At 42.1% G+C, this 72,089-nt stretch overlaps 3 protein-coding genes, 1 long non-coding RNA gene and 1 other non-coding gene across 5 annotated transcripts; 1 reads left to right on the forward strand and 4 right to left on the reverse strand.

The window, feature by feature from the left end:
* Nucleotides 1-3,996: 3,996 nt before the first annotated feature.
* LOC130139038 (multiple RNA-binding domain-containing protein 1-like) lies at nucleotides 3,997-6,047 on the reverse strand. The gene is made up of 6 exons (XM_056315087.1): nucleotides 5,757-6,047; nucleotides 5,550-5,636; nucleotides 5,135-5,242; nucleotides 4,952-5,053; nucleotides 4,731-4,877; nucleotides 3,997-4,669 (listed from the first exon to the last, which is right to left on the reverse strand). The coding sequence occupies exons 1-6, from the start codon at nucleotides 5,835-5,837 to the stop codon at nucleotides 4,484-4,486; spliced, it is 711 nt and encodes a 236-aa protein (XP_056171062.1). The 5' UTR covers nucleotides 5,838-6,047; the 3' UTR covers nucleotides 3,997-4,483.
* A 28,564-nt stretch (nucleotides 6,048-34,611) lies between these two features.
* LOC130139173 (F-box/LRR-repeat protein At3g03360-like) lies at nucleotides 34,612-51,557 on the reverse strand. The gene is made up of 4 exons (XM_056315601.1): nucleotides 50,514-51,557; nucleotides 49,321-49,413; nucleotides 48,859-48,862; nucleotides 34,612-34,943 (listed from the first exon to the last, which is right to left on the reverse strand). Exons 1-4 carry the CDS (start codon nucleotides 51,555-51,557, stop codon nucleotides 34,612-34,614), a joined length of 1,473 nt encoding a protein of 490 aa, XP_056171576.1.
* On the forward strand, nucleotides 34,766-34,872 carry LOC115665141 (small nucleolar RNA R71). The gene has a single exon (XR_004003683.1). It is a non-coding gene; the product is annotated as a small nucleolar RNA R71 (small nucleolar RNA).
* Nucleotides 48,389-51,724, reverse strand: LOC115669114 (putative F-box/LRR-repeat protein At3g18150). Its single transcript, XM_056315086.1, has 3 exons — nucleotides 50,514-51,724; nucleotides 49,194-49,373; nucleotides 48,389-48,862 (listed from the first exon to the last, which is right to left on the reverse strand). The coding sequence occupies exons 1-3, from the start codon at nucleotides 51,555-51,557 to the stop codon at nucleotides 48,521-48,523; spliced, it is 1,566 nt and encodes a 521-aa protein (XP_056171061.1). The 5' UTR covers nucleotides 51,558-51,724; the 3' UTR covers nucleotides 48,389-48,520.
* Nucleotides 51,725-57,494: 5,770 nt separating this feature from the next.
* On the reverse strand, nucleotides 57,495-57,981 carry LOC130139042 (uncharacterized). The gene is made up of 2 exons (XR_008817283.1): nucleotides 57,905-57,981; nucleotides 57,495-57,777 (listed from the first exon to the last, which is right to left on the reverse strand). It is a non-coding gene; the product is annotated as an uncharacterized LOC130139042 (long non-coding RNA).
* Nucleotides 57,982-72,089: the final 14,108 nt, after the last annotated feature.

Consider the following 72,089-nt stretch of genomic DNA (forward strand, 5'->3'; position numbering starts at 1 on the left):
GCGACCAGTGATTGATTCGGAGATGCCGCGAGCTCCACGGGAATTGAAAGATAGATCATTTACCCTGTCTTTTGAGTACCTTTTGTAGAGGAGATAAGTTTGTCAACCACCGCCCCCTTTTGAAAATTGTGGCTTTAAATTTGGTAGACTGGGTCATTGTTTTGTAATAGTGACTGCTTTATGTTGTTATGCAATTACTGTTGCGTGCTATCCCTTTGTTATTATTTATTGTCTGGGTTAATTAATTTCGCTTCCGCTTGCCTTTATTGTTGGGTGTTTCGTTTGGGTCGGCGACGCGTCCTGGGACGTCGCGTTCAATACGACCGTGGGAGGGATGTCGCGAGCCCGTTGGGGTTCGGGGCGTGACAATCGGTCCCCATGAGAACCGCCGGTTCTAGGCCGGTTCAGTCCGGCTCCTGGCGGTTCTCGGTTCCTTTGCACACCCCTAATTGAAATGGCAAAGCACTCACTTGATTTTCGAGAGTTCTCCACCTCTCTCCCTTAGTTTGCAAATCACACTGCAACTTCCTCGAAATTTCTTCGTCCCGCTGTGCCAATCTGTAAACAACAAGGAGATCAATTTTATGCAGAGAATTAATCAAACAAGAGAAGAACCAAGCACATTGCATCATAGTAAAGCACATCATAATCACCTTTCCCTTAATTGACGATTCTCTTCTCTTAAATGTTCCTATATCTACTACCTGCAAGAAAAACAAACCCCTTAAATACGCTAGTATGAAAGAAACTTCAAAACTAATTGAAGCAACATAAATTTATCAGGAAAACTTTTAATTGGCAATTTTAGGGTCCCGCATGAGTTTTAAACCTGTCGGTTGTCGTACAGCTTTGACTGTGGTTCAAAGACCCAATGAGGCACTAGTCTATTTACAATTTACATAACAATGTATATCATCAATGACACATAGGTATGTAAGCTGGGATGGATGGTCATCTTGAGCTCCATTCCCTCCGTGTCTTTGGTTCAACTGTAAACACAGAAAGATTGGGCATGTCAATAAGCATTATCCGTGAACCGTGACAAGAATATTTTCACAAGGACCCACATGGCATATACCGTCCTTATTAAGTTTCTTCATTATATGGTTCTCCGAGAAGCGGTTGCCAGCATCACAAGTTCTCGAGCAGCTTTCCGTACTTTCTCATCAAAACTCTCCATTGAACTTTAGTTCTTCCCTCCCGATCCATTCAGCCGGGGCAACTCTTTCCTAGGACACCACGCCTGAAGTTGCTAGGACACCATGCCTACTTTTGTCATGCTTTTACATCTTGTCATGTCAGAAGCGCACAAACTATGTCAAACTTGATTGTTCATATATGACTCTGCTCTGCTATCATCATAAATGGAAGGTTCATAAGACTTTATCTTCACACCGCCATTCTCGCTTCAATCTATCTCCTATAGCATCATTAAACATTAATTCTCAGTCGCCTTCCACTCCTCTTTCTACGAGGGGAAAGATACGGACATTGACTAAGGACCAAAAAGCTTCTAGAAGGGGCTCAAAACAAAATTAATGGGACAATTAAGTTACCACAGAAGCAAAGAAATCCTCCTGCATTAATAACCATAGATTAAACCTAGTGGCATCCAGATTGACATACATAGAACTATCCAATTGAAGAAATGTAAATTACCAAATTACCTGCAGGGGAGCTGCCGTGCTCAACCCATTAATTTTTCCACCTAAATCATAATTAAGGTCGGAGTCCTCACCCAAGCATGCAAGCGATGAAGAAATCTGCGACTCAAGCATGCAAGCGACGAAGAAATCTGGACGCCATCCATTTCAGAAGATATGTGATTACCGCCGTTTGTATCAGGTTGGTGAAGTGACATCATCCCCGTTGACAGCCTCTGCAGAAGGGGAAGATGATTCTCGCAAATTCGAAGTTCTTCCCGATTCTAAACTGGTGCTCATCCCTGTTTTTCCTCCACAAGACGTATGCCTTCCATCATTTGAGCGTGAAGAGAACTTGTCTGAACTTCGTGCGATTGGCCTACTGCTTGAAGCAGTATGCCTTCCTGATTTAGAAGATCTTTGTGGCTCATAATGGGGAGAATCGTCCACCACGATGAACATTCTTTTCGAGAGGATAATCATAATCTCGAATCATGAATATGTTGTAGCGAAAACAATTGTAAATTAAACCATCGCTGAAGGGAAGACGAGTCAAGGAAAATGACATAAATGTGATGTCTACCTCCTCCTGTAGACCCACTAAGGAGTTTCTTAGTATGTTGTGGAGAGTATGTTGTGCAGCCACTTGAGGTTCACCATCCTAGCCCCGTTTTGGAAGCCCTGAACTCCGAGCAGGAACGATTCCTAGTCCAAGACCCGGATTGGGTTGAGTACATCATGCCACCAAGTGAAGATGTGAAAATGGGTATTGAGATGAGATGGTGGGGACCATGGAGTTTCACTGGAGATGGTAATTGCGGGTTTTACGATAGAAATGCCCGAGGAAATGGGTTCGACGGTTAGAAATACAACCAACGGGGTCTCTGGCGGAACAAGACAGGTAATAGGATTCTAGGATTGTTGTCGTGGGACTTGAATTCATGCCATAAGTTCTTTTTTCCCCTTTTTCCATGATGTCGAACAACTAGTCGTCGACTTTGTTAGTTCTAGCAAAATACCTGGCTTAGCCTAAGTGTTGTGAATCCAGTTATTTGACTTTTATTTTTTTTTTAACCCATTTCATTGTTGTCTTGTGCCTGTATGCAGCAGCACATATATTCAGAGAATTAACCATTTGTGTTACCAACAAACCGTGGATACGGGCAGTCTAAGTACTAAATTTCACTGAACCTCTTCGAGCTTTCAACAAGGCAATCCAGAGTGGGAAGTGTGCGGCTTAACAATCAAACGGTGGCAAAGAACGGATCTCATCCATCCAATCAAATCAACAAGAACCAAACACCCAAGCAAATTTGCAAAACCATCTAAAAGCAATTTAATTTAACACGAGCAAGTAATACTTTTCTTGAATTTCTTTTCCTCTCCTTCCAAAACACCGGTAACCTCTCCTCGTGATATATCCTAGCTCCAATACTTTAGCATAATCAATTAAGTAGTTCCTTCGCGGTTTAGGGTGTAGGGTGGACATCAGGCTAATTGCCTCGTTCCCACGGCTCTTCCTCCATATCGAATATTTTCTTGCGTCAAGAATGGATGTTGCACAAGCCACAGAGAAACGATGCGAGACTCGAGCGATTCTTCGTTTAGTCTGCATTAATCGAAGTTCACGAGTTGCAGCTGGCTCCAGCTTCAGGTTTCCTTGTTGAAAATAAACTCGGCTATGAAAAAGCCAATTGTATCAGGAGGAGCGGATGAGTCAAATCTATGGACAAGTTCTTTTTCCCTGGATTTAGCCACTCCCCGCAGGCAAGCACCATATCCGTTGCTAATAATGATAATAGGACATATATGAAGGCTAATCTGTGATGATTAACCAGCTTACTGTTTACATTACAAAAAGCAATGATGCTCGTGATCTTGAGCTTTAAGCCAATGCATGCAAGCCCCAAAAGTAATCAAAATATATTAACAGCTAATTAAAATGAGCGAAACACTCAACCCGTACCGGGTTGGACCTAATAGGGCCGAGTCATGGTGAAAAGGTCGCGTCGTATTGGGCCCGCTGTCCCACACAATTAAAAAAAACAGGCGATATGATAAACGAGCGAATTCAATGAGACGTAACTAGACTTATATCATTGAACCTACTAAAATTAAATGATTTTAAAAAGGTTTATTGCAAACCCAAAGGCCAAGAGGCCTCTTAAATCTCTCTTTTTCAATTTGCACAAAGGCCTAAGCAAATGAAGAAACAACGCTTCCCTACTTTTTTTTATAGATTTGCCCAACATCCTCCCAATCTCTCTCCACCTGTGTATCTAGATGTGCGCGTACCTATGTATTCAATTTTATGTATTCAATTGAGCAAATCAAAAAGAGAGTCCAAAAGGCATTGAATACGAACGAAAATTGACAAAACCCCGAACGCGAATCGTGTGTCCTTGTTACGAAAAAGCATGTTACTAAGACATTCAATCATGATGCAAGCATGTTACTCAGATGTTCAATCATGGTGCACTGCCACGTCACACGTCCAACTACAAGCCAGCGACGTAAACTTAGCTGTGCTTAGTAGAACACAAGTCCAACGGCAAGAATTCCAAACAAACGGGTAAGTAAGATATCCTGCTAAGCGATCAAAACTCTATATTACGCTGCAATGTTAGTATTGGTCTCCCGACTCCTGCAAAGCTTATTCCTGAATACACGTGTAAGGTCAACCAAAGAATGATGTGTGGTACTGTATCTTCAACCAATTCTCCCACCTGCAGCCATTCTGTTGCAGTTCAATCGATCCTCGTCTTCCTCATTAACTTCGCCGGACTGTTTGATTACCTCTGTTTTTCTTTTCCCTAGCTTTTTCTATCACCTGAACACAGTTATAGCTCAGCTTTGTAGGACATTTTTCGGAGTAATTGAAAATGACTTACCAAACGCCATCCAAACAGATAGGTGTCCCCCAGCCTTCGCAGAGCACTCTGTGCCTCCTGCTCTGCTGAGTACTCCACAAATCCGATTCGTCTTTTAGTTCCCAAAGGCGGCAGTGGCAGCGTCACACTCTTCACCTATGGAATCACAAATATCAGTCACACCTTCAATTAATCCACGATGAAGACGCTAGATTACCTTCCCTAACGGGCAAAAAATCTTCCTTATATCCTCTTCAGTGGCCGAAGGAGCAATGTTGCCCACAAACAACGTGGTTGAACTCGGCACTGGTTCAACCGGTCGGCAAAGTTGTAAAATAAGCGCACGTCCATCTAAGATGGTTCTCTGGAGAGAAGACAAATATACTATGAGGAAATTACTAAACGGTAATTTATCAAGAGGGAAAAAGAAAGGCTTACATTTAAAATCTGGCGAACATTGGTGGCTGTGCTCACTGAATCAAATTCTATTTGCCCCTGACCTCTTGAAACTTGCCTCCCCATCGAAATGTACGTTTTTATCTGTGCACATAACGAAAATATGTTGATCAATAGTCGTGGATCACAAATCACAACGTTAATTCTAGTGGACCAAAAGATTACCGAGACATTAAGAATCTTCCTCGCTTCCATGAATTTGCCGAAATGGCTTCTCAAATCCACCTCAGAGGTTTCGAAGTTAATATTTTTAACAAAAAGAGATCTTGCTGCCTGTAAATCAAAGGCAAAAACATAAGCATACTCCCCTAAAAAAAAAAGCAGCAATTACTCCTAAGCAAATGAAGAAACAATCACACAGCTCCCATTACATTTGCAGCGCCATACAACATGATGCATCCAAGAGCTTGATTCGAGTATTGATGATAAAACAAGTTAATGAGTTTTCGTAACCAAGATCAGATCAAGTCATAGAAAGCATGAACAATTATCAACTGTTCAAACCTTGTAAATGTCTTCAAGAGATTTGGGCTGCATAACCTCAATATCGTGGGCAAAGAGTAAGATAACCTTCGCTTACTTTAATATTGTCGACGAGTTCCTCCAATGCCTTTCTTTCATCGTCATCTGGAACCATCTCTTGATCAAGCTCAAAGGTGATACTACCCTGCACAAAAAAATAGCAAATTACTATCAAAATCACCCCAGGCAATCTTGCCATGTACGCCGACTATATCTGAAGCAAGGATTAAAGATGCCTTTCAATTATAGCTGAGAAACAACTCACATGTCGAGCAAGGATATAGAAGAATTGTTTCTTCCATGCAAAATTACCGCAAGACATGAAGACCTGCTTCACATACTGCATGTGTACCTTCACGGGTTAGATTAGATTCCCACAGAGAGAGAGAGAGAGAGAGAGAGAGAGAGAGAGAGAGAGATAGAGAGAGAGATCCAATATGTGGCAATGCGGAACTCCTCACAAGAAATTCCTGTACACAACTTGAAAGGAAAAGATGCTTATTCATATCCAAATAACCTGCTTATCATCTAGGGACAGTGCCATCTCAAGGGCATTGGCGTAGTCTTCAAAATTGAGATAGATCTTGTAAGCCGTATCCAGACCTAACGTGACATCAGGTCCAGGAAGGTTTCTGCAACCGATACAAAAGAAAGAATTGATTGGGACAAAAGGCACACTCATGAGTCGGTCCTCAACCAATAAGCTCCTAGACCATTTTCTGAGCAATCCATAGTGAATTACCCTGACTGTTATGCACCGTTTTGATGACAAAAATTCCATGTACCTTGCAGCACTTGTGAGGTATACACATGTCCCCTTGAAGTTGGTGCTGTCAACATGCTCCATTAACATATCAAGGTGTTTGACCTGGAAGTCATTTAATAGTCTTAGATTCACTTCAAAACAGCCTCACTACAAAATAAAAGGTTGGCATGAATAATTTACTTTACCTCCATTAACAGGTCAACAGCTTCAGGTTCAGCATTGTGCTGCAACAAAATAAAATGATTTACTAACGCGTCATCAGAAGTTACAAATCTATCCGTTAAAGTGTCTTCTGCATACAATGATCCTAATCCATTTCCTGCCGACATGAAAATTAGACAATGATACATACCTTCATATGGAAAGCTACAATTTGCTGTACAAGCTCCATGAGATCATTTATAGGAGCCTCCTCACTCTGCCGAGGTTTAAAAAGCGTTGTCAAACATATATATAGGTCAAAACACCATGACAAGGAATATCCGGGGTCACCAATTTCATAGACAAATTATCTTGAATACAGGTGGTGTTGTTGTTAGGGATCACTGATGGAATTACAACTATAGAACTAAGCCACAGTACATTAATTAGCGAAAGCCAGATGTGACACATCATGTACCACCAGAATGGAAACTAATGTAAATATAAGCAGGCAACGGAAGAGCACTTCAAGAAAGAGTTTAAGAACCCGTCTTACATGATGTGAAGAAAACAGTGATGGACTTGCCAACATTACCTGTCGCTTTTTATATTCTTGAGCAATTTCCCCAGCCAAATTCCTGATGTCAGATGTTAATTTTAAGGTAAGACAAAGTGCAATGTAACGTCTAGATAAAGCACAAAACAACAAGAATTCCTCAATAACCAGTATCTCAAGACAGAGATCATGCACCAAGTATCGGAAAATGAATAACGTTCAAAATAACCCTTCCGCAAGGATTTCACAATTGAGAGAACAAAGAGACGGCAGCATGACCGTATCCTTCCCCACGTATTAAAATGTAATACATATAATCAATAGATAAGCAATGACTCTGGATGTATATATAGTCTAACGAACCAAGATTCCCCTATTTTCCATCCTATGTGTTCAAGAGAAACACGTCCTCCATGGTTGATGAAAAGTTGGAGTAAAGGATCAGCAAGTGAGAAAAAAAACTTTGACTTCATTTTTTGGTCCACAGTTCAATTCACAGCCACTTAAATAGTGGGCTGATGCAGAGCAGAGAAATCCTCGTACTAACGGCACATAGCTGTACCAGATTCAAGAAGTATCGACATAACTAGGCATCTAGAAGAGGCCATTGCAGAAAGATCATGTTAATTGAGAACTCTGGACAGCCGTAAATACGTGTCCCTCTTTACAAACATAGCGGAGCTTCACCATTATAACCCAGGTAACGACAACATAAAAGGTGGGACATTGACCAGTGGCTTACATAAAACATCAAATCAACAATGACAAGCAAATAAATTCATTCACCAGCAACCATTACGGACCACGTCTTTGTCTAGATAGACTGAAAATTTAGCTAAATTTTTTACTCTCAACCCACATCACATCCCTATCAGCATAAAATTTATCGAGATATCAGTATCATCAGACAAGTGGGAAATAATGAGATTATACACAACAGATGCAATTATTATAGAATCCTCAATGACGTTCAAAAGAATCAACAGTTCACTATAATTATCCATGAATTTATAGCAAAAGTTAGAGTCTTTTTAACCTCATATTAAAAGGAGAGGGAAAAAGGAACCAATGGAACGTGAGATATATCACACCCAACGTCAAGATGGATTACCTGACATACTCATGGCCCCAAGAGCCAATATCACCTTCTGAACCTAACAACCTGTACTTCAGACTCTCCTGGAAACAATTACACCATTCACAAAAGAAAGAAATCAACATCAAATCTACAAGGGAGTTGGAGAAGTGAACTTGGCAAGGTCACGGAAGACGTCTACACCTAAAATAAATGCAGGCTATTCAGTGAAATGATCATACGTCAGGAGGCATGATTTCAAAAGATACCGATACTGACTATTGACGAATTCTTGTTTAGAACAATGGCAACGGGGATATAGAAGATCGGAGTTTCCATAAGTTGTCATCCTACAGGCAAGTCATGGAAATAATGGCCAGCAAAATACGATTTTGAGTCACAAGAAGAATTACCCGTTCCCCTTCAGCAGACGTTGTCGAGGCCAAAACAGAGAGTATGTCCGCTAGGTATCTCTTCATCAATGTAAACCAGATCATTGACTGCGATTAAGATAAAGTATCCTAGCAAACAATACCGTGCCAATCCATACTTCACCTTCAAATATGAATCCTTCATTGTTTCATAATACGCCTTAAGAGTTCCATAATGAGTTCGGAGAAACTTCAGGGGCTTCGGAACTGAAGTCATTGAACTTGTTGAAGCACGAATTTCTCGTCTACAAAGACGATTATCGGTGTCGTCAGACCACATTGGAAAGATAAACGTAGACAGCCCCTCTTTTCGTGAGACATCTTTTTCATTATTAGGTTCAAACCACAACCAGTGTCAATTAAGGACCATCTCATTTCTAGCAGCCCCTTCTGATTTGATCCACGTAATGCTCGAATAGTTTCTAACATCTAAGTTCACAGTAAAAATGCATGCCGTAAAGATTTCTTTAGTCTAAAAGAAATAAGACCGAGTTCTCCCCATTAAACACCCCACGCCCATTCTCTAGTCTTCTCCCTATAGTTACAGAGTTGGTTTATACCGAAAATTTTTTCCTGGAACTGTCTATCCGACTCTTCTTCTAGCTGCATGCCAGATTATTCGCCTAATTGCCATATCATACTCATATCAGACCTGCAACAATGAGAACACCAGTCCCCCCCCCTCCCTTCCCAAGCAGATGGAATAACCAGCAAAGGACAAGCTAAATGTAGATTTGCTCGTTTCCCATAAGTTAATAGCTGAGTAGGAGAAGAAATGGAAGCAAAAAAATATCTCCAGGACCAGAAGTACCTCATGCTCTTTAGAGCAACCTTCCGTAACCCAGGATCAGGATGCTGAACCCTTTCCACATACAGCTCCAACTGCTGCTTCAGTGCCAAATCTTCTTCTGACTGCAAATACGTTCACAAACAGAACTTAACGAAAAGGAATTCATCAACGCACTCCAGCTCCTCCATAATCACCTCAGCAACTAACCGGTACCATTGCCACGACACGCCAAAAGTCCAAACCACAAAAGACCGCACCCGACTACCGACTCTGAATCCGAATCCTCACTCCGACTCTCAATTCATCAAATCACCAACTTCAACAGCAACCGAAGCAACACAAAGGGCACTCACCCAGCCGCAACATCCCGCATTCAACGACACACTCAAATCGAACACGAAGAAGGAAAACGAAATGAAGCGCCAAAAGCGCACTCACCATGTCCTCGTCCTTCATCTCTTCCTTCTTCCTGGGGCCCTTGGCGCGGACCTTGACGGGAGCCTCCTCGCGAGAAGTGCCGGCGCCGGACCTCTTCTTTCCAGGCGCCATGTCGGAGACGAACTAGATCGGAGCAGCTACCCGTTCGCGGCCGAATCGAGAAGAGGCCGGTGCAATTGCTACGAAGCCCTAGGCCGATTTGAAGGAAGTCGGAGGAAGAAGATCGTCGCCTCGGAGAGGGAGAGGGAGAGGAGGAGAATCTGAAGCGCGGGGATGGATTCCTTGCTGAACAAGCTAAAAAGCTCGCGCCAAGAGTGTCTCGGTTTGATATTACGGAATTAACAAAATCATTTATTTTGAAATATTTGAGCATTTAACATGGATAGAATTTATTGGTGAAACTACGCCGTCCGAAGAAATTGTATATGTAGAAAGATAAAAGAATCTCGAGATTTGACCTCTCTCTCTTTTTTCTTTTTTTTCTTTTTTCTTTTTATGGAGTAAAGAAGATTCAAATTTCAATATTGATAAAATGCAATTATTACTCTACGCATTTGAGCAGGTGTACAGCACTTGCGAAATAAGTATTTGAGAATATTCGAGAAAAAGAGACAAAGATTTAAGGTCCCTAAACGATAAGAGCTCTCTTTGCTTATATGAGAGTTTGGGTATACGGTAACAAGCACTTCCTTTAAGAATTGCTTCTAAAACCGACGCGTGTAACTCCAATTTACAAAGGATCGATCATTCTCCTTGAAAGGAATGCTTTTCTTGCATTCTCCACCGATTAGTATTTGTGCTCGCCTCATCAAATCCTAGGAGTTTTTTTTTTTCAATACAGCAACAGCAACCAAAATTTTTTTTTTATAAAAAAAAGGGCATTAGTTTAATAGCTTTAATCGTTGCACGACAGCAATTTCGTAGCTCCCCCTGTTAAGTATTTCCTTGAAATATTTTTGTTATTTTCTCCCTATATTATAATACTATTGTTTAGCTGCATATAAAATTCTCCTGGTTGTTGTGTTCGGAAAATTTTGTAGGCAACTAACAACATCATATAGTACGATTTATATGAAAAAGGATACCATTCAACGAATAATTTATATTAAGGCACACATCTCAATTTTACACAGAGAAATTTGTGCATAATATATATGGCCATCTCCTCATCGAAAGATTGCTTTTAGCGCTGGTTGAACTCACTTGCCCCTTCCTTGGATTGGGACGCATACGCCGAGATTATACGGCAAAGAAAAGATTTGACAAGACGCACCCGTGGTGCTTGAATCAATTTACAAGAAATTGTTGTAAGGCAACGAAATATCCAAAGCGGAATCAATTTCAAGGGTCTTTCATTTAGAATTAGAAATATAAGAGGAAATTGAAGAATGTGAGAAATAAAACTCAAAAATTAAATTTGAAATTCTAGCAGGCTTCGTCGGTTTAGACTAGCTACTTATTGATTTCCATGAATTTGGAATCTAACTTGTGAAAAATTTCTACTTTTGGTGGCAAAATCTAATGCACGTTTACACTATTTTTGGGGTTTGGCGATGCCCTGAAGGGCCCGATAACAGCCATATATCTTCAGCTTGAAGATGACAGATGTGAGAGGATTACCGCCAAATTCCAACTACTCACAAAAGATTTTCTTCAGTCCAAAGTGGTGTATCGCTGTGGAGAAGCAGACGATAGTGCTTTTTGGAGCAACATTTGGGTTATGATAACTTAATCAGAAGCAGAGGAGCCAGCTACTTCAAACATTGCCCATCCACCTGTTGTTGTGGCTTGATTGTTGACCGGCTTGTAGTGGCCTGTTCAAGAATTGGGACTTGCACGCCGAAGATAATCTTAGTAAGATCGAAAAATCCATTGGCCAAAATCACTGGTGTGTACAATGCAATCCGAACCGCACAAGTTTTGGCTGTCTAGAAGACCAAAACCTCGACACTTTTTGGTTAATCCTATTTGACATGGAATATCGCACCATCAGACGCCACTTCAAGGGAATGACCAAGCTAGAGAACCAAATTTGACAACCATTCTAGAGAACCAAAGTGACGTGGTCTTTCTTATATATCCAGGGAAAACCATTGACGACCAAACGGCAGCATAAGAGATTATTCGAGTTGGATCCAATCATTTGATGCCAAATTGGCAGCCCTTTAACTTTGCAGCCATCGCGGAGACACAACTAGCTTTGGATACCAATGATGACCCTCTCGAAAATTGTCATTGTTGAGAAACTTTTTAAGCCTTCCCCTGCGGATTTAGCCCCCGCTCGGAGCTGCTGTTGCCTCGCGTCGGTGATGGGGAACGGAAGCGAAACAAAGGGTGAAGAAAATAAGGATAGCACGAAAGGGAAGAAAATCGGATAAAAGATCGAGAAAAGGGGAAAGCACGCCGAAACTTGGCAATAACTCAACAATTCTACGGTATTGATCAAAAGCTAACTGATATCCCGAGTATCGCACAAATGTCTTTATCGTGACGTATAAAGAAACTCAAAAGACTCGAGCTCACAAGAGAGATTTTTGGTCAAAAGCTGACTAAAGAAATGCATTAACACGGTTATGTATAGTGGAAGACCTAGCTAGTTTCCTATTAAAACATAAACATTATGGACTAAAATCTAAATGAGATGACGATAAATTTAAAGATAAAGAAGTCAATGAAAAGTGTAATCTTGATGTAATTCTAGCTCTTCATTGACATGAGCCCGACTCATATCACCGTCGAATGAGATGGCCCCAGCTCACTTGCACTGGAGCAGAGGGGGCCATCGCGAGCACAACAATGTTTGCTTAAGAACGGCTTTAAAACGTGTCGTGCTAATATGAGAACATGCGGAACTTATCCATTGGTGATTACAGACATATTTAACGCCCACTGTCCCCGCGCTGGCTCTAATTAATGCCACTGTAGGTATTCCCACCTAGGCTGGCCATTAGTATTATACTATTCGCCTCGGTCACAGCTCTCCCGTATCCGCATACTCTTAGAGTGCAGCGTGCTAGTGTGCGTCTTGAGTCTTGCCAACTCTTTTTGGTTTGGTCGATGTCTACCAACTTAATAGTCCCAACATACGCTAAATACAATCACAAACATAGCCAACTACCAACATCTCAAGATATAAAATATATGTTCACTCAAATATCACTATATCAATATTTGAAAAAAGTAAAGGAAACTCATATAATTCTTGCAATGGGATGATTCACGCGAATGGATGGGAATGTCGTGATTTAAAACACCTAAAAAGTGCATTAATTAGATGTAGAGTTTCGGGGACCCAGATAAATATGATTTCAAAACATTTTGGAAACACTTGAAGCTAAGGGAAGATCCAGAGAGAAACTTTTAAATGGTGACCACACTGGTTATGACACAACTGGACCGGATAGTTCGATTATATGAGAAGCACTGCTCAAGAGCACATATGCGTGATTAGTTCGAAAGCGCCTCAGGATGTATCATTAATTAGAAGAAGCGCGAACCTAACAATCATGATTCTTGCCCACGGCGCAAACTCTGTGACGTCGAAAAACATGGAAATAGAATCATCAAAAGAGACACAAAACGGACAAAAAAACAAGCATGATTAACTTGAAATTACGCGATTCAATAGGTTTTTACCTTTCATTTTCTGCTCTCATCTAAGCTCTCAAGGAACCCACTTTAACTTGTTTTGAATCCGGAGCACCTAAAACTTTCGCAGCACTATAATTCTTGACATGCAAACATTTTTAAACCTAGATTATATTCTAAACTCAAACAAAAAAGCAGAAAACAAATTACTTTTGCTTATGTTTAATCTTAAATAATTAAGCTCATGTCAATACAAATTCTATTCTTCTTCGAATAAACGTCGAGCAACATGAACTTTACAATGCCAATATGTAGAGATGGCAGTGAGTCAACTCTAATAGGATAGTCGATCCGTTCTGAACCCTAGCAGGACTTGACTGGGTTGCCGTTACTCGGTTTTACAATACCATTTTGCAAGACCCGTATATGGTGTGAGGTGGGTTTGAAATTTGTCTTCCGGGTAACAGGAGAGCCATTTTATTGAAATGTGTTTGCTATATCGAAAAGCATAAGATTGCTCACATACTTTCATATACAACGATCCACATATAGATATTGATTGTACTCGTGTGTATTCATATACAACATCCACAATCTTTTTTGTCGCTTCTCTTTTTGCAGTCAGAATTTATTTGAAATTTTTCGGGGTTTGGATAAATCTCATCTTTCTTGATTGTGAATTTCTAATCAAGATAAGATATTGTTACACGTTTTTAGATTATTTTTCTTCGAGAAATTATGAACATATAGGAAGATAATAAGCTCAGGGGTATCAAGAACCCATTGAGAATCCGAAGTGTGTCCGAAAACTTAGGTTGGGATAAGTTTAGAATACCATCTACGAAATCCTACACGGAACTATATAAGGAGTCCCAAGCCCTAACCATTCTATCAAAGCATGGAGCATTGCCAAGTTGCAACACCCAATACCTTCTACCTCCCTCCCTCCCTCCCTTCCTCCCTTCCTCCCTTGAGCTCCCTCCTTTCCGCTTCTCTCCATGGCTTCCTCCGAGAGATTCGTCCACGGAGCAGCTGAGCTCATGATACTGGAAGTCGATGGGGCGCTCCTCCAAGAAATAGTTGACGACCTCGACAAGGACGACGTAGTCGTGGGCAGTAGCTGTGGCAGTGGAGAGTATGTTGTGCGGCCACTAGAGGTTCACCATCCTAGCCCCGTTTTGGAAGCCCCGAACTCCGAGCAGGAACGATTCCTTGTCCAAGACCCCGATTGGCTTTAGTACATCATGACACCAAGTGAAGAAGTGAAGATGGGTATGGAGATGAGATGGTGGGGACCGTGGAGTTTCACTGAAGATGGTAATTGGGAGTTCTAGTGTTCTACAATAGAAATGCCTCTGAGGAAATGGGTTACGGCTGCTTGTGGGAAAACAGTTAGAAATATCACCAATGGGGGTCTTTGGTGGGACAAGACAGGTAATATGATTCTAGGATTGTTGTCGTGGGACTTAAACTCACGCCATAAATTATTTTTCCCCTTTTTCGATGATGTCGCCCAACTCGTCGTCGACTCCGTTAGTTCTAGCAAAATACCTGGCTTAGTATAAGTGTTGCGAATCCAGTTATTTGACTTAAGTCTTTTTTTTAACCCGTTTCATTGTTGCCTTGTGCGTGTACGTATCGGCACATATATTCAGAGAATTAACCATTTGTGTTACCGACAAATCGTGGAGTCTCTTCGAGCTTTCAAAAAGGCAATCCAAAGTGGGAAGTTTGCGGTTTAACAATCAAACAGTGGCAAAGAATGGATCTCATCCTTCCAGTCAAATCAACAAGAACCAAACACCCAAGCAAATTTGCAAAAGCATCTAAAAGCAATTAATTTAACACGCGGAAGCAATAGTTTTCTTGAATTTCTTTTCCTTTCCTTCCAAAACACCGGTAACCTCTCCTCATGATATATATATCCTAGCTCTAATACTTTGGCATAATCAATTAAGTTGTTCCTTCGCGGTTTAGGGTGTAGGGTGGACATCGGGCTAATTGCCTCGTTCCCACACGACTCTTCCATGGATGTTGCACAAGCCAAAGAGAAACGATGCAAGACTCGAGCGATTCTTCGTTTAGTCTGCATTAATCGAAGTTCGCAAGTTGCACCTATCTCCAGCTTTAGGTTTCCTTGTTGACAATAAACTTGGCTGAGAAAAAGCCAATTGTATCAAGAGGAGCCGATGGGTCAAATCTATGGACAAGTTCATTTTCCCTGGTTTTGGCCACTCCCTGCAGGCAAACACCGTATCTCTTGCTGTTTGCTTTACAAAAATTAAGCAGCTCACTGTTTGCTTTACAAAAATTAAAACTTCAGCAAGCGACATTTATGAAGAGACAAATAAAAATAGCATAAGAGATTAGAAGGACAAAGACTACCAATGTTTTGTTAATTCAAAAAGATGGACCATCCTAAGATCGGCTACAAGATCTACAGTATTGCCTCAGATCATTAAATGTACCTTACAATCTCATCCTTTAACAGAAATGATATCTCAACCATCTCGGAAATAGGATTGGAAAATATTTTACAAAAAGATATGGTTGCACAGAAGTACATATATCCATCGCTATATTCAAAAGAAACAACAAGGCCTGGACCTCCGACTCTTGGATGCTGAAATGAACACAAATGCAGGTAGCCGTGAGATCTTCTGTATTTTTTTCTCTCTCTTATTACAGATATGATGAAATATCGACCAAATAATTGTGCATGTCAAAACTTAAACAGCACAGTCAAACCTGTGGAGCTATTGAGAGGAACTTGTGAGTGTCCAAAGCATACCGAACCAGTGCTTCAATTTCCCCGGGATTAATTGTACATCTAGCAAACCAGAAATAAACACCACGGTAAATTTCACATATGTTTGAGGCAAAAGATTTAGTGCAATAGGATTAATGATAGAAGCAGCAGATACACAAGCTCGTTATAAGACAAGTATCGCACAAGGGCTGAGACGCACGAGTTTTTAGGACATAGAAATGGTACAGGACCTGATTAAGCAGATGGCGCTTGACGACCCATAGCGACGACTTAGTATGCATATAAAACGTGCAACCTGACATGGTTATATAATTCTTGAGGTATGAGTTATGCCCCAGGATAATAGAAAAGACATGCTAAGAGTCAAACTTGGCAGTGGTTTTAAGAGATGTAGATATAAACAAAGGATGCAACAAGAACAAACTGGACTTCATTCATCATTGCAATTGCTATGGAAACAAATATGTCGTCACGTCTTTCCATTGTGGAAGAAACAGTCTTTCAGAAAACAAGGTCAACTAAAAGCTTTCTCAAACAGGATAAGGGTTTATGGACAGCATGGTCGCCCTCAATTCTAAGAATGTCTACAGCAAAATAGCAACTAAAATTAGGGAATGAAATCACCAAATTAAAATCAAGTTATTGGATCCATCACATGTCTAACCTCTCCAGAAAACAATACGGGTCTCAGCCCAAGAGCATAAAGAAGAACTCGATCGAAGCTGTGAGGTAAAAATCTTTGGAATTCTCCATCCTAGTGCCCTTGCACTGGTTACTTCCTGGCCCATTCCTCATTCTACTCATACTATTCTTCCTCCACTCGGCTCGGCATGTGTAAGTTCTCTCACTACAATTCTCATTTCTAACTATAACATTCACACCATCAGAGATCAGTGCTTTGTTACTTACAATTGGAATATAATTAAAAGAAGACAGGGGAATGCATATCACATACATGGGAGGGAAGTTAAGAACCACAAGCTACAGTACGAACATACAGATTTGACATCCCATAATCATAAGAGAGAGACAGATATTCGCTTATTTCCAGGGGGAATGCAGTCAATAAAACGAGTCCTAGGATCTTACATGGCTCACTCAAAGATACAAAGACTGGCAGAAGCAATTGAAGAGCCGAAGTCAAAGCTAGGCTCAATAGGATCCAAGAAACGAATAACTCAACTCTTTCTTTTCGACTGAGAAAAATTCTGCATCAGGAATCGAATAGGAAGTATGCATTAGAAGGCAACTTGAGTTATTTTAAATGACATCAAGCAATCTCACAAGAAATCCCTGCTTAACCCTGTCTAGACATCTCAAACAAGACCAAGAAAATTCCTCCAACCTGGGCAGCTCGGGGAGGCAAACCACACTGCTCCACAAGTCTATTGAAGTTTTATGTGAAATGAGGACGTAGGCAATTCTGCCACGATTAAAGGAAAGAATCTCAGCCTGAAATATCCGGACTTCGTATAGAGAAAATAATCATTCAACATAGCTCCTTTGCCTAAGGTTCAACTCCAAGAACTTCTAAAACACTTGAAATCCTGAGAAAATCTATTCGTTCCAGCAAAATGCACCCCAAGAACCTTAGTTTGTTCATATCCAACACAGGTTGCTGAAATTTTCAGAGTACATCCCATATAGTACATCCAAACTCAGACATTCAATCCCCAAATTCAGACTCAATGCAATGATCAGACTAGGTGCTATCTGATTTATTTGTGGCGTGATAGGAAAGAAAACGAATTCATACAGTAGAATGTTGACTGAAGTGGAAAGTAGGATCTACCTACTGCTGAGATTGCAAACATCCCTCGTGCTAAGTCCAGCAATATCATCGGTTTGCACCTTTTCTGTCTGAGATTTTGCTGTGCTGGAGTTCTGGTTTGTAGCATCACTTTGTGAGCTATCACCAGAATTGGATGTGATGGCAGCACTGAGTACAAGGCTTTTGCAAACAGATTTAAGAGCATCCAAGTTATATGTGGTTATACAATTCAAGCCCAATTCAGCAGCCAATTTCTGAATATCCAGCACCTAGAGTCAATTGCAGAGAACTCTTAGCAATGACAACAATGTGAACCAAAACCGTCAAACGTGACAAATATGCTTAGCACGGTCAATCAAGGAACAGCGACCGCTTTGAACATGAATCATGATTAGTCAAGATTGAAGTTATTGACCCGTAAAATCTCTCGCACATTGCACTTTGATTATATTTGTCTAGTCATGTGACGTAATTCAGGAGTTTTCCGTTTACTACAACTGCAAGAATTCCGGTTTTATTTTAACTTATTCAAATATTCATGCCCCTCATTTGCCTCTCCATCCATAGCTATTGTCCACTAGTCTTAAACTTCTTAGTCTAACTGTGGAGCGTAACAACATTAAGTAGTAAAGTTTAAAACATGCCGTCATCTACCAAATTAAGCTTTTAAATGAATTCATGGTGGTCTCACATGATTCCCAATCTACAAAGCCGCATACTTTCTTCAGTGCAAGAAGACTCCACTCTTGTTCTATTGCTTACCAATTAAGTCAAATTCGAGCGTGCTACATACAGTCTTATGAGAGGAAATGCTCCGGAATAAAGCCTTTCGTCTTCTCTAGCTGTCTTCTCTTACTGGACATTTTTAGGTGGAGGAATACTCTAATACGCTTTCAAATGCATCATGAAGGCAGATTAGCAGGAAGAATTCCTACCTTATTATGAGACCTATCAGCGGCAACAATCTCTCCTTCATCTTTCGTAACAATTGCAATTGCAGTGGTTTTTCCTCCCAGTATCTAGAATCCTGTCACCCTTTTGAGGATCTAAAAGCTACAATACTTCAGATGCGTGTCCACGGTAAAACAAGAATCCTTGAAACAAAATCATGCCAATCATGTAGCACTGCCTCCTGATCTTTAACTCGTCCGTTTTTATAGATGCAAAGTAGCTTGTGGAAAATGAAGTTACCTAGGGCATGGGCGGTGACGATACTTGGCAGGTTTTGAAGAAATATCTCCCCCTGGAGCACATCTGGAGACCAAAAAATGAAGAAGTTAAAGGAGTTTTTCGAGCTTTATGAACGTAACGTCCAGAACCATGAGCTACGTGAAGAAATTAAGTCCGTCAAGCGAGATCAGATGTCTCCAAGATAATAGTTGATTTGCTCCTGAAAGTTGAGAAATAAACCCTTGTTTGTCGGGTAGATCATTACATACAAGCGTTGATTCCGGTTTTGATGACAAGAATGAAATACTGTAGGTAAGAGAAACCATGTCACCACATGAAATATCTTTTTCTAAAATAATATATAATTAAACATTTGGTGTAAATCATGCAAAGAAGAATGCTTCCAAAATCAGGCATTCATTGCATAATCCTCCATGGCACCACCATTTGTCAATTTGCTGTATCTTGATCCATCAGCCCCCAATATCAATTATTACAGCTTATTTATTCAGGAAGTAGATAATTAAGCCCTCGACGCAAAAAAGGCCAAGAAGCTTTCTTGAAGACTTGTCCCACCGAAGCAACATAATTGACAAAATTGTTGTCTCAAGGAAAGGAATTTTAAAGATCTTTAATCCCAGCGCAAATAACAGAAATAGAGGCAAACAATAGTTGGAATCATAGGTTTCGGAAGAAAAGTGGTCACGAGATTTTTTAGCAGATTACTGGACTTAGTCAACTTAAAATAACTGAAAAAGGATGCAAGTGTCAAAGCAATCTTGTGAAAAGCAACTTATCGAAAAGGAAGAAACAAAATGTCATCCTTCTGAAGCAAGGTACACGGAATACGTACATTAGTGTCATCTCCCCAAGGAGGAGAATTGAAGGGTACCATCAAAAGAAGGTAATCTGTACACTCGATTTTTCATATCAACAGCTACTCCTTCAGAGGCACGGAAGATGCCTGCCTTTGACATCATCGCTATTCCTTGGCCAATATACATGCCATTTCTTTCGTTATGAAAAGGATCTGCAATTTTAAATGAGAGTATGACTAGCATTTTCAGAGATAGCAAAATCAGATAATCACAAGTTCGATAAGGATATTCAGTCCATGCAAAGAGAAAGACAGAACATGCACTGCTCCCTATCAGGTGACAGAGATTTCACTATTTAAATCAATAACAGGATACTTGAATATTAAATCGCAGCTTCCTCATAACAGGATATCTTTTCTACGGGAAAGACCATAGGTTTAACACGTGACCCCCTCGACAGCACATGTAATATAAAGCAGTTTTTGTACAAAGTAGCGGGCCCGTTTGCGAAAGAGAACACTATGACAGAAAACGTACGATGAAGATGACTGCAGATGCACTGTCCACACGCCTTTCCTTAAATTCTGATTCTAATTGAAAAGATCTTTATGCTTAGCTATGATATTTCACCAAACTAAATTGGGAACACCTTTAAAGTTTTTAATTGATCGCAATTTAATAATTATTCCGCTACTGGACTAGATTGAAGAATAAAGTAGATGCATAAAATGGAGAAATAAATTCAGTTCCCAACGTGCCCTTTCCTTAGTTATCTCTCGCTATTTTCCATTATAAGCAGTAGGGTAACCTATGTAAAGAACCAAAAGCAGGAACTCACGATACTACCTAAATTGAAACGAGATTTCTTGGTAAATTCTTCCTATTTCTGAGACCATCAGGCTCTAGAATGAACATATACTACTAGAGAATAAGCTACTAGTATAAATTCAGGCAATCCGCAGATAGTCGATAGACAAGATAAATCATAAAAGTACCATACTACATTTAACAATATTCTTAATAAGTCGAGACCTTGACTATCTATTCTATTTCATAAAAGGTCGATTCTTGTAAGAAACAAGGGCTAATTATTTTCTTAAAATTCCAATTTTGTATGTGCAGATGACACATCAGGCTAACACTTTTCTATAGTGACCAACGTAGATGAGATTCATTCTCTTGTCCTCACAGATCGCAACCCTTCTGAGTTATCTACCCACTATCAAACACGAGTTTAAGTCTACATAAAGGCCATCAGACAATCCAATAGGTTCTCACAATAATTGCAAGTTGACAATATCAGTTAATCGAAAAATAGCTCTGTGAAAATGTTGATTGAATAATGAAAGAGTACTACTTGCCTGTCTAAAATCCCTGAAGAGCAGTCCCGGTCTCACGGTTCATATTAACACCCCATCCACCATCAGGACATGGCTGCTCCACGGCCATAGAAACTGCAGCCACTTAAGTGATGATCACCGCAAGCCACAGCACCCAGAACACGTGCCTTAACATACACTGCCATGAGCAAACAAATCAAGAATCAATAGGCAAGTATGCTTCCCTCATGAATGCTTAATCACTTCAGAAAAGAGTACCAGAGCACCCGGAGTGCACAGCCTCCGCACATTTCCCTACTGACCGTGACTTCCTTTGGAGGTTTGTCCAAAGCATGACAAGAGTCGATATTATGCGGTCCTAACCCTCGGATGAAGACCACATAAGCCAGGCATGTTACAATTAGAAATCAAATTACCGGGTAAACCTTCTTTACGCGGATCAACCGAATCTCCTAAGGACCCCAGGACTTTCTTAATCTGTTCTTCCGAACATTTATCTCCACTTGCATTAGTTAATGAGCCATTTTGCTGAGGAAGCTTATCAGAATCAACGACGGTATCGGTTCCTTGCAAATTCACGTTGTCAGTGGAGTCTCCAAGACCTGCTTCCTTAGTAACGGCATGCGATTTCTCATTGACAGCATCACTTGTCGACTCAAGCGCATTCACATGGATGCATGAATAGCATGGCAGGCGCCTGATCAAGGGAAATGAAAATGTAAAAGCAAGCTCCAGAAAATCGAAAGAACTAGTATCAGATAGTGTCGACAGTAACAAATGCGGCACCTAACTGTGAATACCGGACATTTTGTTAAATGTATATATTGCAGTCAAAGCAAAGTCATCTTCTCAAGCATCGATAACCCATTTTCTATCACTTTGGAATTGGAACGGTGAACTCCGAAGAACAATCTTACTAAGAGAAAAAGGAAACGAAAGGAGTGAGAAACTTGAGCTCAAAGCTTCCGTTAGTGCTGTGGGAACGCGAGCGAAGTGCTCGGCTCCATAAGCCTTGATGAAGTACTCTTCCACTTGAGGGTTCCATTTCAGCACGGGGTTGAACTTGAAGCAGCACCGCTCCGACTACATACCCGAAGGGACATGTTGCGGCGACACTAACATTAGGTGAACGGGCGCCTGCCAAGGTTTTGCAACAAGCGCCTCGCTTTACTCACCATGATGCTCAGAGAATTTTCTCAACGTCTAAAGGAGAGACGTGCGAGCTGGACGACGAAGGATTGACAGCGTCCAAGGGGAAGTACGAGTGCGCCCGCAATGATGTTCGACGAAATTGTTCGGAAGCCCGTGACCGGGAAGCTTGGGCTCGAAGGCCGAAGGTGAATAACTAGAAAAATCCTCGCACGAGACTTCCTCTATTTTCTTTCGCGTGGACCGTGGAGGTCCTTCACAAGTTTTGTGTTCAATTTTACGGGTTGTGTCCGCAATTGAAAAGTGCAATTGCAGTTGGTAATTGCTATGTCGACAATTGAAGCAAAGTATCCCAAGACGATGAAACACATTGAAATCAAATACCACTATGTTTATGATATTGTATCAGAGGGAACCACATCCATTAAGACGGTACACTTGGCAAATAATTCGATAGACATGTTAACGAGGTCTATCCCATTTACCAAGTTCCAGTATTTGTTCAGACTTGGGCAGCATTTGCTGGAGGTGAGAAGACCAGAGGGGCGCCGGAGAGACAACGATTGATAAGGATGGATTTGGATTTCTGACAAGGTAGAGATTTATTGATTTTGATTCGAAGTTACTGTCAATTGATTTCAAATCCTTTTTATTATTGAATTGTAAGGAAACCCAAGCCAAATTAGGATTGTTTGAAACAAACACTTGCCAATAGAATCGTAGGTATTGCCAAAAAAAGAAAAAGGAAAATTAATTTTCCACGAGACTTCTTTAATTTCCTTGTTGAAGTTGAAGTCCACGTTGATGTCCAAGAAGGTATATATGTATTCTATTGGTGAGTCCTGTCACGCCCCGAACCCCCGTCGAGCCCGCGACATCCCGCCTCCGGTCGAACAGAGTGCGGCGTCCCAGGAATAACGTCGCCGACCCAACGATCCATCAGAGTTAACTCGCGGCGGAAGTAATAAAAAATCCGGGACATTAAAATTGGAGAACACCAGGAAGGAACAAATCGTCAAACCACCAAGCATATATTACACTTCCAAATATTTACATCATCCGCAAATACAAACCACAAAATAATTTATAAGCACACCGAACTATAAACTCCAAACCACCAAAATATCAAGATCAGCTCTCTAGGTCAGCACTATCCAAAAATGGGGCGCATCCTCCTCCCAGAACTATCCCCTACACCCTCTCGAAGGCGTCCACTCTGACTCACTGTCCTCGGCATCACCACCTGAATCCTCCGCAGCTGTCTGCTCACCTGACGACTCCGAGTCGACCTCAATCTCGACATTCAGGCAGGGGCTCCGAAATGGTTTGGTTGAAACAACCATGAGATCACATCTCAATAAGTCACAACCTAAGCCCCACCTAGGCTATCACGTAATTCCAGACACATCCAAACGCGCAACCAAACAACCACACAACCAGCAATCAAACATTCACACATACCTGGACTCTCTGCATGCGCACCATGCACGTTAGCCCACAATCCCAACATACAATTCTTGCACACATGCCATCACACACTTTCCACATATCAATACACGCGCCAATCATACCACAGCAATACATCACAGCCGCGCGCGTGCCTCGATTATAAAACAAAACCTATTTGGGCACGTCCCATACCATGCCTAGCAGATTTTACCCCATAATCGCGCACTGCATCACGCGATACAAACACACTCGCACACTAACTCACACCATGCATCATTTTCACAATCCTCACATGTCAAGCCAAATCCCGCTCGTTCTCAACTCTTTCCACCACTACCGCGCCCGCGTAAAACGCATCAGGCCAACGGTCTTCTGACCTCGTCAGGCATCGACACCCCGTCGGGCCGGGCATCGTCATCTCGTCAGGGACGGCATCGTCCCGCGTAAACGAACACGCCTCAGGACGGAATCCTACACACACTTTTCTTCTACCGCGCCCGCGTAAAACGCATCAGGCCAACGGTCTTCTGACCACGTCAGGCATCGTCACCCCGTCGGGCCGGGCATCGTCACCTCGTCAGAGACGGCATCGTCCCGCGTAAACGAACACGCCTCAGGACGGACCTTACCCCGCGTAAACGAACACGCCTCAGGGTATCACTTTTCCCATCAATCCTACATTCCCGTACCTTCGTTCCACACTCTCCACACGTACCACACGACCACACATACACACGGTCACACACAAATTCACATCTCGCGCACATTTTTCACAATTACCCATCCTCATCACGCGAACACCACACAAACACCCAAGCTTAGCACGCGAACTCAATGCGCAATCATGCCACCACACCTCACAGCCACACAATCACACATACGAGCTCATTCAAGCATCAAACTACCCATCAAAATGCCACGGTAACACTGAATAATTCTCGAGAGAGAGAAAAACCGAGAATATGTAAAAATCGGGTCCAAACTGGGCAGTTGTGCAGTGACAGAAATCCATTTGAAATAAATAGTAAAACAACTCCAAAAATTCTAAATTTTGGATATGTCATAAAAAACATCTTGATCAACATTTCTCATGAAGAACACGAAATCCGGTTCAATCTGTAACCATGCCTTTTTGTCCCTCGAAGTCAGACCAAAATCAGTTCGCTCAAACAGACCGTTTTGTCCTCAAAATACATTTATTTCAACACCCAAATCACCTTGAAAAGCTTTGAAATTTTTATATGTTATAGCCACGAATGTCCCCAACAACTTTTGTGAAGGAAGTATTTTGAAAATAGGCCTGGAAAAATTTATAAAAATTCGAACAGATCCGAAGGTCGGGTGAACAGTAAATCGGGTAGTTTTATTTCGGTCCAAAGATGGACTTCCGAATGGAATCAAATGATTTCCAAAAATTCCCAAATTAAAATATGTCATACTTAAAGATGTTGGGAGAAACTTTCATGAAGAAAATTTCCTCAAATTCGGCCCCCAAAATTCTCTACAAAAATAGCAAACCGGGCAGGTATAGTAACCGCGAATCCGCGATTCACCCCGAGCCTCACGGATTCAAACCCGAACCGATTCCTACCGAATTCCAACCGCCTAAACTCATTTCCCGACGTCTAATCCAACCCGCAACACCCGCTAACAGTCACGATCAGCCATCAACAGCCACGATCAGCCACCAAAAACCATTATCGACACCTTAATCACCCTCTAAATCCTCTAAACCATACCCGAACGAGTCCGAAAATACCCGACGTCCTAAATAGGGATTAGATCGCGACTTACCCGAACTCTAGACTAACTCGGCTAGAGTGGCAAGGGGGAACGGCTGGCCTGCGGCGATCGGCGGTGGCGGCTTGCTCCGGCAATGGTCGGCGGTCCAAGGCCGAGAGAGAGATGAGAGGATTTTTGGTGAGGGAGAGAGGGAGAGAGTTCTCTGTTGGGGGGGGGGGGGGGTGGTGCCGTGAGAAGAGAGGGAATGAGGAGAGAGAGAGGAGAGAAACAATTAAATATTTGGTCCAAGGTTTGACCGAATTTTTTCTTAATTTCAATTTTGCCCCTAAAACACTTGGTCCACATTCTTCCAAACCAAAATATCTAAGGACGTTTTTGTCCAATATTTTGGGGCTGATATTTATCCACATTTAATCCCCAAATTCAATTTCCAAAATCCCCAAAATTCGGAATACCCAAAAATAGGACTAGGGGCAAAATCATAATTTTCCGGTCCCGGGGCGAAATTCCAATTTTCGCACATACGTGTTCCATATGTGCGTGGCCAACATAATATGGCGTCAGAATCGCGAAATTCACTTTCTAAGTCCTCGAAAATCGACTGCGAAGTTCCGGGAATAAAATAATATTATTTTTCCAATTTTTGTCGAAATTCCAATTTTTGTCCAAAACGACTCCTAGTATGCGTGGCCACCCAAAAATGGCGTCGGCCTCGAAAAATAACCTCAAACGGCCTCAAAATCCAACACCGGCGCCCATAGGGGCAAAATCGTAATTTTTTTTACCCCCAGACCGAAATTTCAATTTTTACACGTACTAACTCCAAACATGTGTGGCCAGCGTAATATGACGTCAGATTCCCAAAAATAGTCTCTTAACCCTTAGAAAATCGACATCGAAATCCGGGGCCCAATTTCGTGATTAAAACTCGCTCGGTTTCAAGTTTCAAGGTCTCTCACTAATGGGCGACTGTTTAGAACATATGCGTATCGAGCTAGGGTTATCCGAGTCACATTGGTCTCGATCATTAAGAGAATGAGAAATTATCACTAGTCTCAGAGGTCACGATCGTTCGATTCAAGTTCAGGACTGGTTGGCCACGTGTACTCTCAGTCATGCAGAATCACCTGCGATCTGATTGCACAACGTTGGCCTTGGCCAAACCACATCCATCACTTTTTCCTAAGATCGGCCCACGTTGGCCCAAAACAATCTCTTATCATTTCTCATGATCGGTGTCCAATTCACGATCGGGTCCCTGGTCCACGTACCATTTTCCTGTTGGTTAGTATCCCGAGAGTGATCAGCTCTGGGCGAGACTTACTAAAATGAAATGCGAAATAATATCAATTTTATTGATCCTGGAATTACGTCGAAATTCAGGCTGTTACAACTCCCGTCTCCAGTGCATGTAACATTCTGAATTTTCGATCATTTTCCCGAGATTTATGAAATGAATATTTTGGCCAAGGCACTTATAGTGAGATCTCACCCGGAACCGCGTATTCTCGGGATGCTAACCTTAAGGGTAAGGCCATTACGGGATTGAGTTCGCACGATCAAAGAACTCGACCTTGGTTCGGCCTTCGACCATAAGGATTGTCGAGGGAATGTTTTGGGCCAACAGAGAGCGATCTATTTAATTGATCGTGTCCGAAGGGAACTAGCGACAGACTCTCGCAATTACATGACAATCGAGGTCGCCTTGGTTCGAGCAAGCTTAAACGTGATTTGACTTAGTGTCAGTCATGGGTCGAGAGCTTGTAATTCCAACGAGCCACCCGTTAGCAAGAGATAAGCTAAAGTCGCGATTATTCGATTCTAGTCATTTCTTGGAATTCGGGCCTGTTCGTAAAATTCTGCACATGTCAACGAACGTGTTGAACAAGTAATATAATGATGAGAAGAGTATCGTCCCACAGAGATTGATGATAATAAACCAATTAAATATTAAAAATGGACTAATTCTAAAATTTATCTAACTGATCAAAATATAATTGAGAACAAATAAAAATTGACAATTTTTAAAAACGAAATTTTTTAAACTAAAGGCAGATAATCAATCAGGTAAAATATGTTAGAGCATCCGATTTCACCATAACCGCTAGATATGAATTTCGGATCATTATGCATACAAGAACAATATCAAACATGTGATAGGGAATTTCCGAGTCTATTTACTATCCTATCTCTAGGTATAGCAAACCTACTCAGTTTATCAATTCACTATATTTCTATGTGAATTTAAATAAACATAAGCACATTAAAATCTGTGAATATTCCCGGTTTACAATGAATCTTTTGGACCACCTTATCACCGAAAGCTACACAAATAACATGGTATATTTCTATCCACATTTAATGATGGTTATATATTATAAGGAGCAATTGCATATTATTACTTCTCAGTCTCAAACATGCACATCGGATCATTCAAGTGGTGGCCAATCACCTAAACGCATTAAGCACAATAATATATAACTCACATGAATGAAATTACTTGCAAAGCATAAAAAGCATGAAATTCATATCATCATGGTTAGGCTACATCGTAGCTCTAACAAAGAAAATTAGAACATAATAGAAGAAGAAACGACAATAGAAATTAAACCAAACATCTTGAATCAAAGAACAAGAATTCTGTCACCACTTTTGTCTTCTCTTCAAAATACTTGAAAAACTCTCAAAACACTGAAAACAAAAACGATCTAAAAAAAACTCCATGTTCCCCCAAGTTATCATATTTATATGATAACATCCAAGACTCCTCTCACAAGGCAATTGCTTCTTTTTCGTATAAAATTAGGGAATAAATCACAGAATTCCCAATGTGATATCCACCTTCTAACTTTTCTCTGGGTTGCATATTCCTTTCCTTCTTTTTGCCATATTTTCCTTATTTTCTCCATATCTCAATATTCTGCATAAACAAGAAAAAATTAAGTAAATAAAAGGAAATCCAAATATATTCTAACAAATATTGCATTATTTATTGCCTAGAGTAGATAAAATAACTCTATTTTTATAGAGTTATCAAACCCCCAAACTTAACATTTTGCTAGTCCTCGAGCAAAAGCAAGATATAAGACATACTTAAGCTAACAACCCCCTCTATGACTTCCTTCCATAATTGCTCGAAATCACAATTCAAAGACAAACAAAAATTTCATCCAAACATTGAAATAGATTCATAAGTTAAAACCAATTCTAACTATGTGATCCATGTGTGTGTGTGAGTCCTTATCTTTTCGAATTATATGCAATCCAGATAAGTTCACATTGGTATGCAACCTCTCAAAAACTCTTTATAATTATAACCAAATCTCATAGGTTTGCTTTTCATTCCTCTCTCCACTAGTGTAAGCTAATCATCCAACCAAAAATCAATAGGACTTTCCTCAGGTTGTAATGTAAGGCTGGGCTAACGGTGAGATAATGGTAAATTTAAGCTCAAATCACCCATGAACACATTGATTTCTAGGATCTAATTGGAGCATATGCCACTATCCCCAATTTCACATCTTCAAAATAATCTTTCTGCCACCACGTATCATCATGCTTTCTCTTTTTTTTTTTTCTCTTTTTTTTTTCATTGTTTTATGGTGGAGTTCCTCCCTAAGTCCCTCCTAATATAACGTGAACATTCCCAACCCATTGAGTATCCGAAAGGCTCACTCAATTGAAAGTTGGATAGGGAACCATAAAAGTAATTTTTTTTTTCACCCCAAACAACCATAGCAATCAAATTATTTCCATGCTCCACCCTTCCTCCCAAATAAACTTTTATCCTAAAAAATTAACATGTTCATGGGGCGTGGGACAATGATATAATTTGGCAAAAGGTAAGCTAAAAAAATGCGGGTGCCAATAAAAGATTGGATAATAATTAAGGCTCAACGGGGGTGACTATGGATAAATAAACAGGATTGGCTTGAAAGGCTCAATCGATCCAAAAATTGCCTAAATCATTTTCTCAGTTAGATGTAGCCTAGGATTTCGCCTCAAGAGAAAATCAAACAAATTCTAAGATTTGGGTGAGATCTAAGAAAAGCACATACTTCACGTGAATGTTCTCTAGATGTACACACTACTCAAAAATTAAGGACTTCTAGTGCTCAGTAAGTGGATCGACATCATCAGAATCAAAATTAACTCACATATCATTCGCAAGTTTGAACAAAATTTAAATTTTCCTAAGAATCGCAAAAATTCACAACAAGGAATGCAAAAAAAAAAAAAAACAAATTCAGATTTAGCAAAAAAATTTTGAGCAAAAATTTTGTCTCCCCCCAAACTTGAATGAAGCATTGTCCTCAATGTGAAATACAAAAGAAACAAAAGAAAAATAGGAACAAGAAAACTCCCCTTGCTGTCGGATGTGTCCATGGATGGTCTTGATGACTAAACTCCAAAAAGGTGATCCTTCAAAAAAGAAAATTAACCTGGATAAAAAAAAATTAATCATGTTTTTTTTTTTTGAAAAAAAATGAACGTAAACATTAATGAAGAAACATAATAAAAATGCTTGGGTTGCCTCCCAAGAAGCGCTTGCTTTATAGTTTTCAGCCAAACTATCTCAGATGTCGTTATTCTGGAGGATGAAGTTCAATAGTGGTCTTCTGCTTGTTGTAACTACCTTCGAAGTAGGGCTTCAAACGTTGACCGTTCACCTTAAATGTGCCTTCGGTGTCATGTGCAACTTCAACTGCTCCGTATGGAAATACCTGTGTGACTGTATAAGGACCAGACCATCGAGAACATAACTTTCCTGGAAAAAGTTTAAGACGAGAGTTATAAAGTAAAACTTTTTGGCCAATTTCGAACTCTCTTCTGAATATGTGTTTATCATGCCATCTTTTGGTACGCTCCTTGTACATCTTAGCATTTTCATAGGCCTCATTGCGAAATTCCTCCAATTCATTTAGTTGCAACAATCTTCTTTCACCTGCAGACTGCATGTCAAAATTCAGAAATTTCAATGCCCAATATGCTTTGTGCTCTAATTCTACTGGTAGATGACAAGCCTTCCCAAACACTAGCCTAAAAGGAGACATCCCAATTGGGGTTTTGAATGCTGTCCTATAGGCCCAAAGTGCATCATCAAGTTTCATTGACCAATCTTTCCTAAAGGCATTCACTGTTTTTTCTAAAATTCTCTTGATTTCCCTATTTGAAACCTTTACTTGACCACTAGTCTGAGGATGATAAGGGGTTGCAACCTTATGTGTGACTCCATACTTACTCAAAAGTGCTTCAAACTGTTTGTTGCAAAAGTGTGTCCCCCTATCACTTATGATTGCCCTAGGAGTGCTAAATCGCGTAAAAATATTTTTCTTCAAGAATTTGACAACAGCCTTAGCATCATTTTTTGGCAATGCTACAGCTTCTACCCACTTAGACACATACTCCACAGCCACTAATATGTATAAATTACCATAAGAAGATGTAAAGGGTCCCATGAAATCAATACCCCAAACATCAAATAATTCACACACAATAATGTTGTTTAAAGGCATCTCATTTTTTCTAGAAATATTTCCAGTTCTCTGACACCGGTCACATGAAGCTACAAAGGAGTAAGCATCTTAAAAAAGTGTGGGCCAATAAAATCCAGATTGTAAAACCTTAGCTGCAGTCTTGGAGGCACCGAAGTGACCACCTGCCTGTCCATCATGGCAATAAAAAAGAATGTTAGGTATTTCTTCATTGGGAACACATCGCCTAATAACTTGATCAGCACATACCTTAAACAAGAAAGGATCCTCCCAAAAATAGTATTTAACATCAGAAAAGAATTTCTTCCTTTGTTGATAAGTCAATTCAGAAGGGAGAACCTTACTTACCAAGAAATTAACATAATCAGCATACCAAGGGGTTTCGATTTTGACCGAGAAAAGTGCCTCATCAGGAAATTCATCTAGGATTGGTCTTTCTTCCACAGGGGCATTCGGCAATCGAGAGAGATGGTCGGCCACTAAGTTTTCTTTCCCTTTCTTGTCTTTGATTTCCAAGTCAAACTCTTGCAGCAGTAAGATCCACCTAATCAACCTAGGTTTTGAATCTTTCTTTTCAAGCAAATACTTAAGAGCAGAGTGGTCAGTGTAAACAATGACTTTGGAACCAATCAAATAAGAGCGAAATTTATCAAAAGCAAACACTACCGCCAAAAGCTCCTTTTCAGTTGTGGCATAATTCAATTGAGCTCCAGACAGGGTGCGGCTTGCATAGTATATGGTTCGAAAAATTCCATCCTTTCTTTGTCCGAGTACAGCTCCAACAGCCGAGTCACTAGCGTCACACATCAACTCGAAAGGCAAATCCCAAGTAGGCACAGTCATGATAGGGGCCGAAATTAACTTCTCCTTCAATGTGTTGAATGCCTGCAAACAATCATCAGAGAAGTCAAATTTAGAATCTTTTTCCAACAATTTAGAAAGGGGTCTAGCAATCTTAGAAAAATCTTTAATGAAACGCCTATAAAATCCTGCATGTCCCAAAAATCCTCGAACAAGCTTTACAGAGGTAGGAGGCGGCAGTTTTGAAATAACTTCAATCTTGGCTCGGTCCACCTCAATTCCTCTTATAGAGATCTTATGGCCTAGCACAATCCCTTCCTGCACCATAAAGTGACACTTCTCCCAATTCAAGACAAGGTTAGTCTCCTCACATCTTTGTAACACCAAAGCTAAATTATTCAAGCATGAATCAAAAGATGAGCCAAAAACAGAAAAATCATCCATAAATATCTCAATATATTTTTCCATCATGTCAGAAAAAATAGCCATCATGCATCTTTGAAAAGTAGCAGGCGCATTACAAAGACCAAAAGGCATCCTCCTATAGGCAAAAGTGTCATAGGGACAAGTAAAAGTAGTTTTTTCTTGATCCTCAGGTGCAATAGGGATTTGATTATAACCAGAATATCCATCTAAGAAGCAGTAAAACTCATGCCCTGCAAGTCTCTCCAATAATTGATCAATAAAAGGCAAAGGAAAGTGATCTTTACGGGTGGCATCATTCAATTTTCTATAATCCATGCAAACACGCCATCCAGTAACTGTTCTAGTAGGAATCAATTCATTATCATCGTTAGGTTGAACAGTCATACCTCCTTTTTTTGGAACAACTTGCACAGGACTTACCCAAGCACTGTCAGAGATAGGATAGATGATCCCTGCATCAAGTAGCTTAATTACCTCAGCCTTCACCACCTCCTGCATTTTTGGATTGAGCCTCCTTTGGGGTTGGATGATCGGTTTGAATTGCTCTTCCATCAATATTTTATGCATGCATATCGAGGGGCTTATTCCTTTAATATCTGCAATGGTCCATCCTATTGCTCCTTTATGATCTCTCAGGACTCGGAGTAACTTTTCCTCCATCACACCTGTCAAAGAAGAAGAAATAATTACTGGAAGAGAGGACACTCCATCAAGAAAAGCATATTTAAGATGAGATGGTAAAGATTTGAGTTCTAGAATTGGTGGTTCTTCAATAGAGGGTTTCGGTTTCTTCAAATTCGATCCTAATTTTTCGAATTTCGGTGGTCTAAATCTTGGAAGAGGTGGATTTGCTTCCAAAAATTTCGTGTACTGCTCGACCTCTATAGCTTTGGCTTCTTCTTTGCTTGGCCAAACCAAGCATGCCTCCAACGAGTCTTCAATTGTGGCTTTACTAAAAATTGATTCCACAAGCCTATCAACTGCATCGACTCTCAAACATTCATTCGGCTCAGCAGGATATTTCATGGCTTTGAACACATCAAAGGTGACTCGGTCATCTTGAACTCTAAGAATTAATTTTCCTTGTTGCACATCAATTAGAGCTCTCCCTGTTGCTAGAAAAGGTCGGCCTAGGATGATCGGGACCTCGAAATCCTCCTCCATCTCTAAGACAATGAAATCTGCAGGAAAAATAAACTTGTCAACCTTAACTAGAACATCCTCCACTATGCCTTTTGGGTATTTGATCGATCGATCGGCTAACTGAAGAGATACGGTGGTAGCTTTTGCTTCCCCCAAACCTAATTTCCTAAAAACAGAATAAGGCATTAGATTAATACTTGCACCTAAATCACACAATGCCTTATCAAAATAAGAATTACCAATAGTACAAGGAATAGTAAAACTCCCTGGATCTTTCAACTTTGGTGGTAACTTATTCTGCAAAATAGCTGAACATTCCTCATTAAGCTTCACAGTCTCATAATCTTCCAATTTCCGTTTGTTTGCCAAAATTTCCTTCAAAAATTTCGCATAACTAGGCATCTGGGCTAAGGCATCTGCAAAAGGAATATTAATGTATAATTTCTTAAAAACATCAAGGAATTTAGAGAACTGCTTATCTATTTTGTGTTGCTGAAGTCTTTCCGGGTATGGAACTGGCGGCACATATGGCTTTGGATTGTCCGGAAATAACTTGCTTCGAGGTGGATCAGCTTTGGAGGGTTCAATTTCGGGTGCGTCGGCTCCGGGTGGTTCGATTTCTTTCTTCTTTCTTGCTGCTTCATTAGACAAATTTCTGCTAACTTCTTTTCCACTCCTCAAGGTGATTGCTTTTGCATTCTCAACTGGATTCTTCTCAGTGTTGCTCGGAAGGGTACCATACGGTCTTTCAGACAAATGGTTAGCTAACTGGCCAACCTGCTTCTCCAGATTTCGAATGGATGCCTCCTGATTTTGGAACCTCACATCAGCACTTTTAATGAAGTCTTGAGTTGTTTGAGCTAGCTTAGTAACCATCTCCTCAAGGTGATTGTGTTGTTTCTCCTCAGGCGGCCTAAATGATGGTGGTGGTGGTCTCGGCCCTTGCTGATTTTGGTTGCTCCAGGAGAAATTCGGGTGGTTTCGCCATCCAGGATTATAGGTGTTTGAATATGGATTGTTCTGGGGAGGCCTGCTAAAATTTCCAACAAAGTTAGTATTTTCAGGAGGATGTGTGAACGGATTACCTACCTGACATTCGGTGCTAGCATGGCTTCCATTGCAAAATTCACAAGTCGGGCCTTGAATCTTCAACACTGAGTCGATCTTTTTGTTTAAAGCAGCAAACTCTGCGGCAATGGTAGTATTGACACCGACTTCATGAATTCCACTCGACTTTCTAGCAGATAGCCTCTCAATCGGTCATTGGTAGCTATTAGCCGCCATCTCCTCCAAAAGATCAAAGGCTTCCTCAGGCGATTTATTGTTCAACGTCCCTCCAGCTGCGGCATCAATGGTAGACCTCAAATTCGGCATCACTCCATTATAGAATGTATGCACTTGCATCCAAACTGGTAGGCCATGATGCGGACAACGCCTTAATAGTTCTTTAAACCTCTCCCAAGCTTCGTACAGAGATTCACCATCCATCTGTACAAAAGAAGTAATATCGTTACGCATCTTGGCAGACTTAGCAGGAGGAAAGTACTTACTAAGGAATTTTTGAGCCATGTCATTCCAAGTCGTGATAGATCCTGCAGGAAGAGAAGTTAACCACGTCTTAGCTTTATCACGCAAGGAAAAAGGGAATAATCTCAATCTAATGGCATCATCAGTAACGCCATTATATTTTATAGTGTCACAAATTTCAAGAAAAGCATCTAAATGGATATTAGGATCATCATTCGGCAATCCACCGAATTGACTGCGTTTTGAAGCATCCGAATTAGGGAAGGCTTAATTTCGAAATTGTTAGCTTGTATGGTTGGCCTCCTAATGCTTGATGTTGATCCTTGGACCGTAGGTGCAGCATAATCCTTCAAAGTCCTCCTTGGATTTTCTTCTCCCTGTTGGTTTTCAGCCATGGTGTTGTTGTTTTGCTCTCGTCGTCGCCTTAGAAAAGTGCGCTCAATTTCAGGATCAAACTTATCAAGTTCTCCCTGTTGGCTTCGAGTCATGCAATATTCCACCCAATTCTTGTACAGAGTCGAATTCCTCTTTCTTCTTTTTTTTTTTCTGTAAAATCAAACTAATAAAATTAAAATAAAAAAATAAAAAAATAATGTTAGACTAAACCAAGAATTGCTCGGTATTAATATTAATTGATAATTATCAAATCAATCCCCGGCAACGGCGCCAAAAACTTGTTCGTAAAATTCTGCACGTGTCAACGAACGTGTTGAACAAGTAATATAATGATGAGAAGAGCATCGTCCCACAGAGATTGATGATAATAAACCAATTAAATATTAAAAATGGACTAATTCTAAAATTTATCTAACTGATCAAAATATAATTGAGAACAAATAAAAATTGACAATTTTTAAAAACGAAATTTTTTAAACTAAAGACAGATAATCAATCAGGTAAAATATGTTAGAGCATCCGATTTCACCATAACCGCTAGATATGAATTTCGGATCATTATGCATACAAGAACAATATCAAACATGTGATAGGGGAATTTCCGAGTCTATTTACTATCCTATCTCTAGGTATAGCAAACCTACTCAATTTATCAATTCACTATATTTCTATGTGAATTTAAATAAACATAAGCGCATTAAAATCTGTGAATATTCCCGGTTTACAATGAATCTTTTGGACCACCTTATCACCGAAAGCTACACAAATAACATGGTATATTTCTATCCACATTTAATGATGGTTATATATTATAAGGAGCAATTGCATATTATTACTTCTCAGTCTCAAACATGCACATCGGATCATTCAAGTGGTGGCCAATCACCTAAACGCATTAAGCACAATAATATATAACTCACATGAATGAAATTACTTGCAAAGCATAAAAAGCATGAAATTCATATCATCATGGTTAGGCTACATCGTAGCTCTAACAAAGAAAATTAGAACATAATAGAAGAAGAAACGACAATAGAAATTAAACCAAACATCTTGAATCAAAGAACAAGAATTCTGTCACCACTTTTGTCTTCTCTTCAAAATACTTGAAAAACTCTCAGAACACTGAAAACAAAAACGATCTAAAAAAAACTCCATGTTCCCCCAAGTTATCATATTTATATGATAACATCCAAGACTCCTCTCACAAGGCAATTGCTTCTTTTTCGTATAAAATTAGGGAATAAATCACAGAATTCCCAATGTGATATCCACCTTCTAACTTTTCTCTGGGTTGCATATTCCTTTCCTTCTTTTTGCCATATTTTCCTTATTTTCTCCATATCTCAATATTCTGCATAAACAAGAAAAAATTAAGTAAATAAAAGGAAATCCAAATATATTCTAACAAATATTGCATTATTTATTGCCTAGAGTAGATAAAATAACTCTATTTTTATAGAGTTATCAGGGCCCGGGAATTGAGAATTTTGAAAGTGACAATTTTGAGCGGCCGATGACGTTTTTGGCTTGGCCAACCCTGGGGCCACCCATTTCTGCAAAAAAATGGATTTCGGATTGGGACCGGAAAAATGACTATTTTGCCCCTAGGCTATTTTGGGGTCCGAATTTTTGGATAATTAGGGGAATTAAATTAAGGTTGTTTCAGCCCAATAATTCAGCCCTAGAAATGACCAAAGCGCCCCTCAATTATTGAATAGAGATTAATGTGGGCCAAGTGATCAAGGGCATTTTGGGAATTTTGAAATGTTGATCAAATCTCTTTGACCCATTAATATATTTGTTTTTCTCTCATTCATTCACCCCCCCATTTCCCACTGCCACTTCTCCATTCTTCTCCCTCTCTCTCCCCAAAAATTCTCTCTCTCTCTCTCTCTCTCTCTCTCTCTCTCTCTCTCTCTCTCTCTCTCTCTCTCTCTCTCTCTCTCTCTCGTTTCCTTGCCGTGATCATCGCCGCCGGAGGAGCACCGCCGTTCGCCGCCGCCACCGCCGCTGGTCCGGTCATTCCAGCCCCTTGTCTAGCCCGTTTGTCCGCCTTTTCAAAGTAAGTGACTTTCCCAAACGTTACCTAGGACCTCGGGTATTGTTAAACACGTTTAGGACTCGATTTAGGTGAACTTAGTGGCTGTTTTGGGACTGTGATGAGGGCTGAGTATTTGGTGGTTGTGGACTGATTTATCGATGGAAAATGCGAGGTTTGGGAGGTTCCGATAGGGCCATGATGATATGGAACGATTACGGTTTGAATCCGTGAGGTTTGGTGTGATTCTCGGATTCGTGACTACTGTACCCGTCCGGTTTACCATTTTGTGGAGAATTTTGGGGGCCGAATTTGAGGAATTTTTCTTCATGAAAGTTGCTCCCAACATCTTGACGTATAACATATTTTTAAATTTGGAATTTTTGGAGGCCATTTGGGTCGTACGAAAACCCATTTTCAGACCGTCTTGAAACTGCCCGGAATACTGTTCATCCCAACCTTCGTGTCTTGCCGAATTTTTATAAAATTTTTCAGATTTATTTTCAATAAAATTCCTTCACAAAATTTGTTGGCGACTCTCTTTTCTATGACATATAAAAATTGCAAAGCTTTTCAAGGTGATTTGGGTGTTGAAATAAAAGCATTTTGAGGGCAAAATTGTCTATTAGAGAGAACTGATTTTGGTCTGATTTCGAGGGACAAAAAGGCATGGTTGAAGATTGAACCGGATTTCCTGTTTTTCATAAGAAATGTTGATCAAGATGTTTTTTATGATATATCCAAATTTTAGAATTTTTGGAGTTCGTTTACTATTTATTTTGATGGGATTTCGATCACTGTGTAAACTGCCCAGATTTACCCCGATTCTATGGATGTTTATTTTTATGAGCGAGAAATTGTGTGTGACCGCGTGCCAAGCATGTGTGGCCGTGTGACGTGATTGTGTGATGGTAATGTGTGTTGGCGTAAGGCATGTGTGGCGTGGGATTGTGTATGGCTGTGTGTATGTGTGGCCGTGTGGTACGTGTGGAATGTGTGGAACGAAGGTACGAGAATGTAGGATTGGTTGGAAAAGTGATACCCTGAGGCGTGTTCGTTTACGCGGGGTGAGTCCGTCCTGAGGCGTGTTCATTTACGCGGGACGATGCCGTCCCTGACGAGGTGACGATGCCCGGCCCGACGGGGTGACGATGCCTGACGAGGTCAGAAGACCGTTGGCCTGATGCGTTTTACGCGGGCGCGGTAGAAGGAAATTTGAGTGTAGGATTCCGTCCTGAGGCATGTTCGTTTACGCGGGACGATGCCGTCCCTGACGAGGTGACGATGCCCGGCCGGACGGGGTGACGATGCCTGACGAGGTCAGAAGACCGTTGGCCTGATGCGTTTTACGCGGGCGCGGTAGTGTTGGAAAGTTCAGAATGAGCTGGAATTAGTTTGACGTGTGAGCATTGGTGCATGGCATGAGTTCGTGTGCGAGTGTGGTTGGTATCGGATATTGTGGTACTCGACTATGGGGTAAAAACTGCTAGGCATGGTATGGGACGTGCCCAAGTGGGTTTTGCCTTATAATCGAGGCACGCGCGCGACTGTGATGTATTACTGTGGTATGTTGGCGGTGTTGTTATCTAATGTGCAGGAACGTGCATGATGGATCCCAGGTAGGATCATATGTGTTTGTTAGTATGGTTGATTGCTGTGTATTATGCGTGTTTCGTCTGGCGGTACGTGAGAGCCTATGTGGGGTTTGGGGTTGTACACTTATTGAGATTCGTCTCACAGTTATATAACCACCATTTTCAGACCCCCAGCCTTAAACCCAGGAGGCCCGCCTCCTCTTTTTGGAGTTTTGAGGAGTCGCCTATGGAGCCCAGTGGAGTTGCAGGCGATTTCCCCGTGTCGTGGTCCAAGTAATCTTCTGGGGGCCCGAGCCAGAAGACGCCGAAGCAGAGTGAAAGAGGGCGACTGGTAGGCTTCCCCTAGGGTTTTTTAGGGATTGCATACAATAAGTCTGACCAATTACCTTTTGTTGGTTAGGTCGATCTATAGTGAAGTTAAGTTAACCAAACCATCTGATATTTTGTTATGTCGGTGGTTGTGAATGCTTGGTTGTTAAGCTCGTGTATAATATGATGTTTGTATGTATAATGCTTTGGCATAATGTATAAATGAATATTGTTGTTATTTGACTGTCTGGTTGAGCTACCCCATCGTCGTCTTTATAGTCAGGGGTTTTATATATTCGCTTCCGCATGTGCTTCTGATGTTTAGGTTGGGTTGGCGACGTTCCTGGGACGTCGCAACTATTCGACCAGAGTGGGATGTCGCGAGCTCGATGGGGGTTCGGGGCATGACAGTGCATAGTGAATGAGCTTAACAAATGTGAAACTCGCGAGAGATACAAAGAGCATTGAGATCCATTGATGCACCTAGGAGACCGGCGGACCGGTTATGCGACTGGACGAACCGACGAGCTTGAAGTCAACGATGTCGGATTGAGCTCAAATTTGGTCGACTAAAGCGAAACGGCGTGCTCATCAATACTCGTAACTTTTGGCTATGACTAACGATGGATTTTCGCGATTCGGGGTCGTTTAGATAGTTTTTTTTTAATTATTTTAGTAATTTTCGAATTGAGGGTATTTTTGTATTTTTTGCGTTTTTTTGTCATTAGGGTTAACACCCTTTATAAACTCGTTTTTAGGGTTTTGAGAGGCAGTAGTTTTTGGATGTTTTGAAAACTTATCGATTGTTAATCGATTGAGAGAACAGTTTGTTTCACGTTATCTTTTCGATTCTTCTGTTTAGCCTAATTTCTATCGCGTTTCGGCATCAATTGGTATTAGAGCACAGGTTGCTTGAATCAATGGCTGAACAGAATCGCGGTCGTGGACGGTGGGCTCGTAGTGGCCAGGGGCGTGGAGGTGTTCCTGAAGCAGATGACCAACCGCGACTAAGAGATCTGCGAGACGTAGAAATTGAAGAAAAGAGAAGACGAATCCAAGATTTGGAGCGACAACTTGCGGAGGCGAGGTTGGGCGTTCAATCCGAAGAAGAAGCAAAATCTGAGGATCCATCGGATGATGAAGAGGAGGACGTAAACCCTTTCGGGGTTCTGAACCAGGGGCGGAATCGAGGAGTACAACCTGGAAATCAGCGCTCTTCGCAAATTTTCGGGATGAAGATCGAGATTCCGGAGTTTAATGGTAAGGCTCATCCTGATGAGTTTATTGATTGGTTGCATACGCTAAAACGGATTTTTGATCTTAAAGACCTAACTGAGGGGCAAAAAGTGAAGTTAGTGGCTATTAGGCTTCGAAAACATACTTCGATCTGGTGGGAACACGTGAAAAAGCAACGCGCTAGAGAGGGGAAGCCAAAGGTGGATCGCTGGGAGAAGATGAAAAAGTTATTGTAGAAAATTTTTTTGCCTACCCATTATAGGCAAGAGGCGTTTATCGAGTATAATAACGTCAAGGAAAGTGATAAAACAGTTGAGGAATTTACAGGAGAATTTGATAGCTTGCGGATGCGTTGTGATGTGGCGGAGGAAGACGAGCAGACGATTGCACGATATCTGGCAGAGTTGCGATATGAGATCTCTCATGTTGTCCAATTACAGCAGTATGGGACATATGAGGATATGTGCAGATTAGCCCTAAAGGTGGAGGACCAGTTTAAAAGAAAGAGCGGTAATTCTAAGTGGTCAGGCAGCAGTTCCAAGTGGTCAGATAAAGAATCCCAAGGAAAAGCGGGAACATCTGCAGTAAATTCGACACCGGTCATAGTTAAGGATGTGAGTTCTAAACCTGCATCCAACGAGGGGCAGAATAGTGCTGGAACTAGCAGGGAACTGCAGCCAAGCGGTGTTTCAAGTGTCAGGGATTCGGGCATTTTGCTGCTGATTGTCCGAATCGACAGATTGTGACGCTTGTTGATAATCCAATTTTTTATGAATGCCCAGTTTATGATGAATCTGAAGGCGAAGAAGAGGATGCGGATGCGGAACAGGAAGAGATTATCTATGCTGATTCTGGTGAGTCCCTAGTCGTTAGAAGAATATTAAATGTTGCTGTAGCGGATGATGAATCGTGGCTTAGACATAATATTTTTCATACTAAGTGCACTAGTAGAGGAAAAGTATGTAGCGTGATAATAGATGGTGGGAGTTGCGAGAATGTGGTGTCCACGACTATGGTGGAAAAGTTGGGGTTAAAATAAGAAAATCATCCTCAACCATACAAGCTGTCGTGGCTTAGAAAAGGGAACGAGGTGAAGGTGAGCAAAAGGTGTCTTGTGCAATTTTCGATTGGAAAAAATTACATCGATGAGGTGTGGTGTGATGTAGTCCCAATGGATGCTTGCCATATTTTATTGGAGAGGCCGTGGCAGCTTGACAGAAAGACACAACATGATGGTTTCAAAAATACCTATACCTTCAAAAAGGATGGCCGAACCATTACCCTAGGTCCTTCAGATTTGAGAAAAGAAGTGAAGAATAATCTACTGTCCAGGTCAGAATTTCTAGAAGAGGCAGTGAATGCGCCTGGGCTTTTTGCCATTGTGGTGATGGAGCGAAATTCTGACAGTCCCGAAATTCCTATCCAAGCTCTGCCCTTACTTGAGGAGTTTGTTGATGTCGTACCGGAAGAGTTGCCACCTGGGTTGCCGGGTGAGCACAATGTTTCTGGAACTTTTAATGTAGCAGATTTGTCACCTTACTACACTGAAGAGGAAGAAGACCCTGAAGAAATTGACGACAATTAAGATGAAGCAGATTCGAGGACGAATCTTTCTCTAGCAGGGGAGGATGATGCACCTAGAAGACCGACGGACCCATTATGTGACTGGACGAACCGGCGGGCTTGAAGTCAACGATGTCGGATTAAGCTCAAATATGGTCGGCTAAAGCGAAACGGCGTGTTGATCAATACTCGTAGCTTTAAGCTACGACTAGCGATGGATTTTCGCGATTCGGGGTCGTTTAGATGGTTTTTTTTAATTATTTTAGTAATTTTCGAATTGAGGGTATTTTTGTATTTTTTGCGTTTTTTTGTCATTAAGGTTAACACCCTTTATAAACTCGTTTTTAGGGTTTTGATAGGCAGTAGTTTTTGGATGTTTTGAAAACTTATCGATTGTTAATCGATTGAGAGAACAGTTTGTTCCTCGTTATCGTTTCGATTCTTCTGTTTAGCCTAATTTCTATCGCATTTCAACATCATCCATCATCTAAAAGAGTTGGGGGCATAATAAAATCCCTTTTTTGAGTTTAATTCTTGTGGGTCAGGTTTAATCATGCATGGGTAAACACTTTAAGTGCGCGTGATTGAGCGATTGCAATCTCATCTTTGCAAATTATAGTCGAACCATCTCATCGACCCCTCCTCATGGAGTAGGCACACTGGTAAACTGCGTAAATCGGCTATGGGCGGGTTTTATTTACACCATTCATTTGTTACTCGAGTCGTTTCCTTTGTTCATGCTTTCGCGTGAGTGAAAACGATATGCCAACCCAAATATTCCGTGGAAAACTGTTTTTCCAATGGACATTTTGAGGCTCGTGCTATAAGCGCAACAAGTTTGTTTTTTTTTCATCCTTATGCTAATGCTCATACAAATGTTGTCGATCGTCTCTCATCAAAGCTTGGAGCAACAGTGATTTGGAATAACCCAAAATCCAACCGGTTCATGTTCATCGTGGAACTTCGACCCAAAAAAAAAAAAAGAGATCATTGTGGAACGTGTAGCGGATGGCAATCTGCACATATCTAGAATTTGGAGGGCTCATTTAGAAATGATAGAGGGGATTGGGTCGCTGATTTTGCGCGTAATTACGTGAGCGGATCAAGCCGTCCCTTGGAAATAATTTTGAAGTGTTTAGAAACTGATAATAGTGATTGATTCTCTTGCTTAGGATTGAAAATAGAGTGTTGTTGGTCACATTTTGTGCGATTTCGTCAAAACAAAAGAGATAGAGAGGCACGTAAGAACAAACCACCATCGTCCCTAATTGAATAGTCTATTGGTCAAGTAAAAAAAAAGACCTAGAAAACTCACTCGGTAGAAGAGTGAGAGAGTTCGGTCTATCTAAGCAAATATGCATTGCCGAAAGTCCAGGGCATGCATGACATCGTGCTCAAGAGAGATGCAAACAGTTGTTGCCAAACTAATAAAAGAGATTTTGCGTTCTAGTTGCTAGAAGACAAAATTGCCAATGGGAAATCCTCGTCACGTATCCCGTCCTTCAAAATCTTTTACTTTCTCCATGCAAGGACTTGCTCAGCGATGCTTGTAGGTTTCCAAGGATTGCGTGTTGGTAAATGCCACATCCACACCGCCACCGACCTAATTTCGTTTTGTGTCGTATCACTCAGCTGTTACACATATTTAGCCAACAAGCAAAGACGAACTTTCGACCAAAAAAAAAAAAAAAAACCAAAGACAAACTTGCGTAGAAGTTACATATCAGAAAACTGTCTTTCGAGTTTGAGCATGCGAAACTTCACCGCCATTTATATCATATTAGGCAGATTTGTTTATAACAGTCTTCACTGATTATTCCTTCACCTTTTTTGCAAACTTTCCGGCTCTCGCAAGGTGGTTTTCACTTGACATGAACATAAAACCCTAACTTCTTGAATTGCTAGATAGTAACGAGATGATGATTACCTGAGATAAAAGTAAATCCGTCAAGTGAAATTTACTTTTCAAGATGTGTGAAAGCAAGGGTCTTTGCTTGTTATTTGGGCTTTCATCAAAATCAGGTACACACGTCACATAGCATGGCATGGAAAGCAATCGGTTAACATTTTCTAAGTATGCGTCGGAGTCAAAAAAACCACTAAAGCCTCGCGGTCTAAATAAAACCGTATTAAATAATTTCATGAATCTTGTCAAAATCTACCTAGAATAATAAACAACATGCTTAAGCTAATATGGTGGCAACGGCAAGTTTGTCTGCTATAGACCTCTATGTCTCTCCCTTTCTCTCTCTTCCCTAACAGTATACATGCCTATATGCATGTAGGCATCTATAATATATACTTAATCCCGATTATGCATATTGCTATATATTTTTGTAAGCTGCACTGTACACACATTCTCCTTTTTATGTGGTCAATGTTTATGATTGTGACTCCTGACAATTTAGAATGAACACGATCGGCGATGAACATATTCATTGGAATAATTTTTTTTTCTAAGGTCAATCTCAGGAAGGTTATGCCTGTGAAGCGTACCGAAGTGGAAAATTGCCATTACTAATCGGGTTTTTGGAGAGCTCCAAAACATTTTCATTAGAAATTTTGAGTGTCAACCTTTATTTTTCGTGCCGAAGTGCCTTTCATTTCAGCTGGGAAAAGTGCTGAATAAGTTCTAAACCTTTTGGGGTGGTGCCAATTTAGTCCTAAACCTATTTTTGGTGCCAATTGAGTTCTAAACCTTTTGATATAGTGCCAATTCAGTCCTTTTGGCCTGATTTTGCTAACGTGGATGTCGGCCGGCTGGCGACCGGTCACCGGCACTGATGTGAATAAAATTTAATAAAATTTTAATATTTTTTTGAATTTTTTTTCTTCTCCCTCTTCCTTCAGCCGGTCGCCGGAGCGGCGACCGGCCGAAGGCCAGAGGCCGGCGACGTCGACCTCGCTGGCCTCGGGCGAGCCTTGCCGGCCACTAGCGAGGCTCGCCCTCGCCGGCGACGGCGACGGAGAAGGCGAGCCTTGCCATGGCTGGGCGAGGCTCGCCTTCGACGTCGTCAACGAGGGCGAGCCTCGCGCTAGGCTGGCGAGCCTCGCCATGGCCGGGCGAGGGTCGACCTTGCCAGATCCGGCGAGGTTGGACCTCGCCAGCGGCTAGGCGAGGCCCGACCTTGCCGGATCTGGTGAGGTCCAACCTCACCTTGCCATGGCGAGGCTCGCCCAGCCCTCGCCATGGCCGAGCGAGGGTTGACCTCGCTAGATCCGGCGAGGTCGGGCCTCACCCAGTCGCCGGCAAGGCTCGCCCGGCCCTCGCCAAAGGTCGCGAGGGTCGGGCGAGCCTCCCCAGCGGCTGGGCGAGGCCCAAACTCGCCGAATCTAGCGAGGTCGACCCTCGCCCGCCTAGCGCGAGGCTCGTCCTCACCGGCGACGGCGAAGGCGAGCCTCGCCATGGCGGGAGAAGAAAAAAAATTCTAAATAATTCAAAAAAATATTAAAATATTATTAAATTTTGTCCACATCAACGCCGGTGACTAGTCGCCGGCCGACCGATATCCACGTCAGCAAAATCCGTCCAAAAGGACTGAATTGACATTATATCAAAAGGCTTAGGACTCAATTGACACCAAAAATAGGTTTAGGACAAATTGGCACCACCCCAAAAGGTTTAGGACTTATTCAGCACTTTTCCCCATTTCAGCTAATTTCCCTAGTTCGTCGTGATCAATCTTCTATAGATATCAATTCATCAAAAAGGGGACTCACTTGAAAGAAAGGGAAAAGAAAAGACAAAGATGTAGAGCTTGATTGAAAATTATTTATCGCGAAATGCACATGCACACCCATACATATCTTATTTATATGGCGAAATTCATAAGAAGGGAAATACAAGAAAATTGGATCGGATGGAGTGGCGGCCTCTCCCATCTTGTGCGACACTTTGGAAGCATGTTGAACAGGTTTTGAGAAAAGATGTTTCTCTCCTATCAGAATAAGACATGCTCACCCTTTTCTAGGTAATTATGTTACGCAAAAAGAGTTTGAGCTAGATCTTTCTAATTTTCACATGGCCTTCTTCTTCAACCTCCATGGAGGGGAGGGTTTGAGCCAGATCTCTCTCTACCTCCTCTTCCTTTTTCTCTTTTCTTTGGCTGATTTGGTTTTCTATTATCTTTTTCTTGTTTTTCTTCCGTTTTGTGGACCTTTTCTCTTCTGATCTAGTCTAGATCTAGATTTGTGGATTTTTGTTTGTACGATTTCAAGTTTTTGCTTCTCTCGGGTTTCGTTGGTATACAAATCCAGTTTTGAAGCAGATCGAAGGAGTTTCATGACGGTTTTGCTCTCACAAGTGTCAAATCTATTCTCATTTGACATTGTTTCTCCGAACGACAATAGTGTTAGAGATGTCAAACCTAGGTGCGCACCGCCATAGCAATAGATGAAGATTTTTGGTATGTGCTCATTTTTTTTTTATCTGTAAAAAGTCATAAACCTATTGTATTTTTGCCAATTCAATTCTAAACTTTTTAATCTTGCCAATTAAGTCATTAAAATTTTCACATTTTGCTAATTGAGTTTATTCGGTCAATTTACCTCAGAAAATGTTTAAATAGACGCTAGCCGTCCTATGTGATAGAGCTGGCACCGACCTGGACAATTTTCAATAATATTTTAATATGTTTTTGGAATTTCTTATTAATTTTTTCTTTTCTTTTTCTGTTTTTTTCTGTTTTCCTTTTTACCTTTTTTCTTTTTTAACCAATGGCCGACAAAAGGTCGCCAGCCATAGGTGAGAGTCGCGCGACCCTTGCCTAGCCTCACCCAAGTCTAGGCGAGGTCATAGCGGCCACAGGTGAAAGCGACTTCACCTGCGGCTGGCGACCCTCGCTTGTGGTCAGCGAGGGCTCGTCAACCTGGCTGGCTACTACTAAGAAAAAAAAACAAGAGTCAACAAGGTAAACAGGAAAAAAAAAAGAGAAAAAAAAATTCAAAAAAATTAAAATATTATTAAAAATTATGCATATCAGTGCTGGTTGTGTAACATAAGACCGTCGGCGTCCACGTAAATGAATTTCAGCCAAAATTGATAGGATGGACTTAATTGACAAAATGTAAAACTAAATTAGTAAGAATGCAATAAATTTAGAATTTTTTGGATAATTTTTCTAAGTAGCGACCACATAGAGTGATTTTTCCTCAACTGCAAGTGTATTTAAGATTTTTGGTTCACCTTGTCCGCCTGTACAAATAAACATGGTATTCCCTTCATAGGTAACTCTAACTCATATCTATTTTCGACCAACAAAACAAAAACTCATGTCTATTGTCTAGCATGGATAGACTCATTGACATACACCATCGAGGACGACAGCTTATCATCGACACTATTGACTAGCAAAACATTCATTAAAGGAACTTCCCATATAAATTATGGATGCTATGGACACAGGTCTAGAGGATGAAGTCCGACGGCCTACCACACCCAATTAGGGCAACATCGAGGGCCTTCACCTTTTTCTTCAGCACGAAGCATATCCACTTATCCAATCTATTTGACAATTACTCCACGACCGTCAAATTCAGGGTTAGAAGGCCACTCGAATGGGAAGTCCAACTCGATACAGAACCTATTGACTTCGGGGCTCTCGTGTAGCGTCAACACATGGTCGACGAAATTCGAAAGTCCATTGTCGCCAGCTCCATATCGGCCGCGATTGCAGGCATGGAAATCGTACTCCTTGGAGGACAGAGAGCTCAGAGATATCCAGAGGCCATGAAACGGCCGAAGCATCAATAATTTAACTTGTAAGACTACTCAGAGATTAGAAAAGGTCAAAGATCTCCAAGCAAACTAATTTTGCTTGAACATCAATTAGTTTCCCCATTTGGAAATTGTATCATCACATGCCTCGAGTTTATTTTACGAAATCAAATCAAGATCATTAAAATATACTTGCCACAAGATATGTTCAGTTTAATTTATAGTTGATTTCCAGTATCAAATTGAATTTGATCATTCTGAGTAGCCAAAATTGACGACAATGGTTTGATGGTAACATCATACATGTCTAGCTAAAGTGACAAGAAATTTGCTGGACTTTTCTTACCCTCCCTTCCTTTCATTCCATTTCCAAGTTGGGAACCAAATTGCATATCCACAAAACTTCCTCTATTAAAGTCTAGGCCGTACTTCCAAAACCAAATTTGCATATTTTGCTTTTGCGTATGGATGACGTATTGCTGGAGTGTCATTACCGCTATCAATACAGACTATTACATAGCTTTCTTCTGTTCTAGCAATGTTTAATGCATCATCTACTTCAAACTTCGAAAAATTTACAATGAAAGCAATAGTGGCTTAGAGAAAAAACCGACCAAAATGATAACAGGTTCCACAAACATGTTTTCCAATTGATAAACTATTGAATCCATCAATTTAAGACCAAAAGAGAGAAAATGTTAACTGAGGATAGAGACATGACTTGTTAGTATAATAGAAACTGTAGAAATGAAATAAATTAGTGCTTCCATGTTTGAAAAAACCATATCAACATACTGCCATGTGTACTACTGCACGGGGAGATATCCTTGGTAAACTAAAGACCTTTTTTGAAAATTCCAGAAGCATATCCGGGGGAGAGTCCTTCTGTACGCCGATGCCAATCCCATTTCGAGTTTGTTCAAAGTTCTTTTTAGTAGAGATCACCATTTTCTCCAAAACCAGTGCGTTTCCAAGCAGAAACTCGATTAGCTCGATCACATATGGTTCGGTCACACATGCATATACCATTACATTCTTGAGGTGGTATGCAAGACAATGAAATGTGCCCTCAACTAAATTCCAGTAACTCCTTCCATCAAAGTTACGTACTCGATTCCACGTACCTCCCTGACAAAATAGCAAACAAAGAGCAAAGCTCAAGCATTGATAAATCAAATAAATTTAATTTCTAAAAAAATATACTATTTATGACATCCAATATCCATAGTTCAATCGCAAGTTAATATACTTAACAAAATTTAGAGATAAATTCAATGTAATGAAGAGGCGCCACTGTTCTCTATCAGTGAAAGTAAAAATAATTTTGACTTTTAGAGAAAAATATCGTTTCATTCTCGCAAAACTGTAAGCTAAAGCAATAAATGTCTCTAACACCAATTATCAGGCACGACGAATAAACATATATGGTAAGTTTCTCTGAAAAATCGCAAGTAGGCACCATAATATCCTCGGCATTTGACGGATAAACATATATGGTGAGTGTTTCTAGAAAGTCGCAATTCTCTAGTAGGTAATAAATCCCAGGGAGGTGCCACTTTGCCAAATTAAGTGTCATTGTCACAGACTTCCAGCTGAAAGTTGGGCATGGTAGATACATTAGCTCCCATATGCTGAAGAGCTGCAGATGGAAAACAGAGAACCATTGGAGGAATTGAGATCTATAAAACATAAAATAGGACAGACAAAAATCTAAAAAAGGTAAAAGAACAACATCTGACCAATAATACTTGATGTTCACATAGTAAATCAGAAATATACAACAACCAACAACAACTACTGCGCCTCCACTAATTAAGTCGGATCAAATACAAAATATAAACAAAGTGGATATCTTCTTTACTTCATGAAATGAAATCATTGCTTTAACCCAAATTTGGGCACCCATCGCCTTGAAAGCTGCAGTTTACTGCAAGGAGTACTAGATGGATCCAATCTCCACTACACTTCTATCATACTAGTCGAACAACTAGAATGCCACACAATACACAGGCTCGAGTTATCACCCACTAGCCCTTCTAAGTATTAATTGATATATACCTCCACGTGATTTACTTAAGTTTTGGAATTACTGACACAAACAAGCACCCTTAAGGATGAAGGAATCAATCTTTAATTTATACTGAGTAAAGACTACTCACGAAACCTTCCCTTATCAAATATGCAAGATTAAATTCAGACTTTTATTATCACAAACATCAAAATGCTAAATTACCCAAAATAGCCAACAAACGAAGCAACACAAAGAAAGCAACAAGATTAGCTGACAGCAAGTCCCAGCAATATGCTAGGCTCTCCATCAAGCATGACACTGAGTAAAGACTCTAAAAGACCACAGAAAACTGATGATCGTTCTGTTTCTCAAATGTTCAAAAACAGATATTAAGACTTGGACCATTTAATTTGGGATGGATATCTTATGCTGAATTAACCTCAGGACAAATAAAAAATCTAAATAATGAATTTGGACCAGAAAGCACAAATATGGACAGCAGAGATCCATTCATATCGAATGGCATAATCATCCCTTATGCAAGAAACATTTAGCTGCAGAAGTTGGATGAAACCAACTAAATGACAATGTATAAGACAGAAACAAAAAAAGACAGCCTCATCTAAAATAAATAGTTTCCATTTGTGTTTTGAAGATTAGCATATAATGCAAGATTGGTTAGTTTCTCCAGCCACTACTGCCAGTTCTCACATCAAGAAATTCTAGAAACCTACCAGAATACTCCAATTTAAATAGAAGGAAACCTACCAGTATAATCCAATTGCCGAGAGTAACATATGCAATGTTACAAAACTTTTCTACAAGCGTTTTGACCTCCTCGTGTTCCTCAAAGAATCCTCCAAAGTGATAGAAATAGAGGGCCACATCATTAAGGGAAGATCCCCAATCCAAATTTACTTCATTTATGGATCCATCCAGTTCAAGTGTCATGACATTCGGACAGATTATCTTACTCAAGGGATAAACGATATAGACAGACAATATTTTGATGCCCGAACTAGCAAGATCAACTTTTTCAAGGTCAACACAAAGACAAACATTCAATTCTTCAAGTGACGGGTGCCTATCAAACTTCAGAACTTGCAGGCCATGGCAGTGCGAGAGGGACACCTTCTTCAATGACGGGCTTCCCGAAACCAGATTTTGTATCACCTCTTCGCTTAAATTAACATCAAACATCGACAACTTTTGAAGCGATTTCAAATGAATCTGTCCTAGAGATTCGATATTACAAACCTTCAATGTAAGGTTTACCAGGCTACTAGAACCAAGAACAGCACTCGGCACTCTATAGTGAAGAGCTGGTAATGCTCTCAACAGCCTACCACACCCATCTAGGGCAACATCCAAGACCTTCACCTTTTTCTTCAGCGTGAAGAATATCCACTCATCCAATCTATTTGACATTACTCCACGACCGTCAAATTCAGGGTTAGTAGAGCCACTCGCATGAAAGTCCAACTCGATACGGAACGTATGGATTTCGGGGCTCTCGTGTAGAGCCAACGCATGGTTGACGAAATTCAAGAACTCACCGCCACCGGCTCCAGAACGGCCGCGACAAGCATGGAAATCACACTCCTCGAAGGACAGCATGCTCAGAGATCTCCAAAGGCCGCGGAACGGCCGAAGCATCAAGGATGCGCGGACAGCGCATCTGAAGGGCAGGAAAGAGAGTATATGGAGGAGGAGCGAGTCGGGCAAATCGCTGATCCTGTCGACCTCCTCATCCTCTTTGCTCTTTCGCGGGTCTGAACCGCCGGTTCTGCCTCTGCGATCAACAGTTCTCATGGCTTCGCTCACACAAGTCGCGGTAGGCAAAAGGGAACTCTTCAGGATAAGAAAGCCAGGAAAAAGCAAAGCTGGGCGATCAACGCTAGCTGTGGCGGCGACGAATCTCAAGGTTTCAGGTAGAATGCAAACCCTTCTTATGCCGGGCGAGCGATAATGAGTACAAATTGGGCCGGCCCAGTAGGCAGGGCTAACCTTGTTTATTTGTTGATCCTGTTATCATTCAAGACTAGATCCATGCACGCTACGCGTGCCATGGGCATTTCGTAAATAACTAAAAGGGCATGTTTGGCAATTGGCCAAATAGCGAAAATTTATTCTTTTGTTCCCAGAATTAGTTTTGAAACAGAAATCCGTTTGTTAAATTTTTTATTATGGGCACAAATTCTTGCAAATTTGTGCCCAGAATCAGTTTTGGAGCAGAATCAAGAATAAAAAAAAAGTAGCTTCTTGATTCTGGGAACAAAAATGAGAATCAATTTTTTTTTCTTCTTCTTTTTCTTGATTTTTAATGTAGCTTCTAATGTCCGGTGCGAGGGCTACCCTCGCCGTATCTGGCGAGATTAAAATATTTTAATAAAAAATATTATTAATAATAAAATATTTTACCGGCCATGAGCAAAAAAAATTATTTTACTAACCATGGCCAACGATTAGGCCATGAAAAAAATATTATTAATAAAAAAATATTTTATCGGCCATGGCCGGCGATCAAGCCCTGACAAAAAAAAAGGAAAAAAAATATTTTAATAAAAAATATTATTAATAAAAAATGCTAATAAAAAAATATTTTATCGGCCATGGCAAAAAAAATGAAAAAAATATTTTAATAAAAAAATATTATTAAAAAAATATTTTACCCATGGCAAAAAAAAGAAAAAAATATTATTAATAAAAAAAATTTTACTGGCCATGGCCAAAAATAATAAAAAATTTATTTTTTAATAAAAGTGTTATTAATAAAGAAATTTTTTACTGGCCATGGCCAAAAAAATAAAAAATATATTTTTAATAAAAGTATTATTAATTAAAAAATATTTTACCAGCCATGGCCAAGGAGGAGGAGAAGAAAAAAAGAAAAGAAAAAATATTTAAATATTTAAAATTTTATTAAAATATTATTAATAAAAAGAAATTTTATACCGTTACCAAACACATTTCTGTTTTTTTACTATTTTAGGAATAGAAATTTTGGGCAGTTACCAAACGCCTTCAGATGCTCAGAATCAGTTTCCGGGCACAGAATAAAAAAGAATCATTTCGATCGGAATGCTTCAGCACAGAATGGTTCTATATATGCACCTAAGTAGTTTTTCTATTTTAAGGTAGTGTTAATACCATGAAAAATTCTAAATTAGTATACTTATGACAAGTTTACCCAGAATAATTTTTTAACCACCAAAAACCCTAAACTGATAAATCTGTGACAGTTTTACCCTCCGTTAGTTTTCATTAAATTTTACCGTTAAATTTCTAAATTGGATAACACGTGACAGTTAAAAGATGTATCAATTTGTTTGTCACAAGTATAGTAGTTTGTGATTTTTCGTGGTATTAATTCAATTTAACGGATGGTAAATTTGTTATAAATATATCAGTTTGGGATTTTTGGTGATCAAAAAATTAGTTTTTGGTAAATTTATTACAAGTGTACTAGTTTAGGATTTTTCGTGATCAAACAATTAGTTTGAGATAAATTTGTCACATGTATATTAGTTTGGAGTTTTTCATCTACGTTTGATCGTCCGGATTTCTAACTAGGATATGATTTGATAAGAAAGGATATGAAATCGAAGAATTTTGCAATATCCTATCCACTATTTGGTTAATCGCAGTAATGAAGTTGGATATTTTCGTACTTTATCACGTTTATTGTTTATTATTTACGACATATCAATATAAATCAATATAAAAATGTACAAACGAATATTGTAAAAATCTCTCATAATATACTATCAAATCTAGTAAGAAAGTAAAAATATGATCATTCACTTTCGTGACTACGAAAAGTATAGTATTTGGATACCCTCGCTACTTTTGTGAAACTTCAACATGAACCATAAAATTATAAAGGAGTTTCGACTTTTGTGGACTTTATACATGAATCGGAGAGCTACGAATGAGAAGAAACTCAGACTCTCTTGCCATTTTCATGGAACTTTAACGTGAACTAAAAATTACGGAGTCGTGAAGCTTCAACGTGAACTAGAGATACATAGGAGTAGGAGACAAATGAGGGTAGGATTTTTTAGAAATTTCATTGCCCCTCGTTTTTCAAGAATTAGAAAGATTCTTCTCAAATTTGAATTTGTTTATTAAAATCTGGGTTCTTCTACCCCATTTTTATTTACTCAATTTTTTTTTAAAATTTTTCCATCTCTTTTAAATTTTTTTTATTCCCTTCCATCAATCCTTTATAAAAATTTTATCAACTTATACACTAGTCTATTATACCTAAAATATGTAATAATATATATTTATATATATTATATAGTAGAAAGAAATTCAATTATATAACTAATACAGAAATATATAAAAACGAATTTTTGTTGTTGTTCTAAATTATCTTTTTAATATTATAACTCAAATATTATTTTATATTTAAATATTAATTTATTTTTATTATTTAACAAGTTTGTTTAAAGAAAAATAGCTTTTATACCATAAATATGATAAATCCTATTTACTTTTATCACATCTCTCCCTTGGGATAATTTTATTCAAGCGATATCCTCCTTTTATCCGATTTTGTCTTATCCTGAGCATGAATCAAACACAAGATAGGATAAATGTTATTCTATCCTGAATTTTCTTCTGTCTACCAAACGCAACCTTAAGGTAGCATATAGTTTTTTGCTTTTACGATTTCAGCGTTTGAAAATTTTAATCAGAAAAAATACATTAAAATGGAAAATTAAACTGGAACATGGACTTAGTAGCTATGAAATGGCGAGTATGGTTCATACCCTCCAAAACCCCCCACAGAAGCCAAAGCTGCAAGAACCAGAAAACAAATTAAACTCACTCGTCAGCGTTTCCTTCAACGAATTAACCATAAAAACACAAGGCATGGAACCGCATAGAATGGAATCTCTAACCGTTCAAGCAAACGAAGCGTCGTCCCCGGAGGCGCATGTGCATTTGCTGGTCCCCAACATTCCACTCTCTTTCGCAGTTAAAGAAGCTTCACGAGATTCGTGGTCTCCGGGGTCGAGGTGGTGGAGAACCCGCATCCAGCGAAGAAACCCTGAATCTCGGCACCCATGAAGGCGGAAGCGGCTTGAGATGGGTCGAATAAAAAAGATACAGAACACGAAAAACCGGCGATCAGGAAACGGAATTTGATCGAGTTCCTGATGGAATTAGAGACCGCGGCCGCCGTGCCCAGGACCATCGAGGCTTGGTTCGGGACATCAATGCCTGTGCCCGGGACGCCAAACCTAGTAATATCAAGGCTGAGCCCGGGTCCTCAGCGACCGTGCCAAGATCCATCGAGGCCATATTTTTAAAATAAAAATCCGATTTTTTTATTTTATTTTATTTTTTTCTTTTCTTTTTTTCTCTTTTCTTTCTTTTCCCTTCTCTTTCTTCCTCCGCCGACTACGAGCCTTGGCGATGGCAAGCAACCAGCCAATCAGCCATAATGTGGGTCAACGACCTCGAGGCTCGGCTGATCCATGCGAGCTCAAGCTCAGGCTCGACAACTCGCAGCTCGGCCGATCCTGGCAAGCTCAAGATCAGCGGGCTTGAGACTCGGCCAATCTTGGCGAGCTCGTGCTCGCCCAAGGCCAACAAGCTTGAGGCTCGCCAGATCCCAGCAAACTTGAGCTTGCCTGTGGCCGTTGCCAACCGATCGTGATGGAGGAATGAGGAAAAAGAAAAAGAAAAGAAAAGAAAAATAAAAAAATTTTAAAAATCGAATTTCTTTTTAAAAAAACTATAAAAATTATCCACGTTAGCGATGACCGTGCCACGTAGGATAGCCGGCGTTCACGTCAGCAATTTCCGACCAAACGATGACGCAGAAAATCAAATTAAAGTTTCGCTATCAAATAACGGAAAATATTTTTCAATTCACTTCTAGTGTTGAAAATATGTCTTGAGTTTGAGCCCAAAGCGAAATCTAAATATTCCGAATTGGATATTTTGCGAATCTCCGAAATCGAGCAAAAGGAAATATTAGAAATTTGCTTTCCTAACATGCAAGAGTCGGCAAGCAAATACGAAAGGAAAGCAAATCGTCCAAGGAAAGAAATAATAAAAAAAAGGAGATTACGTGAGTCAATTTCCTTGCTGAGTGCATTGAAGAGTCGGTCAAAGAAAGATAGAAAAGAGGAAAGTTGACTTTCGTTGACCGAATCCCACTTGATTATGTTTCCCTCTGCAGTAGGCGTAGTGATTTGTTGCACTTCTTCAGACGGTGGGTATATGAGCATGTTCATATATATTAGCGAGTTGCTCAGTTGGTCAATAGACAGAAGAATGAATTGAAGCGCCGCTCCGCAAGCGAGTGCTTGACAGTGGGTTCGTGATTTTGTTCATAGAATTACACCAAGAATTCAAGTATTCGTAGCGATTAAATCTTGTAGTAAGATTTGTATATAATTCATTCGCGAGATTGAGAAATTATTTCGTGAGGAATTGTGGGGCTAAACACTGTATGAGTTATTGGGTGTAATTGGGGCTTCGAAAACACTTAGAGTGTTTGAGTGACTCGAGTGTGATTGTAATCTCCGTTATATCGCTTGATCTATAGTGGAATTCAGTGCTGCTCTCCTCGTGGATGTAGGTCACTACGACCGAACCACGTAAATCTAGTGTCCGATTTATTTTCTTATTCTGTCAATTTTATTGTTCGATCGCTTGGCTTCCGCAACATCTAGGTCTCAATCAAACACCAAAAAATATTATTATTTATATAGAAAATTACTTATTAGAAATTTTTTTCTAAAATATAATATTTTTCGCAAAACAAACGAACCCATACCACAAGTTCTTTTTTCCCCCTTTTTCAATGATGTTGCTCAACTCGTCGTCAACTCAGTTAGTTCAAGCAAATAACTGGCTTAGCCTAAGTGTTGCGAATCCAGTTATTTGACTTCAATTTTTTTTTAACCTGTTTCATTGTTGTCTTGTGCATGTATGCAGCAGCACATATATATTCAGAGAATTAACCATTTGTATTACCAACTTATCGTGGATTCGGGCAGTCGAAATACTAAATTTCACTGAGTTTCTTCGAGCTTTCAACAAGGCAATCCAGAGTGGGAAGTTTGTGGTTTAACAAGCAAACGGTGGCACAGAACGGATCTCATTCATCCAATCAAATCAACTAGCACCAAACACCCGAGCAAATTCGCAACAGCATCTAAAAGCAATTAATTCAACACGAGCAAGTAATAGCTTTCTTGAATTTCTTTTCCTTTCCTTCCAAAACACCGGTACCCTCTCCTCATGATATATCCTAGCTCTAATACTTTGGCATAATCAATCAATTTGCTCCTCCGCGGTTCAGGGTGTAGGGTGGACATCGGGCTGATTGCCTCGTTCCCACGACTCTTCCTTCATATCGAATAGTTTCTTGTGTCAAGAATGGATGTTGCACAAGCCACAAAGAGACGATGCAAGACTCTAGCGATTCTTCGTTTAGTCTGCATTAATCGAACTTCACGAGTTGCAGCTGTCTCCTAGGTTTCCTTGTTGACAATAAACTTGACTATGAGAAAGCCAATTATATCGGGAGGAGACGACGGGTCAAGTCTATGGACAAGTTCTTTTTCCCTGGTTTTAGCCACTCCCTGCGGGTAAGCACCGTATCTGTTGCTAATATTGATAATAGGACATATATGAAGGCCAATCTGTGATAATTAACCGGCGTACTGTTTGCATTACAAAGAGAAAAACTTCAGCAAGCGACATTTATGAAGAGACGAATAAAACAAAAAAGCATAAGAGATTAGAAGGACAAAGACTACCAATATTTTGTAAATTCAACAAGATGGACCATCCTAAGATAGGCTACAAGATCTACAGACTTGCCTCAGATCATTAAATGTACCTTACAATCTCGTCCTTTAACAGAAATGATATATCAACCAACTCGGAAATAGGATTGGAAAATATTTGACAAAAAGATATGCTTGGACCGAAGTACATTCGCGATGTATCCAGCGCTATATTCAAAAGAAGCAACAAGGCCTGGACCTCCGACTCTTGCATGCTGAAAAGAACACAAATGCAGGTGGCGATGAGATCTTTTGTATTTTTTTTTTCCTCTCTTATTACAGATACGATGAAATATCGACGAAATAATTGTGCATGTCAAAACTTAAACAGCAGAGTCTAACCTGAGGGGCTAGAGAGAGGAACTTGTAAGTGTCCAAAGCATACCCAATCAGTGCTTCATTTTCACCGGGATTAATTGTACATCTAGCAAACCAGAAATAAACACCATGGTAAATTTCACAGCTGTTTGAGCAAAGAGATTTAGAGGAATAGGAATGTCACACAGCAATAACTCCACTTGGCAGCATTGAATTAATGATAGAAGCAGTAGATCCACGAGCTCGTCGGAGGACAAGTATCGCACAAGGGCTTAGACGCATGGGTTTTTAAGACAGAGAAATGGTACAGGAACTGATTAAGCAGATGACGCTTGATGACCAATAGCAACGACTTAGCATGCATATAAAACAAGCAGTCATGCCCCGGGATAATAGAAAAAACATGCTAGGCAGTCAAACTTGGCAGTTGTTTTAAGAGATGTACATGCTATTATCTAGGCAAATGCTTTTTTAAGCCTGCTTGTGCAACATGCCACTGCACGGTACCACCCTTTCTAATGTGAGATCAACTGCAATTGCAAAATTTTCATATAGATCGGCAATGGAGTGCTCAGTCCACATTAGGAAAGTAAGATAAGTCACGCATCTGCTTAGAAGGAATTAACTGTACTTAAGATTGCATATTGCATTGAAGGCACGCATATATTGTCTCAAAAATGATAACTACACAAATTGCAGGAGTAGATTGGGCATACTAACGTTGAGTATACATAAATTCCACAAGGGCGTACTAACTGAACAGTCTGGTCAAACATTCTTCTCGGGTACATGGCATGGTTTCTTACGATGCTATTATTTCCTGGTGAAAAGAACAGAGCAACATTATAAACAAAGGATACAACCACAACAAACTGGACTTCATTCATCATTGCAATTCCTATGGAAACAAATATATCGTCACATTTTTCCATTGTGGAAGAAACAATCTCTCAGAAAACAAGATCAACTAAAAGCTTTATCAAACAGGATAAGGGTTTGTGGACTAGATATGCAAGATAACAATTATTTCTTAAAGAATTAAATCCTTCGTGTTATAGACTAGAGCTGATGTCATTCTTGGTCCAGAACCTAGCAATATCCAAAATGGTGGATCTGTACACGGGCCACACCGACTACTTGGTCGTCCTCAATTCTAAGAATGTCTTCAGCGAAATAGCAACTAAAGTTAGGGAATGAAATCAACAAATTAGAATCAAGTTACTGGATCCATCATATGTCTAACCTCTCCATAAAATAATCTGGCTCTCAGGCCAAGAGCAAAACATGGAGCATCAAGAAGAACTCGATCGAAGCAGTGAGGTAGAAAACCTTTGGAATTCTCCACCCTAGTGCCCTTGCCCTGGTTCCTTCCTGGCCCATTTGTGACATTCCGAATTTCGGCCCATTTTTGGGATTTATAAAACGTGTAATTCGTCAGTGTGCTTATAGTAAAATTTCGCCCGGGAACTGATCACTCTCGGTAATTATTTTTAAAATTGAGATTTAGCTAGAATCGCGCTCAATCAAATTTGGCCGTTATTTAGAGCCCAAACTTTGGTGTCGAATTTCTCGAAGTTTCGGGACGAATTTAATTGGACGGTGTCGATATTATTGTGGCCAGCCTCGAGATTACCCGGGATGTGTGAAAAGTGAATTTTTGACCCGGTGCGGATTTGGACTAGTAGATCTTCCTCTGGGTTTATTTTATTGGGTGTCTTTTTAGTCTTTTCTTTTAATTGGAAATCTGGAATTTTCGTGGCCTTAGGATCTTGGCTTGCTCACCAAGATCCAATGTGAGCCCTAGGATGAGTCAAAAGAAGGTTTGACTCTCTCTCTCTCTCTCTCTCTCTCTCTCTCTCTCTCTCGCGTGCGCGACCGTCCCCTCCCCTGTCAGACCAATCTCTCTCTCTCTCCTTCTCTCTCTTCCTTTTTCCTCTTCTTCTTCCTATCTTCTTCTTCTTCTTCTCTGGTCATCCGCCTGACTGGTTCTGCTTCTGCCTTGGCTCGCCTTACCAGTCGCCGCCGACCGCCCCTCGCCGTCCGCCTCGCGCTGCCGTCTCCCGACTGAGCCGCGCCGCCCGCGACCGCCTGTCGCCGACCCCTGTCCGCCTGTCGCCGGCCCTGTTCGCGCTGCACGCGAGCAGCAGCTCGCCGCTGCGTCCGCCGCGGCCCAGCGTTGCCCAGCCATCCGCCGGCCTATCCTCCGTCGCCCGACCACCCACGACGCCGCCGTGTCGCGTCAGACCGCCGCCCGACCTCCCCTTTCCCCTGTTTTTCTTCTCTCTCGGCGCCTTCTCCTGTTTCGGCTCCCAGACTTCGCCGCCGCCGCCGCTCCGCCTCTGCCACCCAGCCTCTCCCCTCAGCCAACTCCGCCGCCCAGCTGCCCCCTCGGCCGCCACTAGCCCCCTTTCCCCTGCTTTTTCCTTCCTCCCCGACACCTCCCCTGTTTTGGACTCTCCCCGGCGCCGCCTCGCCCAGCCGCCGCGCGCCGCCATTCCGGCCGCCGCCGCTGCTCCGTCCGCCACCACCCAGCCCCCGGTGACCTTGCCCAGCCACTTGCAGCCGCCGTGCTCGCCGGGACAGCCCAACCGCCACCGTCGTCGCCGTTGCCTAGGCCGTGGCCGAGCAGCCTAGGCTACCGACTAGCCGCTGCCCGGGCCGTAGCCAAGTTGCCTCGGGGCGTGCCCGTCGCCGTGCCCGTACCCGTGCCCGTGCCCGTGCCAGTCGCCGTGCCCAGCCGTGACCGAGAATTTTGCCAGTGACCGAACTAGTGGCCGAGCCCCGCGCCCGTCGCGCCCTCTGCCGCGCCGAGACGCCGCCGTTCCGACCGGGCCATTCCTGGCCATAGCCGATTTTTCCCGGGCAAAAAACCTAGTAAGTGACCTCCTAATCATTATTTAGGACTATGGGTATTTTTAGACTTGTTTAGGACGTGATTAGTACCGGTTTAGGGGCTAAACGTGGATTAGGGTCAATATTCGTATGTGCGTATTTGTTAGATTCAATTGTGATAATTGTAGGGCTTAATTAGTGGCTAATTATGGTGGGTTAAATACCCGTATTGTCGTGGCGTGTGGGGAAAATTGACGTGTGATTGTGGCCGGCTTGAATATCGGAATCGTGAGCTTGTGATTTGGAATTGGGATGATTGTGGGTGCATATTTGTGGCTACTGTTGGTGAGTCAATGATTGGCTTATCGTGGCATTTGTGAGTGGAATTGATAGCTGAATGTGATCGACTTGAAGGTCAGGTTGGTGGAATATTGTGGTGAGCATGCCTTGAGTTTGATTGGTACGACTTGTGAGAATTGCGAATTGTGTTGTGGTGCATGTGCATGAGAAAAGCCCGGATTGATCGGAGGGCTGCCAACCTGAGGCGTGGTTACGCGGGTGTGGCGAGAAAGGCATGACCAGACCTGAGGCGTAGGTTACACGGGTCATTGGAAGGGAAAAATGTCCCGAGGCGTGGTTATGCGGGACCGAGCCCGGCTTGATCTGAGGGCTGAGCCTGAGGCGTAGTGGCGCGGGCTGTGAGATTGGGCCTGAGGCACAGTGGCGCGGGCAGTGTGAAAGGACCTGGGAGGTCGTGGAAAGTTGTTCGGCCACACATGCGAGTTGAGTGTGATTGAATTGATTGAACTGATTGGACTTTCTGATTGAATGTGTGATTGAATTGGTTGGATTGATTGAGTGTTAGTGTGGTTGGTGCTTGAGTGATTGTGATATGTTATTAGGCTATTAATATTGCATTATCACGTTTAACTAACGTGCAGAGCATGCGTTTGATGGCGACGTAAGTACAATGACGTGAATTCTCTATGTTGAGGGTTAGATTGCTTGTACAACTTGTCTGGGTACGCATTGGCCTACGTAAGGTTTAGGGTGTTATTTATTGAGAGTCGTTCTCATGGTTATTATATAACCACTTTCAGATCCGCGATCGTGATCGATTCGGAGATGCCGCCATAGTACTACAGGGATTGAAGGATAGATCAAGTTTATCCTGTCTTTTGAGTACTTTTTTGTAGAGGAGATAAGTATGTCAACCACCGCCCCCTTTTGAAAATTGTGGTTTGAAATTGGTAGCCCGGGTTATCGTTCTGTAATAGTGACTACTTTATGATGTTATGCAATTATTGTTTCGTGCTATCCTTTCGTCATCATATTAGTTGTCTAGGTTGTTTTATTTTGTTTCCGCTTGCGTAGTTCGTTTGGGTCGGCGACGCGTCCTGGGACGTCGCGTTCAATTCGACCATGGACGGGATGTCACGGGCTCGGTGGGGTCCGGGGCGTGACATCTCGGTTGATTTGGTATCAGAGCAAGGTCAGCTCGATCTAAGTTGGTCGAAACCTGGAGTGATAAGGAGCGATGACTTTGGGGTGGCCAGTTAGGGAGACTCGTGTGCCATGCGAACCCCAGACTGTGTGATTGTGATTGCTGAGTGATTTTTATGCTATAATATGTGAGGTGCAGGTGCGTCAGGACTTGAGGTAAGTGCACGAACTCTGTGGTTGTGATTGGGTGTTGTTTGTAATTGGCTGCCTGCTTAATGAATTGTTGTTGTGATTTGTTTCCTAGGGCTTTAAACTGTGATAGTTGACCTAGGTTTCTAATTCCTGCGTGAGATTATAGCAGGTGAGCTTTTGTGAGATTTAGTAAGATGAGCGGTCGAGGTCAAGGTAGAGGTCGAGGTAGAGGTCGAGGTCGAGGTCGCGTAGCCTCGTTAGCTAGAATCATGGGGGACCCTAGGGTGGATGAAATCTGGAGGGCGCTCAAGGAAGCGGGAATATTATCGGGTAGTCAGACGGGGGAACAAAGTGCTAATGTTACCGCTGCAGCTGCCAGTGAGATTATTGGGGATAATGGAGGCCAGGGGAATAATGTGATTGGTGAAAATCCCGGTCCAGTACGAGTAAATGCGATCAGGCCAATGTCCAAGCTAGTAGAACAGTTTCTGAGGTTGAAACACTCGAAGTTTGATGGGAGAGGCGATGCTGAGGCCGCCCCAAGATGGGTGGAAGAGCTAGAGAAAGCCTTCGAAGTGCTGGGATGCACTGAAGAAGAGAAGGTAACATTAGCAGTCTACCAGCTTCAGAGCAACGCAAGCGATTGGTGGAGGGCCACCAGAGGTCAAGTATTCCCCACTGGTACTGCTCCGAACTGGGCCACCTTCATTGAGATCTTCAATGGCAAGTACTTCTCAGAAAGCGCCCGAGAGTAGAAACTGGCGGAATTTATGAGACTTCGCTAGGGTCAGATGTCGGTGGATCAGTATGAAGCCGAGTTCTCAAGGTTGTCCAAATTTGCCCCCAGAATGGTGGAGGACCCAACGGACAAAGCTAGGAGGTTCCGGGATGGGCTGAAGCCGGACCTTCGCAGCCAGATGATCTCATCAAACTTGAAAGGCTATCATGAGATCTATGAGAGGGCCCAAGCAATCGAGTGAGATCAAACGGAACGGGCTACCGCTTCTGGCTCGCGGTATGCCCCAGCTAGGGACAACCGTCAACTTGGGAAAAGACCCATGGCGGGAAATAGTCATTTCGTCCCTCCCGCTAGGAGAAATATCGGGAAGCCAAACCGTTACCAGAACGCCCCGTGTAGACTATGTGGAGGAAGGCATGGGAATGGACCTTGCCCAAATAGGGGTGGAGCATGTTTTACATGTGGTGGAAGGGGCCACCAGATGAGGGACTGTCTTAACAACAGGCAGGCCAGGTCACCTGCCCTACTACCACTGCCGCCCCGGAATAGAAATCAAATTGGAGCCACCCAGTCGGCCAATCAGAATAGGTTGCCGGCCCAAGGACGGGTGTATGCAATGGCAAGGAGGGAAGCTAAGGACGCGCCTGGCGTGGTCACAGATACGGTCTCTCTCTGTGATCATGCTGCATATGCCTTGTTTGATCCGGGGGCGTCGCATTCGTTTATATCTGAACAGTTCGTTAAATTAACTAGAATTGAGCCAAAGCCGCTAGAAGTTATGCTGTGTGTGACTACGCCATTGAATGATAAAGTGCTGATTGCGTTGGGATGCCCTGATTGTAAGATAGTGATTGGCGATAGAGAAGGAAGAATAGATTTGGCAGTTTTAATTATGCATGACTTTGATGTAATTGTCAGGATGGACTGGCTAGTCCAACAAAGAGCCGTTATGGACTGTAGTAGCAGGGTGATCCAATTTAATCCGGTTGGACACCCTAGATTTGAGTTTGTGGGAAACCGAGGAGGAACCTCGATCCCCTGGATTTCGTCACTCGAGGTAACGAAGCTGTTAGATGAAGGGTGCCAAGGATTTCTGGCGACTGTAATTGATTCGACGGCTGGAGAGCCGAGGCTAGAAGACATAGCCGTGGTGTGCAACTTTCCCGATATCTTCCCTTAGGAATTGCCGGGACTGCCACCTGATAGAGAAGTGGAGTTCGTGATTGAGTTGGCCCTAGGAACAGAACCGATTTCAAAAGCGCCATATAGGATGTCACTGTCTGAATTAAAGGAATCGAAGGTCCAAATGCAGGAGTTGCTAGATAAAGGCTTTATCCGCTCGAGTGAGTCTCCATGGGGAGCACCGGTGTTATTCGTGAGAAAGAAAGATGGGTTCTTGAGGTTGTGGATAGACTACAGACAGTTAAATCAAGTGACCATTAAGAATAAGTATCCACTGCCAAGGATTGATGACCTGTTTGATCAGTTGCAAGGAGCATCGATATTTTCAAAGATCGACTTGAGAATGGGGTACCATCAATTGAGGATTAAGAAGGAGGATATACCAAAAACGGCATTTAGGACAAGATATGGGCATTATGAGTTTACGGTAATGCCGTTCGGATTGACGAATGGCCCGGCAGCCTTTATGGATTTGATGAATAGGGTATTCAAGGAATTTCTGGATCAGTTTATAATTGTGTTCATAGACGATATCCTAGTATATTCGAAGAGTTCCGCCGAGCACGAGTTACATTTGGAAAAAGTTCTACAGACCCTAAGGGAACATGCGCTCTACGCTAAGTTCAACAAGTGTGAATTCTGGCTTCATCGAGTGGCATTCTTAGGACATGTGGTATCCGGAGAAGGAATTGCAGTGGACCCGGCGAAAATTGAAGCCGTCGTGAATTGGCCAAGGCCGACAACAGTAACTGAGGTTCGGAGCTTTTTGGGTCTAGCAGGGTATTACAGACGCTTTGTAGAAAAATTTTCAGCATTAGCGATGCCATTGACGCGGTTACTAAAGAAAGAGACGAGGTTTGAATGGACAGATAAGTGCGAAAGGAGTTTCCAGGAGCTAAAACAGAGGTTGACAACCGCGCCAGTGTTGACAATCTCGTTAGGTTCGGGAGGATATGAAATTTATAGTGATGCGTCGCTAAGAGGGTTGGGATGCGTGCTGATGCAACACGGAAGAGTAGTGGCATATGCATCGCGACAATTGAGACCGCATGAGCTGAATTATCCGACTCACGACTTGGAACTGGCCGCGATTATTTTCGCCCTTAAGATTTGGAGACACTACCTGTGTGGAGAAAAATTTCAGATTTATATGGACCATCAAAGTTTAAGGTACTTGTTCTCCCAAAAGGAATTAAACATGAGACAACGCCGTTGGATGGAACTCCTTAAAGACTACGACTGCGAGATTATGTATCATCCCGGGAAAGCTAATAGAGTAGCAGATGCACTGAGCCGGAAATCGAGCATCGCGCATATGATGGTCAAGGAATGGACTCTGTTGGAGGGAGTTCGAGATTCGGAATTTAAGTTTGAGGTGAGTCGGGTCTCAAGTCTGCTTGCCGCATTAAGGATTGAGCTGGAAATTCAGACTAAGATCAAGGCCTTACGGTCGACGGACCCAGAAATTCAAAAGATTCTGAGTATGGATGTCACAAAGAGGAAATCGGACTTTCAGGTATCCGAGGATGGGATTCTGAAGTTCCGCGGACGGTTGTGTGTACCCGGTGATGCAGAACTCAAGGAGGAGATTTTGTCTGAAGCACATCGTAGTAATTATAGTATTCACCCGGATAGTACAAAGATGTATCAGAACTTGCGACAACATTATTGATGGAACGGCATGAAGGTGGATGTAGCCAAACACGTGGCCAAGTGTTTGACATGTCAGCAAGTGAAGGCACAACATTACAAGCCGGGTGGAATGTTGCAGCCATTGGAAATCCCCGAGTGGAAATGGGAACACGTCACGATGGATTTTGTAATGGGATTACCGAGGAGTCAGAAGGGTCACGATTCGATTTGGGTGGTAGTCGATCGATTGACAAAGTCAGCACATTTTCTGCCATTGCGAAAGGACTTCGCTTTAGAAAGGTATGCCGAGATTTACGTGCGACAAATACTCCATTTGCACGGAGTGCCAGTGACGATTACCTCGGACCGTGATCCCAAATTCACTACCGCTTTTTGGAAAAGTCTTCATACGGCATTAGGGACAAAGTTACAATTTAGCACAGCCTATCACCCCCAAAAGGATGGCCAGTCTGAAAGGACAATTCAGACCTTGGAAGATATGCTACGGGCATGTGTATTGGATTTTAAAGGTAGCTGGGAGGAACAGTTGCATTTGATTGAATTTGCCTACAACAATAGCTATCAACAGAGTGTAACAGCCTGAATTTCGACGTAATTCCGAGATCAATAAATTGACAATATTTCGCATTTCATTTTAGTAAGTCTCGCTCAGAGCTGATCACTCTCGGGATACTAGCCAATGGGATATGACTAACTAGGAAACGGTACGTGGACTAGGGACTCGACAGTGAACGGGACACCGATCTCGAGATACGATGAGTGAATATTTTGGGCCAACGTGGGCCGATCTTAGGAAAGGTAATGGATTTGGTTTCGCCAAGGCCAACGATGTACAATCGGATCACAGGTGATTCTGCAAGACCGAAAGTGCACATGGCCAACCAGTCCTGAACCTGAACCGAACGATCGTGATCTTTGGAACTAATGATAATTTCTCATTCTCTCAATAATCGGGACCGTCGTAATTCGAATAACCCTAGGTCGATACGCGTATGTCCTAAACAACCGCCCGTTAGCCAGAGACCCTGAAATTGAAACTCGAGCGAGTTTTGATCACGAAATTGGGCCCGGATTTCGATGTCGATTTTCGAAGGCTTAAGAGACTATTTTTGGGAATCTGACGTCATATTACGCTGGCCACACACGTTTGGAGTTAGTACGAGTAAAAAGTGGAATTTCGGTCCGGGGGTGAAAAATTACGGTTTTGCCCCTATGGGCACCGAGGCTGGATTCGGAGGCCGTTTGAGGTTATTTTTCGCGGCCAAGGTTATTTTGGGGTGGCCACGCACATTTAGAGTGGTTTTGGCCAAAAATTGGAATTTCGACAAAAATTGGAAAAATAATATTATTTTATTCCCGAAACTTCGTAGTCGATTTTCGGGGGTTTAGAAAGTGAATTTCGTGAATCCGACGCCATATTATGTTGGCCACGCACATATGGAACACGTATGCGCGAAAATTGGAATTTCGCCCCGGGACCGGAAAAATGACGATTTTGCCCCTGGGCCGTTTTCGGGTCCGAATTTTTGGGAAATTTTTGGGATAAGTAACTGTGGTTATCAGCTGCATTATTGGCACCAAAGACCCAATTGCCCCTCAATTATTTAAGCCTATCTCTTTAAAACCGTTAGATTAGGGGCGTTTTGGTCATTTTTCACGGATCGGCGACACGTGGCACTTTGGGCTGCTTTATTTGACCAGCTGACCATCTTCTCTCTCTCTCCTCCCCTCATTCTCGGCAGAACCAGCCCCCAACAACAACTTCTCTCCCATTTTTCCTCTCTTTTTCTCCATTTTCCCTCTTGGTTTTGTCTCGCCGGAGCTCGCCGCCGGCCACCGGAGCGCCGCCACCGACCGCCGTGCCCCGCCGTCAACCACCACAGCCCCCCAGCCCGAGCCTCGCCTCTGTCCAGCCCTTTCTCTCTCCCTTTCTCTCTCTTTCTCCCTCTTTTTCTCTTTCCCGTCCGGCAAAAAGGGCCGCCGGAGCTTCGCCGGAGCTCGGATCGCTGTTCCGTCACCACCCAGCCGTCCAGCCTCGCCGTGCGACGCCGTCCGTACCTGTCCTTACAGTGTCCGTACGGAAGTACTGTAGCAGCCTCATACGAAGTTACTGTTCATCCGTCCGTACGGGTCGCTGTTCACACCGTCGCCGGGAATTCCGCCGCCGGTTTCACTGTTCACCAGTGATCGGCCGCCGTTCCCCGTCGTCGTGACCTTGGATTAAGTGAGTAAAATTCCTAAATCCGGATTAGGACTGTTAGTGCGTTTTTCTGGACTGGTTTAGGTATTATCGGTACAATTTGGACTGGCTTAGATAGTATCAGTGTGTATTTGATGGGTTGAGGACGGATTGGTAGAAATTATCATTGGGAAATTTAGTGGATTAATGAGAATTATTTGGGGAGATTAATTGGATTAAATGACCAATTTAGGAGCCCGTTGGAAAATTACCGGGTATGTCCGGGTTGACTGATTGTACGTCAATTGTACGTAATTGTGGTTGATTTCGTACTGCTATGTCGTATGTGGTGTGGCTGAGTTTATGGAGTGCGATTGGCCATTGTTTGGTTTACAATGATTTACTGATTTGTGAATCGCACGTTAGGCCACACGGTATTAATTGGGCCAATTAAGCACGTATTGTGTCATTGGGTGTCTGAATTATATTGGTGCTCGTGGTGCATTGCATTGCATAACATGGGCACGCATTGCGTATGCCAAGAGTGAGGCATGTGATGAAATTGTGCGAGAATGCGTGTCTGCCATGAGCATGTGATCACCTAAAATACCCTGAAGCGTTATACGCTGGGTTCAGATAATAATGAGTTGTGTGATCACCTAAGGACCTTTGGGTCATGACCTTCGGGTCGATACCGTCCTCATGCACTTTGAAGCAGGACGATGCCCGGTACGTCCGGAAAGCGACCATCCTCATGCACTTTGAAGCAGGCTCTGGTTCGCAAGGAGAACAGTGTTGCGCCTCATGCACTTTGAAGCAGGCTAGAGACACTGGGCCAGATCGGTTGCTGCGCCTCATGCACTTTGAAGCAGGCTAGACGCACCGGGCCGTAAAAAAATTGATGACTCGAGTCGTAATAAATAATAAATTGGGCGATTGCCAGTGTGCCAGTATGGGCCAGTGGGCCGGAAAATACACGTGACATGTCGACGATATTTGCATGCATGAACATGCATGGACTGGCATGCGAGTGTGTGAGCCTTGGTGCATGAGCATGTGATTGGCGTACGTGTGATAATATGTGCCACGTACGTGCCGTGATTATTATATATTGAACTGCCTAACCTGCAGGGTCGGAGGATTATTTGATTGTTGTTGCACTATGGTTTCACTTATTTATTTTCCGGTCAGGAGATTGCATGCTAGCCTAGCCTAGGTTTAGGGGTTGAACTCATTGAGATTCGTCTCACGGTTGTGTAAACCGAAACATTTTAGACCCCCAGCCGGAGGATGCCGAGGAGAGCGCCTCTTTTTGGTATACCGCAATTCATCCAGCGGTCATCTAGTATGCACCCTTGTGGGGATGGACCTGCAGCCATGGTCGAGGAAGCTGAGGAGTCCGAAGTGATATACGCTGACCCCTTTTTACTGAGTGGCTGCTGACTGTGTGTTTTCTCGGCCGTTGTATAAATGAATTTTGTAAAAAGTTTCCTATGGTAATACTAGTATACATATTTTCAGAGGTGCTGTTTACTTAATGTACTACCTTGGTCTCATGTGTTTTATTGTCAGGGTGTATATATATATATTTATATACGTGCTTCTGCATGTGTTTGATCTCTGATTGGGCGTTGGGTTGGCGATGCTTCCTGGGAGCGTCGCACCAAAACCGACCGTGACAGGATGTTGCGTTCCAATGGGGTACGAGGCGTGACACAGAGTATCGGAATGACCTCGTTTGAAGCGTTGTATGGCAGAGCTTGCAGAACATCGGTGTGTTGAGATGAAGTGGGTGAGAGGAGCATCACAGGTCCAGAGTTGGTTCAGCAGTCAGTCGAGACGGTCAAGGTTATCCGGGATAGACTTAAGACCGCTCAGAGTCGCCAAAAGAATTATGCAGACCGGAGACGTAGGCCTTTGGAATTTCAAGTAGGGGACCACGTTTTCCTCAAAGTATCGCCAATGAAAGGACTGTCACGGTTTGGCAAGAAAGGAAAGTTGAGCCCGAGGTACATGGGTCCATTCGAGGTTTTAGAAAGGATCGGTACTCTGGCCTACCATCTTGCACTACCGCCAATTTTGTCTCAGGTTCACAACGTATTCCATGTGTCTATGCTAAGGAAATATGAACCGGACCCGACCCACGTATTAAATTATGAAGAAATAGAAGTGGACGATAGAGTGTCATACGTGGAAAGGCCGGTCAGGATTGATGACAGAATGGAACAAATGTTGCGGAACAAGACAATTCCGATGGTCAAGGTGATTTGGGAGCACCATGGAACCGAAGGTGCGACGTGGGAAAGCGAGGAGTTGATGCGACACCAATATCCCCATTTGTTTGAATAGTTGGGTTGGATTGTAAATTTCGATGACGAAATTTTTGTAAGGGAGGAAGAGTTGTGACATTCCGAATTTCGGCCCATTTTTAGGATTTATAAAACGTGTAATTCGTCAGTGTGCTTACAGTAAAATCTCGCCCGGGAACTGATCACTCTCGGTTATTGTTTTCAAAATTAAGATTTCGCTAGAATCGCGCTCGATCGAATTTGGCCGTTATTTAGAGCCCAAACTTTGGTGTCGAATTTCTCGGAGTTTCGAGACGAATTTAATTGGACGTTGTCGATATTATTGTGGCCAGCCTCGAGATTGCCCGGGATGTGTGAAAAGTGGATTTTTGACCGGGTGTGGATTTGGACTAGTAGACCTCCTTCTGGGTTTATTTTATTTGGTGTCTTTTTGGTCTTTTCTTTTAATTGGAAATCTGGAATTTTCGTGGCCTTAGGATGTTGGCTTGGTCACCAAGATCCAATGTGAGCCCTAGGATGAGTCAAAAGAAGGTTTGACTCTCTCTCTCTCTCTCTCTCTCTCTCTCTCTCTCTCTCTCTCTCTCTCGCGTGCGCGATCATCCCCTCCCCTGTCAGACCAATCTCTCTCTCTCCTTCTCTCTCTCTTCCTTTTTCTTCTCTTCTTCCTCTCTTCTTCTTCTTCTTTGGTCATCCGCCCGACTGGTTCTGCTTCTGCCTTGGCTCGCCTGACCAGTCGCCGCCGACCGCCCCTCGCCATCCGCCTCGCGCCGCCGTCGCCCGACTGAGCCGCGCCGCCGTTCGTTGCCCGCGACCGCCTGTCGCCGGCCCTGTCCGCGCTGCACGCGAGCAGCAGTTCGCCGCTGCGTCTGCCGCGGCCCGGCATTGCCCAGCCATCCGTCGGCCTATCCTCCGTCGCCCGTCTACCCACGACGCCGCCGTGTCGCCTCAGACCGCCGCCCGACCTCCCCTTTCCCCTGTTTTTCTTCTCTCTCGGCGCCTTCCCCTGTTTCGGCTCCCAGACTTCGCTGCCGCCGTATGCCGCCGTTCCGGCCGCCGTCGCTCCGCTTCTGCCACCTAGCCTCTCCCCTCAGCCAACTCCGCCGCCCAGCTGCCCCCTCGGCCGCCACCAACCCCCTTTCCCCTGATTTTTCTTTCCTCCCCAACACTTCCCCTGTTTTGGACTCTCCCCGGCGCCGCCTCGCCCAGTCGTCGCGCGCCGCCGTTCCGGCCGCCGCCACTGCTCCGTCCGCCACCACCCAGCCCCCGGCGACCTTGCCCAGCCACTTGCAGCCGCCGTGCTCGCCGGGACAGCCCAACCGCCGCCGTCGTCGCCGTTGCCTAGGCCATGGCCGAGCAGCCCAGGCCACCAACCAGCCGCTGCCCGGGCCGTGGCCGAGTTGCCTCGGGGCGTGCCCATGCTCGTGCCCGTCGCCGTGCCCAGCCGTGACCGAGAATTTTGCCCGTGACCGAACCCGTGGCCGAGCCCCACGCCCGTCGCGCCCTCGGCCGCACCGAGACGCCGCCGTTCCGACCGAGCCATTCCGGGCCATAGCCGATTTTTCCCGAGCAAAAAACCTAGTAAGTGACCTCCTAATCCTTATTTAGGACTATGGGTATTTTTAGACTTGTTTAGGATGTGATTAGTACCGGTTTAGGGGCTAAACGTGGATTATGGTCAAT

This window comes from Syzygium oleosum, unplaced genomic scaffold (genome assembly GCF_021117445.2).
Source record: "Syzygium oleosum isolate NSW1041296 unplaced genomic scaffold, Sole_v2.1 Sole_v2.10, whole genome shotgun sequence".
NCBI lineage: Eukaryota > Viridiplantae > Streptophyta > Magnoliopsida > Myrtales > Myrtaceae > Syzygium > Syzygium oleosum.

Excerpts from the sequence above, each read along its gene's own strand:
- LOC130139173 (XM_056315601.1), bottom strand. The coding sequence starts at position 51,557 with ATGAGAACTGTTGATCGCAGAGGCAGAACCGGCGGTTCAGACCCGCGA. Across the intron at positions 49,414-50,513 it reads TCGGCAATTGGATTATACTG|ATCTCAATTCCTCCAATGGT; the intron begins GTAGGTTTCCTT and ends TATGTTTTATAG.
- LOC130139038 (XM_056315087.1), bottom strand. The coding sequence starts at position 5,837 with ATGCAGTATGTGAAGCAGGTCTTCATGTCTTGCGGTAATTTTGCATGG. Across the intron at positions 5,637-5,756 it reads TCTATATCCTTGCTCGACAT|GGTAGTATCACCTTTGAGCT; the intron begins GTGAGTTGTTTC and ends TTTTTTGTGCAG. Across the intron at positions 4,670-4,730 it reads TTTTTTGCCCGTTAGGGAAG|GTGAAGAGTGTGACGCTGCC; the intron begins GTAATCTAGCGT and ends GTGATTCCATAG.
- LOC115669114 (XM_056315086.1), bottom strand. The coding sequence starts at position 51,557 with ATGAGAACTGTTGATCGCAGAGGCAGAACCGGCGGTTCAGACCCGCGA. Across the intron at positions 49,374-50,513 it reads TCGGCAATTGGATTATACTG|CTCTTCAGCATATGGGAGCT; the intron begins GTAGGTTTCCTT and ends TTCCATCTGCAG. Across the intron at positions 48,863-49,193 it reads CAAATGCCGAGGATATTATG|GGAGGTACGTGGAATCGAGT; the intron begins GTGCCTACTTGC and ends CTATTTTGTCAG.